The sequence below is a fragment of the Giraffa tippelskirchi genome, chromosome 2, assembly GCF_054371585.1.
Source record: "Giraffa tippelskirchi isolate mGirTip1 chromosome 2, T2T-mGirTip1v1.2.pri, whole genome shotgun sequence".
NCBI classification, from domain to species: domain Eukaryota; kingdom Metazoa; phylum Chordata; class Mammalia; order Artiodactyla; family Giraffidae; genus Giraffa; species Giraffa tippelskirchi.
Window position 1 is genome coordinate 13,131,264 of NC_137276.1, and position 72,089 is coordinate 13,203,352.

At 39.9% G+C, this 72,089-nt stretch overlaps 1 protein-coding gene and 1 long non-coding RNA gene across 4 annotated transcripts in view; one reads left to right on the forward strand and one right to left on the reverse strand.

Moving 5' to 3' along the window:
• The first annotated feature begins 25,653 nt into the window (after window positions 1-25,653).
• FAM204A (family with sequence similarity 204 member A) lies at window positions 25,654-54,489 on the forward strand. Of its 3 annotated transcripts, XM_081536474.1 has the most exons (9): window positions 25,654-25,692; window positions 26,012-26,233; window positions 31,725-31,963; window positions 32,483-32,570; window positions 32,698-32,728; window positions 32,914-33,013; window positions 41,871-41,960; window positions 53,875-53,981; window positions 54,288-54,489. In XM_081536474.1, the coding sequence occupies exons 3-9, from the start codon at window positions 31,730-31,732 to the stop codon at window positions 54,337-54,339; spliced, it is 702 nt and encodes a 233-aa protein (XP_081392600.1). In that variant the 5' UTR covers window positions 25,654-25,692; window positions 26,012-26,233; window positions 31,725-31,729; the 3' UTR covers window positions 54,340-54,489. The 3 variants fall into 3 exon arrangements, with proteins under 3 accessions (XP_081392600.1, XP_081392609.1, XP_081392590.1); XM_081536483.1 differs by having other exon boundaries at window positions 25,654-26,233; XM_081536464.1 differs by lacking the exon at window positions 26,012-26,233.
• Window positions 54,490-65,805: 11,316 nt separating this feature from the next.
• Window positions 65,806-72,089, reverse strand: part of LOC145524384 (uncharacterized) — a 7,334-nt gene continuing 1,050 nt past the window's right edge. Inside the window, exon 2 of the long non-coding RNA XR_014067454.1 lies at window positions 65,806-66,703. This is a non-coding gene — a long non-coding RNA (uncharacterized LOC145524384). The remainder of the gene's footprint in view (window positions 66,704-72,089) is intronic.

A 72,089-nucleotide genomic window follows, 5' to 3' on the forward strand; every position in this document is an offset into this window, starting at 1 on the left:
TTCCTTTAGGATGGACTGACCGATTTGATCTCCTTGAAGTCCAACTCAAGAGTCTTCTCTAGCACCACTATTCGAAGGCATCAGTTCTTCAGTGCACATCCTTCTTTATGGTCCAGCTTCCATATCCATACATGATTAGTGGAAAAACCATAGCTTTGACTAGACAAATCTTCAGTGGCAAAATGATGCCTCTGCTTTTGAATACGCTGTCTAAGTTTGCCATAGTTTTCCTTCCAAGGAGCAAGTGTCTTTTGATTTCAAGGCTGCAGTTACCATCCACAGTGATTTTGGAGTCCAAGAAAATACAATCTGTCACTGCTTCTACTTATTCCCCTTCTGTTTGTCCTGAAGTAACGGGAATAGATACCATGATCTTAGCTTTTTGCATGTTGAGTTTTAAGCTAGCTTTTTCACTCTCCTCTTTCATCAAGAGGCTCTTTAGTTCCTCTTCACTTTCTGCCATTAAGTGGTATTATCTGCATATCTGAGGTTGATATTTCTCCTGGGACTCTTGATTCCAGCTTGTGATTCATCCAGCCCAGCATTTCTCCTGATGTATTCTGCATATAAGTTAAATAAGCAGAGTGACAATATACAGCTTTGACATACTCCTTTCCCAATTTGGAATCAGTCTGTTGTTCCATGTCCTGTTCTAGCTGTTGCTTCTTGACCTACATACAGGTTTCTCGGGAGACAGATAAGGTGATCTGGTATTCCTATATCTTTAAGAATTTTCCACAGTTTGTTGTGATCCACGCAGTCAAAGGTTTTCATGTAGTCAATGAAGCAGGAGTAGAAGTTTTTCTGGAATTTCCTTGTTTTCTCTATGATCCAGTGGATGTTGGCAATTTGATCTCTGGTTCCTCTGCCTTTTCTAAATCCAGCTTGTACATCTGGAAGTTCCTGGGTTTCGGTTCTAGTATGTCCATTTGGTTCTTTCTTATAGGTTCTAGTTCTCCATTAAGATGTCAGATTTGTTGATTCTTTACATATTTTCTTTTACATTCATGAGTGTGGTTTATAATGGCTGATTTAAAATTCTTGCCTGCTAATTCCAGTCACTGAATTCTTTCAAGGTTAGTCTCCATTGACTGCTTTTTGGCTCACATTTTTTTCCTTCATGTACTTAGTATTTTGGGTAGTGTCCATTCATGAATGATATATATTGTAGAGCCCCTGGATTTTGTTGTGTTCCTCTGAAGAATACTGATTTTTTTTTTTTTAAAGTGGGTGGTTAACTAATGTCAGACTCCAAACTGTATCCCTTGTAGTGAACAGCCATTGAAATCTCTGTCTAGTCCCTTTAGCCTTAGGTGGACTACTTGCACAGAAGATTGGGGGTCAGCAATGATTTGTGCAGAGTTTATGCACACAATGCATTGCCTGTCCCCCCTTGTTTTGGCTCTCTTCTTTCCAAGATTTCCCCCTCACTTTCCAGTTCAATCACCTTGAACTCTTTCTCCTGGATCTTCATGCTAATAAGACTTCAGGTTTTCTATCCAAGTTTTGAGTCACTCCTGTTTGGCAAAGAGTGGGTCCTGCTTTTTGGCAAAAAGCAGTAATCATGGGAAACTTGCCCATTGTCATTCCCTTCTTCCAAAGGCAGACTCCTCTCCAGCATTTGCCAGCTTGGTTACTCTTTGCTGCATTTGGACAGCTGCTTTTTGTATTTTGTTCAGAATTTATAGCTGTTATGTGCACGAGGATTATCAGAAGCTCGTTCCATTTCTTTTTTGAGCTTGTTTGTATCTCATGTTTTTTTCTTTTCTTCTTCATTATTTATCACCTATTTTCCCTCTCTGGGCCCCCGGGGGCAGTTCTTCTGGTGCCCAGAGTCTCACAGCCTCTTCTGAAAGTAGCTTCCATCCTCATCTTTCTAATCAAGTCCAAGGAGACAGAGAGAGGATGAGAATAAATTATCAATGACCTTGTCTTAATGACCACAATGGAGCGTTTTCTTCAAAGCAGCAAAGTCTCTAGACCTCCAGCCACTCATTCAACTCAGAAAATATTTACTGATTGTTTACAAGGTATGAGGCTCTGGCAAAGGCCTTTCAGATACATTGATGAGCAAAACAGTCAAATATCCCTGCCCTTAGGGAAGTAACATCAATAAACAATACACATAATAAATAAGCATTACAATATGTTAGAAAATGGTAGCTGGCCACCTTCATTCTTATTTCTAGAACAGTCCTGGCTCTTTGGAATCATTTCAACATCTTCATTTCCCTTAACTTTACCAACTCTTGAGTTGTTGTCTCAGAATAAACAAAAAGGCAGTGAGCCCTGAAGGAAAAGCATTTGGCTTCAGCTGCTGCAGTGACTCAATTTCGCCACTGGGTGGGCAAAAATAAAAGGAGCCGAAGAGTAATTGCAAAGGAAAAGATGGCAAAGGAAAAGTCATGATTCAACTATTGCTAAATTCCACCTAATCTCAGCTCTCCATGTGACCTCTGTTCTACCTTTAGTGCAAAGACCACACAATCAGATAGAGTAATTTCATCACAGAGTAGTTTTTCTGTGCCTGAAAATAAGAAAGAATTTTTTTCTAGCACAGGATTTTGTATATGTGTGTGTGTGTTTGTGTCTGTGTCTGTGTCTGTGTCACACATGTATGTGCCTATTCTGGGCTTCCCAGGTGGTGCTAGTGGTAAAGAATCTTCCTGCAATGCAGGAGACCTGGGTTTGATCCCTGTGTTGGGATGATCCCCTGGAGAAGGGAATGGCAACCCACTCCAGTATTTTTGCCTGGGAAATTCTACGGACAGAGGAGCCTAGAGGGCTACAGTCCATGGGGTCACAAAGAGTCGGACACAACCAAAGCGACTTAGCACAGCATAGCTCAGTGTCTGTGTTAGTTGCTCAGTCATCTGTGTTAGTCATGTACATGTATTCTATCATTATTAAAGCTTATTTTTTCTCTTTTCAATACATATGTGGACTATAAGTATTTGCGTAAGTATATATGTATATATGTGTGTATTCTACTTGCACGAATACATATATATATATATATATCTTTGTCATATTTATTACATGACTGTATAAGTATGTAGGACTTCCCATGTGGTGCAGTGGTAAAGAATCCAGCTGCCAGTGCAAGAGGCACACGAGACACGGGTTTGATCCCTGGGTTGGGAGGATCCCCTGGAGAAGGAAATGGCAACCCACTCCAGTATTCTTGCCTGGGAAGCTCTATGGACAGAGGAGCCTGGCGGGCTACAGTCCACAGGTCACAAAAAGTCGGACATGACTGAGCATGTGTGTGCGCGTGCGCGCACACACACACACACACACACACACTCAGTGAATATTAGTAGACATTAGGCACAATGCCAGTCTCTTGATAAGGCTTGTTTCATTCACAATACCCCTCTGTGGGTAGGAGCTGCATTTGAGAGTGGAGGAGGAGAATTGACAAAATATCAATATTCAGAGTGTGGCAGGCAAAGGCCTCTTAGACGAATACCTCATTTGGGAGCGTGGCAGGTCTAGAAACAAAATATCATTAGTATGTTCACTGATGACAAACTCAACTATGAAGTAAATAGGCCATATATATATTTGTACTCTGGCCAGAGTATCAATTTATTCATTTATCAGGGAGTATTCACACTTTTTATAAAAAAAAAATAATATTTATTTGTTTAACCTCAGGTCTTAGTTGCCACATGTGGGATTTCTGTTCCGTCCTTTGGGCTCTCTAGTTGTGGTGGCCGGGATCTAGTTGCAATGTGTAGACTTAGTTGCCCCGAAGTATGTGGGATCTTAATTCCCTGCTCAGGGGTTGAGCCCGTGTCCCCTACATTGCAGATTCTTAACCACTGGACCATCAGGGAAGTCCTGGAATGTTCACACTTATGGAGCAGGATTTTTAGTTCAATAAGCATTTCTGAAATACCCAACATGTACTAAGGACTCGAGAACAAAGACAGGGAAGAAGACGTGGCATTTGCATGAAGGAACTTTCAGACTGGCCTCTGCGGGCCTAAGGGATAGGAGGTGTGTTGGGTGGAAATGGTCCAGGGGCCACCTGAAAGTGGGCTGCACCCTAATATAGGCCTGTCTATTGGGGAGCACTCTGCTAGAGCCCACATATGGGTTAGGAGGAAGGACACCAAACTGGCTTCCCAGGAGACCATCAGGCCTTGCTCTGCAGTCTTCTTCTGAGGCCTTGGACAGTTACGTTAATGCCTCACATATATTGAGCACTTACAGTGCATCCGGGTCGGTGTGTTAAGTGTCTTAACATGCTTGGCCTCTCAAACTGCATCTGAATTACCGAATGTGACAGTGTAGGTTTCCCATGATTCAGCTCCAACGTAGCCCATTCTAATTTCTTCTCCTCTACCGGCACCCTAATCTGTAGCCATGTTGCACTGCTTTCCATCACTTTTATTTCCAGCTTTAGGTGACACAGTCTCTACTCCCTGGGTCATCTTCTCCAACTCAGTCCATCATAATGCTGGCCATTCTTCCAGGCCCAACTCACATGCTAACACTCTTAAAATTTGTTCTTCTTAGGATCTCTGAACATCATAAAATTTTTCAGCTCATTCATTAGCACTAAGTGCCTTTTAAAAAGCCATCTTAATGTTCTCAGTTCTGATTACAAAAATAAATAAAATATGGCTTATTGTAAATAAGTCAAATAATAATGGCAACATTTTGGTAAACATGTCACACTCCTCTCATGGTCTTAAGTTCGTTAGGGACAAAGACTATATTGCATTCATCTTTCTATCTCCCCCAGAATCTATCCACTATAGCTCCAGTATGTCTACTCCAAGCTTGGTTTATAATGAGAACTAAATAGATCTTTATCTGAATGAAGGAATTATGCTTAGAGCTTTTATAGCTAAACCTAGAGCTGATTTTTTTATTGTTTAAATTATTTTTATTGGATATAGTTGATTTACAATCTTGTATTAGTTTCTGCTGTACAGCAAAGTGAATCAATTATACATATATGCATACATATATCTAGGGGTTCTTGATGAAGATGAAAGAGGCAAGTGAAAAATCTGGCTTAAAATTCAGCATTCAAAAAACTAAGATCATGGCATCTGGTCCCATCACTTCATGGCAAATAGATGGGGAAACAATGGAAACAGTGACAGACTTTATTTTCTTGGGCTCCAAAATCACTGCAGATGGTGACGGCAGTCATGAAATTAAAAGATGTTTGCTCCTTGGAAGAAAAGCTATGACAAACCTAGACAGCATATTAAAAAGAAGCGACATTACTTTGCCAACAAAGATCCATCTAGTCAAAGCTATGGTTTTTCCAGTAGTCATGTATGGATGTGAGATTTGGACCATAAAGAAAGCTGACCACAGATGAATTGATGCTTTTGAACTGTGGTGTTGGAGAAGACTCTTGAGAGTCTCTTGGACTGCAAGGAGATCAAACTAGTCAGTCCTAAAAGAAATCAGTTCTGAATATTCATTGGAAGGACTGATGCTGAGCTGAAGCTTCAATACTTTGGCCATCTGATGTGAAGACCTGACACTGAAAAAGACCCTGGTGCTGGGAAAGATTGAAGGCAGGAGGAGAAGGGGACGACAGAGGATGAGATGGTTGGATGGTATCACCAACTCGATGGACATGAGTTTGAACAAGCTCTGGGATTTGGTGATAGACAGGGAAGCCTAGGGGGCTGTAGTCCATGGGATCACAAAGAGTCAGACACAACTGAGTGACTGAACTGAACTGAATACATATATCTACTCTTTTTTAGATTTTTTTCCTGTATAGATCACTGCAGAGTATTGAGTAGAGTTCTCTGTGCTATGCAATAGATTCTTATTAGCTATCTATTTTATATATAGCAGTGTGTACATGTCCATCCCAAACTCCCTAACTATTCCTTCCTCCTGTTCCTCACCTCCAGCAACCAGAAATTCATTTTCTAAGTCTGTGAGTCTCTTTCTGTTTTGTAAGTTCATTTGCATCATTCTTTTTGAGATTTCACATAAAAGGGATGTCATATGATATTTCTCCTCTGACTCCTCTGGAATATTCCTCCTCAGTATTACAATCTCTTCAATCTCAATGTTGCTGCAAATAGCACTATTTCATTCTTTTTTATAGCTGAGAAATATTCCATTGTTTATATGTATCATATCTTCTTTATCCATTCCTCTGATGATGGACATTTAGGTTGCTTTCATGTCCTGTCTATTGTAAATAGTGCTTCAGTGAACATTGGAGTGTATGTATCTTTTCAAATTATGGTTTTCTCCAGATATACGCCCAGAAGTGGGATTGCTGGATCATACAGTGGCTCTATTTTTAGTTTTTTAAGACACCTCTGTACTGTTTAGAGCTGATTTTTAAAATTTTATGTGGGATTTATGTTCAATGATGTTATTAACATGTCTTTATTTCTAATATTATACACTTCTCTAAAAAACTACTAACAAAATCATGTTGTTACTAGATTAAAGGAAATGCCTGTACTTTCTTGGAGTGTGGGCCAAATCCATTCCTGATCATCTGTTATTGCTAGAAATCCTATTGCCTTTATCGCCAGACCACTTTGGAGATGAATTATTTAGTTCATGCTGAGAACATTTCAGTACTTGAGGTTGTTCACCTTTCTGAGTTCCTCAGGTATCTGCAAGAATTTGCGAGTTAAAATATTCCTGGGTTATAGGTCTTTACTTCATTGGAAATTGACTGCGCATTTTTATCATTAAATCATGAGCATCACAGATGACTTTATCCTTTCTGCTGAAGGCATGTTTCTTATTAGACTCAAGCTTTTCAACCTACAATTAATGGTTCATAGCACACTAGGGAACATTTATTAATTTTCATTTTACTTGTTTTTTGAAGGTTATGGAGGTTAAGGGTTCTGAGTTGGAGTTATTGAAATTTTAAAAGGTGTAAATAGGTAAATATTATAGCTCTGGGAAAAGTGAGACATCTTTCCCTTTAAGCAAGTGATTAATATTACTAATAAAAATGTCATCAGTCTTCCCTGCCAGGGTTATGCAGTGAGAAAGATATTTTGTATGTGTGTGGTTTACTTTCCCTATCAAATAGGGCATTTTTGAGAGAATGCTTTATATAAGAAAATTACTTTTAAAAATAGATTCTTGATGCTTTGTTGACCAAATAAAATAATTCTAAATGAAAAATAGTACCTTTCTATGTATTTACTAAAGATTTTTCTTGACTATTCTTGGTGGCTTATATCAGTGTTTGAGATGCAGGGAATTTTTTTTCCTCTTATCAGATCACCTAACATGAATACTATTCTTGCTGAAGGCTGGGTTTCTGAAAGGAAAGCCTATTTCCAATCCTTTTATGGATAGATTATTTACTTTATATTTCATTCAAGTTTCATTTGCAAGCAAGTTTCCTAAATAGTTATTTCCTTATGCTACTATTTATAGTACATGATGTTGGGTATATATATAATAAAATATGTAATTTTGGCATCTGTCAAGTAGTATGTTAACAGCTTTGTTGAGATGTAACTCACATACTACACAGTTTACACATTTAAATGGTTTATTCACAGAATTGTGTATCTATCACAACAATCTAATTTTAAAACGTATTTGTCACCCCCCAAAATATGTTACCTTATTCAAAAAAGATAATTTTAATCATCTAAAAAGTTTGGTGATTTTATGACATTATTAAAACCAATACAGTCAATATAATACTTAGGTAAGGGCATTTTTCTTTATCTTCTCACTGATTTTATCTCCAAAATAAAGCATCTTATTTGCAATAACTTCAAATCCATTGTTGAATTACAGTAGTATTATGTTTGCCTGTGCTGCCCTTCTATTTGGTTAGTACCAGAAAGTTCTATATCTATACCTACTCCAGTGCAGAAGTGTTACATTAGAAAAATGGTGAATATGTCAATGGTTAGCATGAAGCATACTCAGAACAGAACGTCTCAATCAACTCCACTGTCCTGTTTCATTCTCCAGTTCCTTCTACCTCACCAACACATACACATGCATATGTGCACACACACACTCACACACACATATTCACACCCGCACCCACACACATGTATGCACACAGAGTAGCCATGGTCACATACAGTGGAAGATGCTAGAGAGCAAACTTTATGCAATGACAACCAGAAGTATCAATACAGGTCCAATATAGAACTGACATATTCTTAGGCATCCTATAAAAATAACATGTGTTGTATATTTTGATTGCATGTACATATGGTTTATTTCTGAATCATAGTGGGGTCACAGAACATTCTCTAGAGGTCAGAAATGCTAAAGCAGAAATGTATAAAATGGTGTTCTAGGTTGATGCTTATTTCTACTGATTTTGCTCATGGCATCATCAGAAAGGCTGGAGGTCATTCATTTCTTCCTTCATTCATGCAACATGTATTGGCTAAAGATAACATGAAGGGCACAGTGAGAGGCCCCAGGGAAAAATGAACACCTAAAAGCCAGCTTCCTTGGGAACTGTTACTCAACTTCAGCACATAGAAGGAAAGAGCTCAATGAATCATGCATCTCTTCCTTTTTCTTAAAAAATTGCAGCCTATATTTTGCAGGAAAATTCAACATAATTGGTATATACCCATCTTTTTAGGTGAATTAGGTCTTAACTGACAGCTAGCCCATTTTGTTCTAAAATTCAACAAACTCTTGGAAAATCTTATTCCATACAATCTTTTGAATATGTCATTTGCTATTTATATTTGATGGCCTTAAGCAAAAAAAGTTATAAAAGGTATTAATGCAAGTAGATAATAAAGCTGCATTCTATAAATCTATAGCGGCTTACAGTAATCATTAAAGCATGCAAAAGTCTTTCATCTATTCAAAAATATACAGTGCACAGAATGTCTGCTAAGGTGCATGACAAGTCAGAGTTAAATATATATTAATAAATGAATTAGCTTCATAAATAATAGCCATAATGACATTTTAGGAGACAATAAGTCTGAGGATTGTCAGAAAACGGTTGATGTATGAGCTTCACGTCTCAGTGATTCTTCAAAATGAATAGGCTTTGCGAGATAGTTCAGACCCGCGACCAGCCTATTTCCTTGAATAATTTACTTGTTGTCAATTTGTACAGCCACATTACACATGCAAATTGTGCTGCCTGTGCAAACACCACTTGGAGATGATAAAAACAAATTTACGAAGGCTATAGAAGAAGGATTTATTTCACTTTCTCACCCAGGTCAAGCAATACATGTATCTGACGATTGTGTGTACCCAATTTTGTTGTAATTATATCAGCAAATTATTCCTTATAATCTTATTATTTTTAGCAGTCTCCTTGTGCTTGGGATAATTAGCTTTCTTCACTCAGTGTAAAAACAATTCAACTTGCCAGCCAGGCAGGGCATAGCTCCATTATCTGTTTTGGGTTTAAATTTATTCCCTATATTCTTGGACACTTTGTGTAAATTAAAAATTTCATAGTCCCTAATACTGTACACGCTGTTCATTCAGTGATGAATTAAGGCCCCTAAACCTCTCCGTTTGCTATTAGATATCTCACCCACTTTATATGTTAATCTGTGCTAATGAATTCCACAACCCCTAGCCACAGCGAGATGACTAAAATTATTACCACTTACAGAGATAGGCCTTTTTCATTTAAAGTTCAATTCAAATTGCTCCCATAAACAGTCTGCCACACAAAGATACCTCCTATAAAGGAGAGTTACTTACCTATAAGTAGAGTTCTCTGAAGGTAGTATTATCTTGGGATGCACATTCCTAGGTCACGTGCCCTCAGGTCTCTGGTGTTGGGGGAGAGAACTCATAGCTGATGGGTAAGACTTTCTTTACTTGGGGCACTTCATTAGCTCAGTGGCCTGTATTCCTAAGAGTTATTGGTGCCACACCCCTTCATGCAACCAATCCCTTTTTGGCAGACCAGTCCCCAAGTGCAGTAGGAGGCCAATGTAGCCTCCCAAATGAGAAGTGAAGGACTGGTAACCATAAACAATGGCTGATGATCAAGAAACACATTTTCCATTTTAAAAGAAGTTACCTATAAAGTAATATGCCTAATAATTTGTGAAAAATGAGCTTTTGCCTATAGTATGAAATGTTAAATGTATATTTACTTTTTATAGAAATAGCATTTTTACAGTAGAAGAAATGAAAGTCACAGTGTTAGTCACTCAGTCATGTCCAACTCTTTGTGACCCCGTGGAATGCAGCCCATCAGGCTCCTCTGTCCATGGGATTCTCCAGGCAAGAATACTGGAGAGGGTTGCCATTTCCTTCTCCAGGGGATCTTCCCGACCCTGGGATTGAACCCCGGGTCTCCTGCATTGCAGGCAGATTTTTTACCGTCTGAGCCACCAGGGAAGCAGAAGGAATACATCGTCATTATGGAAGAGCTAGAAATATAGATCAACAAAAAGAGTAAAAAATCACAGGTATTCTCATAAAGAATCTTATCACCCAGCGATAGTCACTGATAATGTCTGATATCTGTTTTTACAGACTAGCTTTCCACACTTTTACATAAGTTCTTAAGATGACAGCAAAATCACTAGTCTTATTAGGTCCCTCTTCACCCAATTTCTAGGACAAGGCAGCACCTGCCCTGTTTGCTCCTAAGTCTCCAACTGAACCCACTTTAAGATGTTTTTTGCTGTCTTCCTCTAAAGTTGAGAGATTCCCAGAGTTTCAAGGGCTGAGCCCTTGGCTCCTTCCATCCCTGTTTCCTCAACAGAATATTCAAGCCAGTTCTCCTCCTGCTTCAGCTCTAAAATACTCTCAGCGATTACCATCTTCCTGAATAATCTTTCACAAACAGTACAGCGAGTCACAGGCATGTCAGGCACAGTCTGAAGCCTGGGTCCCTGCACCAGACTTCACCAGATCTTACATACACGGTGTTCTATTGATATGGGTGCTGCTTCATGTTCATTGCTGTCTCTGCTCTTGATTTCCACAACCGCCCATGAGAACAGGCGAGGCAGGTGCAATTGTTCCTGCTTCACATAGGAAAGCATCTTAGGTACCAGAGTTTAAGCCGCCTTCCCGGGAGAAAAGAATTAGTTCCCGAGTCTTTGTGACATCTAGACCCAAGTGCTCTTCATTTCAATCCTTGTCCTGCATGGCTTTGGAACTTAGGGCCTTTGGGGTCTTTCCAGTATTTCTCCTTAAGGGCAGATCCCTCCAAAGGTAAAGCTTGGGAAACTTTTTTGGTTAGAAACTCAGAGCTTCGTACATTATTTTATATTGAGTTTTCCTTAATTATTTATAACTGTAAGAAGGCTATTTACCTAAAGCAAATATTTTGCTTCAGGAGAGTTTATAATAGTCTATCTTTTATAGTATCCTCTGCTGAAAAGTCAAAACAACTTCTTGGAAAAGTAGATTTTTTTCAGTCCACAGGTCAGAAAATGCTCCCAAGTGAACTTAACTCAATATCACGCCTGGACGTAGTATGAGTGAGACGCTGCTGAGCCCTTCCCCACGGTTTGTGCTTCTCTTTTGGCCTCAGGGCCACTCACAGTGGTAAACACCTGGGTAGTGAGGATGGCACGTCACATGTGACATACGCGATGGGAGGAACATCAACCTAGAGAAACCATTTAATCTATCATTTGAAAGTTTGAAAATGTCATGCCCATGATGGATTGGACAGCCTGCAATTAGCCCGGGTTAGTGTTTGGCAGGGCCAGAGCTACAGCTCTTAACATCTAATCTCACAGAAGGTGCTATATGTTCTCTCGTTAATAAAAACCAAATGTACTTTCAGCATCTTCTCTGGATCACAGTACGTTCACCTCCATTGTCTCATCTCCATTCATGAATCTCAAGTGCAGGAGTGGTTCTACAGTGACCAAGCTCTGAGAAGCATGAAGTGGGCAGGGTTGGGATTCTACGTCTCAACCATCCCCAGAAGTGTCTCCTCCCTTCCTCCTTCCCATTGACCCTGCCCTTCTCCCTGTGTGCACTGTGACCTCCTCATCTCCTCTCCCCTTGTTAAATCCTCCTGTCTGGAGATCAGCCGGAAAAGGCAATGGCACCCCACTCCAGTACTCTTGCCTGGAAAATCCCATGGACGGAGGAGCCTGGTAGGCTGCAGTCCATGGGGTCGCAAAGAGTCGGACACGACTGAGCGACTTCACTTTCACTTTTCACTTTCATGCACTGGAGAAGGAAATGGCAACCCACTCCAGTGTTCTTGCCTGGAGAATCCCAGGGACGGGGGAGCCTGGTGGGCTGCGTCTATGGGGTCGCACAGAGTCGGACACGACTGAAGCGACTTAGCAGCAGCAGCAGCTGGAGATCAGCTGGTCATTTAGTCACAATGCAGGGCAGTGGCTGATAGCGCTTCCTAGGTTTTCTCTCCTGGGATCATCTTCATTTTGATTGGAATGAATCCTGGTAAGAAAATACTTAGGCGCCAGGTAAACATTGCCAGTCACCATAGAACGATGTGACTTGGATCCAGGTTCTTGGGGATTAGGGATATTTTAGTTGTAGAATTGTTGAATGCCACAAGGATGTTGAATGCCAGTTCAATTATTGAATGCCAGTTCCTTTTCTGGTCTGTGTGACAACTTAGAATTCTCCTTTTTTGAGGGGGGATAATTTACTCTTATACAGAATGAGGATAAAAATGCAATCTCTCTCATGATTGTGGTGATGATTTGATTGGTTAATATGTATAAAAGCAATTGGAATGGTACTGGCCTTTAGGAAGTACTCAGTGCATTTTGTAGATAGTCTTCTTCTTCTTCCTGGGGTAGGCAAGGTGGCATGGAAAAAAGCACATGGGTTTGGGAAGCAGGCGATCTTGGCAGATGGCAGATCTAGATTCTGCCACTTACTAGCTATGAGATCGAGGACACATAGCCTTTCTGAACTTTAATTACCTTTACTCTAAAATAAGGGTAATAAAAGTATCTTATCTTACCGTCATGAAAATTGAGATCGTGCATGTGCTATGGTTAGCAAAGCATTTTGTACCTGGCAAGTGCACATTAATGAACTGTTATTTTTGGTGCCAATAAAGGCAAAAGGGCTTCCCGGGTTGTGGTAGTGGTAAAGAATGCAGGCAACAATGTCCTGCTAACGCAGAAGACACAAGAGACTCGGGTTTGATTTTTAGGTCCTTTGTGTACTTCGTGTCCCTTCGGACACAACTGAGCGACTGCACATACTCACTCAAAGGCAAAAGACCTACATGTATTTGAGGTCGCAGCACAGTTTTCTAAGTATTAAATTGCCATTTATAGTCACTTAGCTAAATATGAATGTCAGCTTGCTTGTATTTAAATACTGAGAGTTTCCGGGTTTATGAATCATAAATCCCATTTTCTTTACATAAATGTTTTTCCACTATCCAAAATGAATAGACAATAACAGAAAACCACCCAAGTATTCTTTGGTAAACATTCTGATGAAATGCTATGGAGGTGCTAGTAAGAGGGTTTTACTAAAAAGAAAAATGTAGTATATCTGAAAGTATGAAGTATATGTTAATGAGACTTCAATGAACCAGAAAGTAGAGAAAAGAAAATGTAGAAATTCTATTATTAAGTGAAATTATGAAGAAAGTTCCTTGAGTTTCTTTTTAATTAAAAAATTAGAAAACTTTGAAAATTATTCTTTCTCTCAATCTCTTTAAAGTTCCATTGCCATTTAAAAATAGTTTACATATTATATTAATATATGCATCAGATAATTGCCTCTATATTGCAAAAAGGAACCCTACATATATATCATACTAACAAAATTACTGTAAACTACAATCTGGTTTCCATTAAATGCCCTGAGTTTGCACTAAATTCCCTGAGTTTTCACTCTTTCTTTCCTCCATAGAATCTATTGCCAAGTTGTTTATATTTGTATCCTCATTTTCAATTTCTTCCAAAGTCTATGGCTGAAATAGAAAATACAGTCTTTTGTTTTCAGGTTTAGTCTTGCAAGCATTTTTTACCTAGATTATTGCTATAGCTTCCTAAAAGTCTTCCCCAACTTTAGTCTACATGCTTCTATCAACCTGTCTTTTAAGCCTCTCCATAATTTGATCTCTACTTGACTTTCCTTTTTTTTTTTTTTTCTGGTGGTGAAACTGAGGCTCAGAGGAATTTAAGGAGTTGAGCAGAGTCATGCATATATTTAGGCTTTCCAGGTGGCACTAGTGGTAAAGAACCTCCCTGCAGTGCAGATGTAAGAGACACAGGTTCAATCCCTGGGTCAAGAAGATCTGCTGGAGGAGGAAATGGCAATCCACTCCAGTATACTTGCCTGGAGAATCCCATGGACAGTGGAGCCTGGTCAGCTACAGTTTATAGGGTCTCAAAGAGTAGGACACTAATGAGCAACTTAGCATATGTGACTTTGTGACTTCAAAGCCCAAGATCTTATCACTAAACTATGCTACTCTTCCCCAAACAAGACCTATAATTTCCCAGACTTTCCTAGAATGAATTTCCCTACCAGATATACCTATTAAGTTCTTTTTATCCTCCTACTTCTCTTTTTTTTTCAAGGCCAGTGTATATCCTACCAAGAAACTGTCCGGAATTCCAATCTGATTTCATTGCTTCCTACTTACTGCAATCATAACACTTCATTCTGTTTTTGAAATAGCACTTATTGTTATCCGCTTTATATGTTAAGGTAATTTATATCTGTCTGTCTCCCCAACAAGATTTCGGATTTTTGGGTGGCAGAGACCATGTTCTTATCTTTCTCATTTAATCATCCTTCCCTTTCATCCTAAAATAGTCAATGTTTCCCATGGTGCCTTGTATCTAGTAGAAACTAAATCAATATTGAATAAATTGCATTAAAGCTTCATTTCAAAAACGTAAGAAAGTAGGTTCCTGTATTTTTGAAAAAAATGTAAGTTTTTTTTTTCTAATAGCATTTTTAATGAAAAATACCTGTTATTAACTAAGTGTTCTTGTATAGAAAAATTTTTCTCAACAAGAAGGTATTCTATATAAGTAAGGAAAAGTTTATGCTACATTAACTCATTTTTCATCATGTAATTACTGACTGAATGTCCAATATATAGGACAAGAGAGCAGGCAGACATTAGGTAGTGCTTAATATAAAAAGTAGTTAAGTGAAAGTGCTAGTCATTCAGTTGTGTCCAACTCTTTGTGACCCAGTGGACTGTAGCCCACCAGGCTCCTCTACCCATGGAATTCTCCAGGCAAGAATACTGGAGTGGGCAGCCATTCCCTTCTCCAATTCAGGGATCAAACAAGAGTCTCCTGCATTGCAGGTGGATTTTTTACCAACTAAGTCACCAGGGAAGCCCCCAAATCTTTATCTTAAAAACTCTAACCAAAAATGAATAAACTCTAACAACAGCAAACAGCAATAAGATTCCAAGAAAAACATGAGAATGTTTAAGAAGATACACACCTATCTGAATTAGAAATGCTTGCATTTCCAGTCATGGCCAAGTAAGCTCCTCTGTGCTCCACCATTCTACTGATGACAACTCTAGACTCTGGAAGAAGCAAAATTATTTCTTGAAGACATTGGAGAGTGAAAGAAAGCAGTCAGACACTGGAAAGTTCAGATACCCAGGAGAAGCGGACTCAAAAGGATGAGTTCATCATTGTTTTCCAGCTCTTAACCTGAGGGAAGGTCACAGCCAGTTTTATCCTTAAGGGCTAGAAATAGATCAGAAATACAGTCTTACTGGGGAAAGAGTTTGGGTCAATCACAGCTACTAAAAAGTAAAAAGGTGTCTCGAAAAGAAGAAACAGACGGTGAATCCTCTCTATTCTATTTATAAACTATGCCTTAATCTTTGGACAGGGCTTCCCTGGTGGCTCAGTGGCAAAGAACTTGCCTGACAATACAGGAGACATGAGTTTGATCCCTGGATTGGGAAGATCCCTCAGAGAAGAAAATGGCAACCCACTCTAGTATTCTTGCCTGGGAAATCCCATGGACAGAGGAGCCTGGTGGCTGCAGTCCATGGGTTGCAAAAAAGAGTCAGACATGACTTAGCAACTAAGTAGCAAAAACAACAACGTTCTTTGGATGATCCTTGAACTATGAAAGTTAAGGACAGATTCCTAGCAGTCCAGCTAACACTAAAATAACTGAATTTAGGTTTTAACTGCCACCTTTCACAGGGAGACAGAGCTTGTACTTTGAGCTTAGCCAGTTAACTGTCTGCGTTGAAACAAAGCAAAAGCTGCACAACAACAAAACAATGCTCTTTAGAGGAGCATAAGAGAATCTAGTGTTTCTACAACGTGTCATTCACCGTTTCCAGGGTGAAATCCAAAATTTTTCATTGTCCGTAGATATGGGAAAATATGAAACATTAAAAAAAAAAAAGGAAAGTCAGTGGAGACTAACCTGGAATGCCCCCAATGTTGGAATCGAAAAATAAAAATTTTAAAATAGTTATGCTAAGGCTTGAAAGGAGAATACTATACTAAAACAAATGAGGAGCCTAAGAAATCTCAGTCAAATTATATAAATTACATAAAAAGAACTGAAGAGAAATGATGGAACTGAGAAATAAAATACATATAATGAAAAATTTACTACATAGCTTAATAGCAGCATAAGCATGACCAAAAAAAAAGAGATTCAGAGAACTTGAAGATACATCATTGTAAGTCATACAATCTGAAGAACAGAGGAAAACATTTGTAATAAATGATCAGAGCCTCAGGGTGTTGTAGATCAATATCAGAACATCAAATATTTGAGAAATTGAATGACAGAGGGGAATATAAAAAGTGTTTGAAGAAATAATGGCTGAAAACTATCCAAATTTGTTTAAAGACATAAATTTTCTAGTTCAAGAAGTTCAGTGAGCACTTAGCAAAACATATAAAATCTCAAATGTGCATCTAGAAACATTATAATCCAACTGCTGAAAACCAAAAGTAAAGAGACAATCTTATAAGCACGTGAGGAAATTTCTGTGCTTTGGAAGACACTTAAGAAAATAAAGACACAACCACAGACCTCATTAGTCAATAGGGAAATTAAAATTAATACCACAAAGAGATACCACTAGACATTTATTTGAGTGGCTAAAATTCTTTTTCGTGTCTCTGGCAAGAATTTGGAGCAACTGAAGCTTTCACCCATGCTGATGGCCATCCTAAAAGAGATCAATCCTGAGTGTTCATTGGAAGGTCTGATGTTGAAGCTGAAACTCCAATACTTTGGCCACCTCATGTGAAGGGTTGACTCATTGGAAAAGACCCTGATGCTGGAAGGATTGGGGGCAAGAGGAGAAGGGGACGACAGAGGATGAGATGGTTGGATGGCATCACTGACTGGATGGACATGGGTTTGGGTGGACTCCAGGAGTTGGTGATGGACAGGGAGGCCTGGCGTGCTGCAATTCATGGGGTCGCAAAGAGTCGGACACGACTGAGCGACTGAACTGAACTGAACTGAACTGATGGGAATAAACAGTGGTACAATCACTTTGGAAAACCGTTCATGGCTACTTATATAGTTCAACACAAATTATCATATAACCCAGCAATCCCGCTCCTAGGTATTGACTAAAGGGGAATGGAAACCTTTATTCACACAAAAACCTACATCAGTGTTTTTAGTATTCTTTGTTCATAATTCAGAATTGATGAAGATGAAAACCATTCCAAATATCCTTCATCTGGTGAATGGATAAATAAACTGTGTTTTAGCTACATAAATGAATACTACCCAGCAATAAAAAGGAAACAAATTGCTGATGGATTCAGCATGAATGATCCTCAAATGCATTACATTACATGAGAAAGGCCAGACTCAAAAGACTACACACAACTAGATTTTACTTGTATAACTTCATTCTAGAAAGGGCAAAACCAAGAGGACAGAAAACATCTCCGTGGTTCCAGGAGCTGTGGGTGGAAGAAATAATTTACTTCAAAGGGGCATGAGGAAACTTGAGCTGATGGCAAAATTTCCCGTATCGATTGCAGTAGTGGTTACATGAGTATATACATTTGTCAGATTTCATAGAATGTACACTATCAGGGGTAATAGAAATAGAAATCTTTTTTTCTTTTTTAAATTATGACAGTATGATAACACAGTTACAGGAGACTTGGAAAATACAGAGCAAAATTACATATATTAGTAGCTCCACAGTATATTACAATTATTTTTAAGTAGACAAAGTATGGTTTTAAGTTGCAATTTCAATATCAGATTCTCAAAAATTAACAGAATGAATAGACAAAAAAGTGGAAGGATATAGTAGGCCTGAAAATTACTATGAACCAATTCTACATAATTAAGATTTATACAATTTTCACACAACAGTAGGCTACAAATTCAAGTTCCCATAGACTATAAACCAGGAGACAGTGGAACATATCCAGGGACATAAAACAAGGTACAAAAATTTCACGGTCTAAAGAAATTGAAATCATACAGAGTCTGTTCTCTTATCACTATGGAATTATGTTAAAAATCAATATCAAAAGATATTTGAAAATAACCCACATATTTTCAAGTGCAATGGGACATTTACCAAGAGAGATCTTTGACAAAGCCATTGAAAGCCTCAATAAAGTTAAAAGACTGAAAAAACACAGAGGGTGATTGCAGAGAAGAAAGCATTCAAATGAGAAATTAATATCAAAGATACTTTAAAAACCAGTAAGGGGTAAATTTTATTGTACTTAAATTCTACCTCAATAAACTTGACTGAGAAAAAGAATGATATTTTTCAGGGAAAAGAAAATTAAGAAAATCCATTGCTAGCAAATGTACTCTAACAAAACATGTTAAAGGAAATTCTTCAGAATGAAAGTAAATGAAAGCAGATATAAATTCACATCCATAAGATGGAGTGAAGAGCATCAGAAATACGAAATATGTAGGTAGATGTAAAAAACAAATTCCACCTCTTTACTCCTTTAAAAGACATTTATGGTTTAAAACAAACACTGGATTGTGGGACTCACAATGTGTGTAGCTCTAGTGTATGTGACAATATCGAGGTTGTGTCCAGAACAGCAGATGTACCTGTACAGCTCCAAGGTTTCTACATTTTTCATAAACTGTTAAAATACTAACTTTAAGTCACCTGTGAATAGTTAAGGATGAATACTGTAACCCCTAGAGTGACCACCAAAATATCAGATGAAGAGGTAAAAATAAAAAGCCAATGTATAAATTTAAATGAAATTCTAGAAAGGACCTAGGAAATGCACTTGGAAAGAGGGAAGGCACTGCTCTGGGGATGGTCAGGCTCAGAGCTGGGAGGCAGGAGGCAGAGTCTGTGTGACTCAGTTACTGATTTGGTTGGATGGGCTGAGAACATAACCATGGAGCAAAATGTGCTTTCCTTTCTTTTTGATTCAAGTATAGTTGATTTATAGTGTCCTGTCAGTTTCAGGCACACAACACAGTGATTCAGAGATTATATCTATCTCTATCTCTTTTGATATATTCTTTTTTTCTGATTCTTTTCCCTTACAAGTTATTACAAAATATTTTTTTAAATGTATTTATTTTTGGCCGTGCTGGGTCTTCATTGCTTTGCACGTGCTTTCTCTAGCTGCAGTGAGCAGGGGTTACTCTTCATTGCAGTGCTCGGGCTTCTCATTGTGGTGGCTTCTCTTGTTGCAGGACACAGGCTCTAGGCACACGAGCTTCAGTAATTGCAGCACTTGGGCTCAGTAGTTGTGGTGTGCAGGCTGTAGAGTGCTGGCTCAGTGGTTGTGGCACATAGGCTTAGTTGCTCTGTGGCATGTGGAATCTTCTCGGACCAGGGATTGAACCCATGTCCCCTGCATTGGCAGGCAGATTCCTATCCACCATGCCACCAGGAAGTCCACCAAATATTTTGAGTATAGTTCCCTGTGCTATACAGTAGGTCCTTGTTGAAAACGTGCGTTTCTTCAGTTCAGTTCAGTTCAGTTGCTCAGTTGTATCTGACTCTTTGCAACCCCATGAATCGCAGCACGCCAGGCCTCCCTGTCCATCACCAACTCCCAGAGTCTACCCAAACCCATGTCCATCGAGTCAGTGATGCCATCCAACCATCTCATCCTCTGTCGTCCTCTTCTCCTCCTGCCCCCAATCCTTCCCAGCATCAGGGTCTTTTCCAATGAGTCAACTCTTCGCATGAGGTGGCCAAAGTATTGGTGTTTCAGCTTCAGCATCAGTCCTTCCAGTGAACACCCAGGACTGACCTCCTTTAGGATGGACTGGCTGGATCTCCTTGCAGTCCAAGGGACTCTCAAGAGTCTTCTCCAACACCACAGTTCAAAAGCATTAATTCTTCGGTGCTCAGCTTTCTTCACCGTCCAACTCTCACATCCATACATGATCACTGGAAAAACCATGGATTGACTAGACGTACTTTTGTTGGCAAAGTAATGTCTCTGCTTTTAAATATGCTATCTAGGTTGACCAAAACCTTCCTTCCAAGGAGTAAGCATCTTTTAATTTCATGGCTGCAATCACCATCAGCAGTGATTTTGGAGCCCAAAAAAATAAAGTCTGACACTGTTTCCACTGTTTCCCCATCTATTTCCCATGAAGTTATGGGACCAGATGCCATGATCTTAGTTTTCTGAACGTTGAGCTTTAAGCCAACTTTTTCACTCTCCTCTTTCACTTTCATCAAGAGGCTCTTTAGTTCTTCTTCACTTTCTGCCATAAGGGTGGTGTCATCCGCATATCTGAGGTTATTGATATTTCTCCTGGCAATCTTGATTCCAGCTTGTGTTTCTTCCAGCCCAGCGTTTCTCATGATGTACTCTGCATATAAGTTAAATAAGCAGGGTGACAATTTACAGCCTTGACGGACTCCTTTTCCTATTTGGAACCAGTCTGTTGTTCCATGTCCAGTTCTAACTGTTGCTTCCTGACCTGCATACAGGTTTCTCAAGAGACAGGTCAGATGGTCTGGTATTCCCATCTCTTTCAGAATTTTCCACAGTTTATTGTGATCCACACAGTCAAAGGCTTTGGCATAGTCAATAAAGCAGAAATAGATGTTTTTCTGGAACTCTCTTGCTTTTTTGATGATCCAGCGGATATTGGCAATTTGATCTCTGGTTCCTCTGCCTTTTCTAAAACCAGCTTGAACATCTGGAAGTTCACGGTTCACGTATTGCTGAAGCCTGGCTTGGAGAATTTTGAGCATTACTTTACTAGCATGTGAGATGAGTGCAAGTGTGCGGTAGTTTGAGCATTCTTTGGCATTGCCTTTCTTTGGGATTGGAACGAAGATTGACCTCTTCCAGTCCTGTGGCCACTGCTGAGTTTTCCAAATTTGCTGGCATATCGAGTCCAGCACTTTCACAGCATCACCTTGGTGATTTGAAATAGTTCAACTGGAATTCCATCACCTCCACTAGCTTTGTTCGTAGTGATGCTTTCTAAGGCTCACTTGACTTCACATTCCAGGATGTCTTGCTCTAGGTGAGTGATCACACCATCGTGATTATCTGGGTCGTGAAGATCTTTTTTGTACAGTTCTTCTGTGTATTCTTGCCACCTCTTTTTAATATCTTCTGCTTCTGTTAGGTCCATACCATTTCTGTCCTTTATCGAGCCTATCTTTGCATGAAATGTTCCTTTGGTATCTCTAATTTTCTTGAAGAGATCTCTAGTCTTTCCCAATCCTCTATTTCTTTGCACTGATCGCTGAGGAAGGCTTTCTTATCTCTCCTTGCTATTCTTTGGAACTCTGCATTCAGATGGGAATATCTTCCCTTTTCTCCTTTGCTTTTCGCTTCTCTTCTCTTCCAAGCTATCTGTAAGGCCTCCTCAGACAGCCATTTTGCTTTTTTGCATTTCTTTTCCATGGGGATTTTCTTGATCCCTGTCTCCTGTACAATGTCACGAACCTCTGTCCATAGTTCATCAGGCACTCTGTCTATCAGGTCTAGTCCCTTAAATCTATTTGTCACTTCCACTGTATACTCATAAGGGATGTTTATTGACTATTAACTACATTCCAAGGTGAATGTTAAAAGCTTTATATGTGTTTCTTCATTTAGAGAGATTAATCAGACTGTTTTGGAAGATGAAGATATTAGGAAAAAGGAGAGTAACAGATTTCAATGCAGCAATCAATGAATTATTGAATAGGATGGGATTTGATAATAGGATGGGATTTATCACTCACTATGTAGCAAGAAAGATGGAGAGAGAAGAAACATTTTGCTCCTGAAGCCTCTCTTTCCATGAGTTCCCACCCAGTACATATCCCACTGGGTAGTGACAATGTCTTCGCTTTATTGACAGCACTGTGTTGGGATTTGCCAGGAACTTCACTGTAAAAGGGACAGTGTGTGACAGTGGAAAGAGCAGGAACTTCAGAGTCCGGTGAAACTTTCCCATCTTAGTTTTACATGTTATTATTGTGACCTTTGACTATATTTGTGACATTAGATCAGTTTCTTAAACTCTTGAAGCCTTAATTTCTTTTGTCTGTTAAATGGATACAGTAATAACCACCTCTTGGGTTTATATGACATTAGTTACATAATAGTGAGCACCCAGAAATGTTTCCTCTCTTATCCTCCTATGTACAACCGGTTGGACCAGAAGAATCTAAAAGTACAGCATGATGAATAAAGAAACAGTACTTTTCTTTGGCAACATCCTATATTACAGAAATTTCCTTTCATCAAAATGTCAACTGTTGCTAATGTCATAGTGTTAGTTGTTCATCATATTCTATTCTTGGAAGATTAACATTACCTAGAGATGCTTTAATTTGCAAATTTAAAAAATCCAGACAGAGAAATTGTCATACAATTTCTAAAGTTCAGAACTCCCTTGATTCTATTCTTTTGCATAAGTCATTAAACTAATTTTTCTTCAATGCAGAAAGTAAGGCATTTTATACAGATGGAAAGAACTGTTCTCTTTCTCAGTTTCAGCAAGAAGTACATTTATCATATGTTCAACAAAGTAGCATTCACTTTTTCCAACTGAGACATATTTAAGGGACTTCAATATATTTGGGGAAATTTTCATCAGTGATTTAGCAGCTATCAAAAAAAGACGTCCACAATTAATCTTTTATAACATGAGTGTGACTTGTAATCTCTACGCTTAGGATAAATATTACTAAATATAGTGAAAAACAATTCATAAACTATAATATTTCTTGGCAAAGAAAAACTGCTTTATGATTTTTAAGATGTTTGAAAATTTAAATGAAACTTACATGTTTGAAATTAGTGCCAGATGCAACACAATTCAAGCACAATTCTCTAGCTGAATCACATTCACTATGATTTAGTAAAAGAGATTCAATAATTCTGTATTTCATAGAAATCCCACATAAACAAGTATTTCATTCACAAAATGCATGGTTTGGCAGGTTTCCAAAGCAGGAATTTGCTGGAGGGAAGGTAAATTTATTGATTAAAATAAATCAAATGACTGACATTTCCTTCAGAAAACTGGCAAAATAATAATATTCAGAGACTTAAAGTCTTACAACCAAAACCAGAAGAAAAGTCTGAGCTATTTACATGTATTATAGGAATTCAATAATGTCACAAGAGTAAGTTAATCAGATATTTGAGCATTCTCAAATTAACATTGAGAACATTTTAAACCATGTATTTTGGGAGTAGGACTTTCCAAAAATCTTTGATATGAAATTTGGTGGTTATAAGTCTTTGAAGTACTTATAATTATATTCCCCATTTATCCTTTGCAGATTTATCTGCACTAAATAATGAGTATCCTGTGATAGAATTTATGTAGAAACAATCCAGATAGTTCTTAAACAGGCTGACAATACTTCCTTCCTAAACTTTGTCTCAGTTCTTCCCTCTCAGCATTTGTTATGGACTTATTGTTCCTGTACTCCTAAAATTCAAACATTAAAATGCTAAACCCAAGGTGGCTGTATTTGGAGATGGGGTGGTTAAAGAACTGATTAAGGTTAAATGAGGTCATAAGGGTAGGGCCCTGATCCAATAGGATTAGTGTCCTCTTAAGAAGAAACACCAGAGAGCTTTTTCTCTCCCTTTTCCTCTCCTTACACAGTGCACAGAGATTTTTATGAGCACACAGCAAGATGACTGCTGCCTACAAGCCAAGAGAAGAGGTCTCAGAATAATATCTACTTTGCTAGCACCTTGATCTTAGTTGGCCCAACCTTCAGAACTATGAAATATAAATTTTTGTTGTGTAAGCTATATAGGCTTCCCTGGTGGCTCAGTTGTAAAGAATCCACCTGCCAGTGCAGGAGATGAGGGTTCCATCTCTGGGTCAGGAAGATCACCTGGAGAAAAATTGGCAATCCACTCCAGTATTCTTGCCTGGAACACCCCATGGACAGAGGAGTCTGGCAGGCTACAATCCATGGTGTCACAAAAGAGTCAGACAGGGCTTAGTGAGTAAATAACAACAACAAAGCTACTTAATCTGTGATATTTTATTATGGCAACCCCACCAGACTAAGATAGCAATTAGGAGGCTTAATGTAACAGCCACAACAGAATTTTCTGACACACTCTCTCTTCAACTGCTTAACTTGTTTACGTATCTGGATACAGGGAAAACACTATTGAGAGGCTGGACACACTTGGCCTGGAGAGTTTCATACAGATCCTTAAATCATTCAGCCCTGCTTCTATTCCAGAATCAGAGAATGTGAATGTAAGAAAGGGTCTTTGTGACCCAAGCTTGTCAATTCAGATTTTGCTATCATTCTGGGGTCATAGGAAACTACTCCATACACCTAGCACATCTTCTGGAAAACAATGGGGGTTAGGCAGTGGATAGCTAAGTATTAAACATCTATTTATATTAAATCATGATACGTTATTGAGTGCCATATGCAATTTTTACACATATTTGGGATGCTTCAAAGGCATTATTGATAAGGTTAGTGACATTAACAACAAATAGCTAAAAGACTGGAAATGAATGGGGGCCAGGTAATGCCTTAAGGGGTTTACATGTATTTTTTTACATGATCATTACAACACTAGAAAACAGAAATGTATTTTTATTATGACAGAACATTATTTCAGAATATGAAAGCATTTCTAAAATAGTCCCACTTCCATCATGGTCATATGCTGTTTTATTTTCCTCATAGCTTTTTTGGTTATTTCTTTTCCCCTTGCCTATTTTCAATGCTCCTCCCAACCCCCTTCTCAGAGCCTGAGTCAGTGGCTGCCAGGGAAAAGGAACTCAATGAGTTTTTGGCCAAGGCCACACAGCCAGTCTGTAGCAGCTGCCACCATTACCAGATGCTAGGCGCCACGAGAGCAGGGGTAGAGACCATTTTGCTCTAAACAGAGGCTGGCACGGTGCCTGCTCAAAAAAATATGTACGGGGAGGGGGTGGGAAAGTAAGGAAGGGAGCAGGGGTGAAGTTTGAATGAATGGAAACGTTCCCAGAAGGGTCTAGAGAGCTTCCGCAGCGAGTCTCAGTCTTTGGGGAATGAACTCAGTTTAAGGCCTATGCCAGCACTTTCCTCACCACAGAGCACCAGAGTACGGCAGGGGATGGAAAAAGAACGAAGTCTTTAAGACGTCTAGAAGAAAGGAGAAAATGGCGCGAGAAAAAAAGAAGTAGAAAGAAACGAATCGCCCTTTTTCATTTATTTAAAAGGCGAGCCCAGCGCGACCGGTTACCATGGCAACCCCAGGCCAGAACGGCCCCAGCCCATTGGCCGAGATGTCGGAGCCAATGAGAAGGCGCGATGTTGGCAGGTCTTAAGATGGCTGCCGGGCGGCACGGTCCGGACCGGTGAGTACGGCTGATTGTGAGGCTGGCTCTTGGGCTCCAGGGAGACGAACCCAGGGAAGACAGGGTGCCAGGAGCGAGGGGGCAAGCGCTGGCGACCTCGCAGCCTCTCGGCCGAGCCCGTAAAGCCTTTGGTCAGGCCTGCAAAGCCTTTGACCGGGCCCGTGGGAGCGTCGGCCGAACCGGCCTCCGCTTCGCTCTGACGCGGCGGCGCGGCGGAATCCCCGTTCTGTTGGTGGGAGAGGGGTTCTCCGTCCCACCCCGGCAGGATTGAGAAGGGATGAGAAGGCTTTCGACTCGGGAAACGGGCTCTTGTTTACAGTTGCCGTACCCGGAAACGAGCTGCAGTTGATGGGAGAGTCAGCAAGGTAAACATCCTACATCAGCAGCTGTGGCGCTTAGTTCTGTGCCGAGAGAGGATTCTTCCCATTTGGGCTTCGGAGTGTGGCCCCGCCGCAGGAGAGCCTGCAGAGTGCCGGGTTGTTCGGCCGTGAGGCGAAAGGTGTACATTTCTAGAGCCACCCCTCTTGCGGTCTTGCACCCTGTAAGTATTCTCACTGAGACATCCAATTTTTAAATGGGCCTCGAAATACTATTGGCTACGTGTAAATCTTTCTTGCAGGGTCTTGACTCTCGGGGAGTGTTTTCTAGCCCTAGGCTGAACAAGACACTCGCTTTGACATACGCATACGTGCAAAATCCTGCTAAATAGTTTATCTGGATAATCGGATTGGTAACTTAAATCCGAAGTCAGGCCTGAGATTCAGTTGTACTTTCTGTACCTTTTTGAGAAATCGGAGCACATATATTTCATAAACGTGAACAGGGCATTTGCATTAATGTTGATGATAACATGCTTAGAAGTATTTCAGTTAAGTAATTAATGCCCAGTCACAGAAACTGATTATTGTGTAAATTGTTTAACAGGATCTCCAGATTGGTAGTTGGTGGTTTACGATTTCTGTAAGATTTAAGTTCAGATCAGACAAGATTTTCAGTTTTCTGTGATTATTTCTAATTGAATACAAAATTTGGGAAATAAGGCAACTTCATTCAGTAAAAATGGAATTGAAAGTCTGAAATATAAGAGTCGGGACATTTACCCATAAACTGCTTAGGCTGAGTCTTGATTACAAGCAGTTACCTGGACTTCAGAAAATGTGGTATTATTACCCAGGCCTGTATTCAATTGGGTATAACATTTTTATATAGCTTTCTGCCCTTAAAACGTGAGGAAAAAATTCCTTCTTGATCAGATTTTAACAGAATTACAGGCTGGGGACATTCTTCAGACCCACTCTCAAATCTTTGTCACCAAGAATATAATACTACTTAAACTGTGCACTCTGTACAGTTTTGAGTTACAGAGTTCTATTTTTCTAAGATTAGTGGATCACCAGCCATTGGATGAGTCTGTTACCGCATCTGTAAAAGGGGTTTAGATAATAATTCCTAGCGGAAGGGTCATTGTGAGGGTAAAGGGTAAAACAATGCCTGTCACATTGTTTGTATGCCATTTATAGCGATGACCTGGTTTGTTTTTCTTTTTGATTCTGTTTCTTCTGTCACGGTGGGGTTTCTTTCCCTTTCTTCAGAGCATCTTTTAGGTGTATACTGTGAAGTACAGTCTTACTGAAAACTAGCAAGCTTCGCTGTGGTGGCTGGGTTAGGAGAGAAACCTTATCTTCTGGGGTGTTGGAGTTTAATTATTATTGTTCTGACTGAGAAAAAAATGGAGTGTTACATCAAAGAATGAGGTGATTCTGGGCATTTGGGCACACATAATGTTGAGATCCATAAAAAGACATATTAGAGCCTCAAGACGTCTCAGAGATTTGATCACACCCTTCATGTTTTGGGTTAAGGGTGAAGACCCAGACAGATGCAGTGGCTTTTCCACAGTTATGTTGTTCAGGACTAGAAACCCATCTTCTGACTTCTAAAACTGTTTTTTTTCCTCTGCTCTACCATTGGCTCCCAATCCTTTCACAACCTAGAATCCCATTTATTGTAATTTGATATCTCCATGGATGCTGTATTTTGAAATATTGCGTCTACTAAACTGTACCCGTTAATTTGTGTTTTTTCCGTTTTAGTAAAACTCAGGCCTTTAGCTACCAATCAGATGAATGAAAATGTGGTGAAGAATAATGTTTCGTTGAATTTAAGTTTCCTCACCTAAAGGTGCATGATATTGTTTGAGGGAAAATGAAATATGTTGGGCTTTTTGAGTATTGAAATTAGCTTAGAAATCTCCATTACTGTCTTCATAAAACTTAGAAAAACCCTTAGCTGAGGAACCGCTGAGCTGTGTCATGTTCTTCTAGATACACTGATACCTGCCCAGGTGTGCTAAGTGGCAGCTGTGCTTGGTTTCCAAGGGCAAAAGAAAGCCCAGCCATTCAGACTGGGATGTGACATAAATATTTTTGTTCATCATAAATCATGTCAACCCTGGACTGCATGGCATACACAGAATTTTTCTTTGTAGAATAACTGTGGATTGGGAAGAATCTTCATTCCAGCAGTACAGAGTATGTGAAATGGAGAAGCTGATATTCAGAATCACAGAGAATAGGGAGATTCTGAATGATTCACATCTTTGGGGCTAAATGATTCAAGTATTTGACTTACAGGCTAAAAACATAAAAGTTAATATATCAACACATGGACTGTTATGTAGACTTGACTATAATCTACACTAAAAAACTTGTTTCTTGGTCTCTTGTATGTGATGTTTCTTGAGAATGGTTGAGTAATGCCCACATTTGAAGGGTTATCTGCTTTAAAATGAAAGAATGCATTCTGAAAGATATGAGATGAGAGATGCTTCAAAGAACTAGAGAATCTGAATCCAGAGCAACCCAAACAGAAGTAACAGGAGGCCCAATGGGACCAACTGGTACTGTAGTACAATTGGAAATGTATAAATAACACGCATATGCTTTGAATAGAAAGACAGTGTTTTTGAACCTAAGCCCAAAACAAGTCACAAAGCAGCCACTCTATATTGGCTGATTTGCTGTCAGAGCTGCTGCTCGGGTGGGCAGCTTCACTTTGCAGGCTTCTCAGTTAACTATCTGTATTTGTCAGTGGCCACCAAGTTGTCCTGCTATTTGTGTATGTGTGTATGTTATGGTCACAGGAGAATGGCACATCACTTTAAGGATATTTAGGGATTAAGTTCAGAAACAACGTCTTATTTGAGCTTTGCCTCCTTTTACGGATTTGAACATAGAGTCCACTTTTTAAAAATTATTTTAATTTTTCCCCCACTGTGGGCACACACAGGAAGTTATCATACTAGCCAATAGCATGCTGAGGGCAGTTCTTAATGCCACATCAGCAAGAACTTACTAAACATAGATGATTTTGAGGAAGTCCAAAAGTGATCAAAAATGATTAAGGGCTGGTGAAGAAAGGCATGCCCTCTCCACAGCAACTAGCCCTGCTTCCCAAGGTGAAGCCCCTTGGGGTGCCCAAAGCATAGACTCACACTGTGAGGATATTGCAGCAGTGGCCCAATGGAAGAACTGTGCCCATCTGAGCTGCCACAACTGAAGTCTGGGCTGAGTGGTACTTGGCTGCTAATGGACAGAAGCTTGCCATTTGTATAAGAATGTTGGTTCCATGAGGTTAGGCATTTTTGCACATTCTGTATACTGCTGTTTCTGTGTCTTGAAGAGTGCCTGGCACACAGTGGATATGCAGAAGATGCTGTGGACAGGGAGAAGAAACAGTGGCTCCAAAACATAGAACCCCCAATTAGTGCTAAGAAAGCTAACTCTGAAACTTGTTACCATCCTTAAGTCCTGAAATGGATAGGTGCATTATATGCCAGTGGCAAAGTCATGGTAGAACGGAGTATCACAGCCTTCCTCCTACTTCGCAGAACAGTAGAAATGTTTTTATTAATAGCTCCACAACTGTTTTTCTATATTGGCATATTATACGTCATGTCTTTTGTGCTAACAGTATCTCAACACTACCTCCGCTCCAACTTTTAAAATCTTCGGTCCAGATTTAGGGATGGATTCAGGTTTCCCCAGTGGCTCAGTGGTAAAGAATCTGCCTACAGTGAAGGAGAGGTGGGTTTGATCCCTGGGTGGGGAAAATCCCCTGGAGGAGGAAATGGCAACCCACTCCAGTATTCTTGCCTGAAAAGTCCCATGGACAGAGGAGCCTGGTAGGCTACAGTCCATGGGGTTGCAGAGTTGGACATGACTGAGCAACTAAGCATACACACAGACGGTTTTATAGGGCTTGGAATTTATGTAATTTGAGTCCTCTTCTTTAAAAAAAGAAATACAGATTCAAAATACAAAATCAGGTATAGTGCTTTGGAAGAACTTATGCAAAAGACGAGCCTTGAAGCTTAGGTTCTGTTGTCTTCCTGGTAATTTGCTTCTGATTTTATTGCTCCATTCAGAAAACCAGACATCAGCATTTTTAATTGAAAGTTCATGTCAGACTGTGGAAATCAGGGAGTTAAATGACTTGCATCAATTACTGAATGAATGCACCTCAAACATTAGAAATTTCAAAACTACCTTATATAGATGCTGCCACCCATAATAGAAATGATAAAAATGCAGTACATGGCCACAGAAATAAATGATAATGGCAAAAAGAACCTGTCATTGATCAAGTCCCCAGAACCTCCTGAACACTGTGTAGAGTGTTTCAGTAGCTTACCTCATTTCATTCTGAGAATAACCCTGTGTGCAGGGTAATTAGCCCTGTATTACAGATGAAAAAAGAGGGTCAGAGGTGTTAAAAATGACTTCCTCAGAATTACAGTTAGAGTAGTTAGATGTTAGAAATCTTCCTCTGAAAAAGCCAAGAGAATGTTTTGGTGAGGATGTTTTTCAGAGAGCCAGCAGCTGATGAGACTGGACCCAAACTGTGAAAAGTGAGAGCTGATTCTTTGTACTTGGGAGGAGGTCCTTAAAAGTTATCAGGAATCCATTGTTCAGAGTATGCAAAATGCCATGATACTTTGTCTCAGAGGCAGTGCCCGGTTAACACAATAGAGGGCAGAAAGATAGTGAAAAAGATTTTCACCCTTCCCTTTTATTCCTGTAGCTGACGGTAAATCATGAGCTATACAACCAGCTTCTCTATTCTAGGCATCTTTTAAATGAACTAGTTTTGACTTATTACATATGCTAAACTAGACTGTGCCATGGAGATTAAGAGTGATATGTACTCAATTATCATAATTTTAGAAAATGATTACAACTTCAGTTTTTAAAAATTATTTTTATTAGACTTAACAATAGTTAATGATTCTCTCTATCAATGGGCTAACTAATGTATAATTAATGATAAAAATCACCCTGTACTTGTTTTCCAAATACAGTATTGTTATTTTAAAAAGCTGTACGTTTTTGTTAATTTGTAAACGTTATACTCCATTTAGTATTACTTTAACAAGCAGTGTAAAATGTAAAACTGGGACATCCTTTTTTCCACCATACTTTTGTCAAACTCCTTGCACAGCTTAAACATTTTCCTTTGTGTAATTGTTTTCCTCCTTCATAGATAGTAAGTCCCCTGAAGTTTTATACCTTCAAATAAAGGCGAAACATCCAATTTATTTTCTTCTCTAATTGTTACAGCTTGAAACATAGTGTTATAATTCTTAAATTACCTGCAGTGTATATTGTTAGGCTTTTAACATTCTTGAACTATGAATGCTTTTACTGAATTTCCTCTGTTTTTTGGACAAAATTATCCATGTATTAGAGGATCAAGGTTTTGTTGTCATTAAGTCATTCAGCTGTAGGTGTGTCTTGTAACAGACTTACTTAAAGTACTTTACACTTCTAAAAAATTTATATAAGCAAAATATTTAAATTATTTTGGTATGGAGGGTGCATCCTGCTTTATACCAATTTTTAAAAAGTATAAATGGACTTTTCCCAAACCATTGGTATAATTATTACATGCCTGGTATATCTTTTAATGGTTTGAAAATTCTTTCCATGTCTACTTTATACATCTTAATTCATTTTTTTTTTTCCCTCGAGCAGAAAAGATGTGGAGTGGGCTGCTACCTCCTGGCCTAAATGAAAGTGATGTTGAATTGAATTCTGACGATGATAGCGCATTAGAGAGCTCTGAACTTAACTTACAGGAGGGTAAAGAAGATGGGACCTTTAAAAAGACAGACGTCGTAGATATTCCTACAGATGGACCAAGCACTGAAGCAGAGGCAAATGCAAATGCATATGAAGAGTGTCCCTCTGGAATTCCCTTAAATATGTGGAATGTAGGTTTTCTCTCATATGTTCTTATTGAAGTCTGTGCCTGTGTGTCTCTGCCAGGGTCAGAATGTATGTGTTCGTAGTGGGTAACGGGTAGGGAAGATTGATTCTGAATGGTTTTATTACTCTCTGGGTCTGTGGCCAACTCATTGATCACTCAGGTACTTGTGTTCATTTTTGTTTTGTTTTTCATAAAAAGAAGAAGAACAAAAAACATTTAGTAGGATTAACTACTTTGCTTAACACGATACACGAGGAGTTTCAGTCTTAATCTCTTTGTTACAAAGTCTATGAGTCATTGACTTTTACCCCTAAATTATCAGATTGACTTGTTTGCAAATAAATGAAGATAATTCAGGTTGTAAAAGTCTCAGACAATAGAGTATCTTAAGAAGAACTAAACTACTTTCATTATATTTGTATTTTTGTAAATGTTAAGAATATAGTTTTTATTGATATGTTATTTTTCAGATGTATACTTTGCTTCAAAATGTATTTGCTCTTTTTTTTTTGCTTTTATGTAGAAATTTCAAGAATTGCATAAAAAGCATTCTGAACAGAAAACTTCAGCTTCTAGATCTGAAAAGAAAAAAAGAAAACGCTCCAGAAAAGGTGTTTTAATTCAGGTTAATTGTCAAATAGTGTTAAATTGTGACTAGTTGGACCTAACAATTTTTAATAACCATAATTTTGAAATAACCAAATGCTTAGGTATTGACACTTTGTGAATTCTTTTCAGGTAAATTGAAGAATGAAGAAGAATCTCATAGGTAGGTGGAATTTAAAATATCTGTTGATCCTAGACAGTATTGTAGAACTTGTGCAAATAGTTGAATTACCTCTGAAACCTAAGAAGTAGTTGATGTAATATAATTGTAGTAATGAATTAAAAACAGTAAATGTAAAAATGAGTACATTTTGGGTGAAACATAAGTTATTGTCTATCTTCTTACAGTGAACCGTCTTCAAGTGAAACCCAGTGGAAGGAGCTTACCCAGTATTTTGGAGTCGATGAGAGATTTGACCCCCCTGTTAAAAGGAAAAAAGTTGAAAAGGTAAGATCTTTTTTATTGCATCTTCTATTCACCAGTGGAAACTGTTTGTAATTAGTCTTGCCTAAGGTATTTCTCCTCATTAATTCATTCAGTGAAGAAGTTAATGTGTGCAGGATGCTAGATAAACAAGTAAATATATAGTTACAAATCATTTTTTAAAACTGTTAAAAAAGAAACAGGGTATTGTGAAGAAATTAATATGAAGGCCCCACATTAGCTGAGTGGTCTGGAAAGGCCTGTCTCACTAAGACTGAAGGATGGCAAGGAACCATCTATGTAAGGCTCACTAGTGTAGAGGTGATAACCTGGGTAAAGATCCTGCTGGGGAGGAAGAGCCACCATGGGACATGTGAGTAGCAGTGAGAAGGTCAGCCTGGCTGGATGGAGTCAGCGAGGAGGAGGGTGAATGGCCCAAGATAAGACTGGAGAAGCAGGCAGGCAGGGACCAAACCATGCAGGACCTTAAAGGAAGCAGTAAGGAACGGGGTTTTGGTCACAATGCAATTGAGAACCATTCAAGGGATTTATGTGGAGGGAGTGACTTGATCACAGTTATGTATGAAAAGATTGCATCTTACGTGGAAGATGGACCTTGGGGCAGCAAAAGCAGATGAGAACAGTTAAAGAGACTCAGCTAGACATGAGATGATGGGAGCTTGAGTGAGAATGGTGCTGCTGAAGGTAGACGAGAGGATGGATTTGAGGTGCACTGTAGAAGCAGAATGGACAGTATTTGCCTCTGGATTGCTTATGAGGTGGTGGGGAGATTGGGATCAGGAGGATGGGAGAGAACCATTCAGGGTTTTACTTAAGCAGTGGTGTGAATAGTCACATTGATTACAAGGATGTGAAAGCTTTGGAGGGGAGAAGATTTAGAGCGAGGCCTATCCAAAGTTCATTTTGGGGCATGGGTGGTATCAGTAAGCAGAATAGAGTAGGCCATTGGTAAAATGAGGCAGGAGCTTGGAGGAGAGTCTGAGTCTCGAGACACACGCTTGGCAGTTGCCAGTCTATAGATGGCGTTAATATTTGGTAGAGGCTAGAATGAATGAGTAACTTACACATTCATCTGGGGGATGTTGACAGACTTCAGGAGCATGGAAATTGAGCTCTGGGCCGGAATGGAGGTAAGAGGCCTCTTGGCTAAAGCCCAAGAATATTGTGTCTTGCATATACGGACAGGATCATTGCTGTATACTACTGTATGTACGTAGAGATTGTAACTGTTTTCTGGTTCATCAGCATTTCTTGTGAAAAACTGCTTGATTTTTAAACCCATCGTTGGGGTTTAAAATTGGGTGCCTCATTGAGGGTACATGCATTAAAGAACTGACACAACAGAATTTTTACATGTGAACCGTTGATTCCAACTTTGCCAAGAATTCTTGTCACCTAGTCCGTGGAACACTGGGTAATTGGTACCGGGATCACCTTGTACTGCAAATAGTTACAGATATTGAGCAATCTCCTTTTCCCAAATGTTCAAGCAGGTACAGAAATGCTATATTTCTTACAGAAATCACTGGTTAGAGCTGAAGCTCAAACCCAGACTTTATTCCACCATTCTCAGTTCTCCAGCTTCACCATCCAAGAGGCTGATAAGCATTTTAATGTGATTGCTGTGCTCTTGACCACTGTGATTCTGGTGGGCTGGGAGGAGGGATCATGTGGGGAGGATGCTTTTGACTGTGGCAAAGCTGTTCCAAAGCATGAGGGGGGAGGCTCATGCTGACAGCAGTGGTCCTCAGGCCATCTCTGGCCCACCTGCTTTAGAGTCCTAACTGCTGACTAGATTGTTATTTTGAGGGGAAAAAAATGGTTAATTAAAAAAATTTTTTTTTTATTTTATGGGCACACTGCATGCATGCAGGCTCTTAGTTCCCTAACCAGAGATCAGACCTGGGCCCCTGCAGTGAAAGCGCCGAGTCCTAACCTCTGGACCACCAGAGAATTCCTAGAAATGGTGAAATACTGGTTCTCATCGGGAATATTTTTTAAAGTTGTGCTTGTGAATTAGGTAGTCTTTGATCTTCAGTTGTTTACAATATTTGTTATGTTTTCTTGTAACTATATTGTAAGTCACTAAGTCATGTCTGATTCTTTGCAACTCCACAGACTGTAGCCTGCCAGGCTCCTGTGTCCATAGGATTTTCCATGCAAGAAAGGGTTACCATTCCCTTCTCCAGGGTATCTTCCTGACCTAGGGATCGAACCTGGGTCTCCTGCATTGCAGGCAGATTCTTTACTGTGTGCACCACCAGGGAATCCTGTATTTACTTTAGAATATCTAAATTGTTTCTTAGTGAAGATAAAACTATAAAATTCAGTCTTTTAGCCTTTTCAAAAAGTAGAAATTTTGAGAGTATTTTTTATAGTCTATCTGTATTAGAATATTATTTCCCTACATGTATGAAATTGTACCTTCTTGATAATCGGCGAGATATGGCTAAGTTATTCTTTGTCTAAAGTTTGAGATTCGTGAAGAGTAACTTTAATAAAGGATACTAGGATTCCTTGTGCAAAGTCTTTTGTACAGCTCAGTTTTAAGAGGTAGTGTTCTGTTTCACATTGTATATTAGATGTATTCTAGAAAAAAATGATAAGTCAAGCTCCATTTTAAAAAGAAATTTCTGTTTAAGGGAAGACTACTGTAAATCCTTTTATATATATTCTGCTGCTGCTAAGTCGCTTCAGTCGTGCCCGACTGTGCGACCCCATAGACAGCAGCCCGCCAGGCTGATCTGATTTAGAAGTTTGGATTTTCTTAACAGCAGCGATCCTCTGTATGAGTAACATCTGACTAAGAAAGTCGTGGCATCTCTTGAACAAGGAAACTGATGCTGGCCAGGCTAGTATCGCCCAGGATGTTGCCGGCACTTAATTTTCTATTAGTAAGTGTAAGAGGAAAGGAAGGATTCGGTGAAGCCAGATGATTTCATATTCTCTTGGTAGTTCAGCTTAATTGCATGCCAGCAGGTTCACACTTATTCTTTGGTTTGGGATCACTGTTTTCCATGCCCCCTTGGGCTATCATGCCAGAGTCTCTACTGTGAATCCAGCAGAGTAAATAGACAGTAAAAGATGTCCACATTGGAGCCACCAAGATAAAAGCTAAGAATAAATGTCAGTCCACCAGATAATAGCTACTGCCCGAGAAATATAGAGAGGATCATGAAAATCCCTAATGCAGTTTGGACAAAACTAGCATGGATTTCTGGTCCATTATTTTGTTACTCAGGAGCAAAGGCTGATCTGTAGCAACCCTTTTTAGTCCCCTTTTCACTCAGTCACTGAACTCTCAAGAATGGTAAAACAAAAAGAGCTGCTTAAGTCTGTTGTGTGATCCATCTTTTTTATTCTTTTCTCCTCCCCGCCCCCCTTTTTTGGAACACTGCCAGCCTGTTGAAACTATTGCCCAACCAAGGATGTGTATTTATAACACTGCTGTCACCTGCTTCCCTGACAATTCAGAGGGGCTTATATTTTAAAATATAATCTTCCTAATATATAGAGCTGTTTTAAAGTGTTCTTGTATTAAATACAGCTATAATTGTGTTTCTGGCAGCAGTTCTGGGTCTTATAAAACTTCTATAATCGTAACATAATTAATGTTGAATCTATGTGGGAATTTCTTTAGAATAAATTTTACTCATTAATTTCATTATAAATGCCTCAAGTATTCTTTAGTTGCATCAATTTGGTTAGTCAGCAGTCATCTTTGGGAGTAGTTTTATGTCTACTTAATGGGTACTTTTTTGGCAAGAAAAACCAAAGGTACGTTTAATAATTTGCAGAGTAACTGCACAAGGTCTTTGATAATTTTTGTTTATGAGAGGAAGCTGCTGTTGTACTGTGTGGCTATTTTCAAACTTGTTTTTTTAGAAGAATACTTTTTCTTACTAGGCTTTCACATGGAGATCTGGTACACAGATCACAGGCTGGCTGCCTGGAGTGGGAGGGAGTCAGGTGGCTGGTGGTGGGAATGTAGAGGTACCCGATGTTCTCCTGGTATCAGGTACAGAGTTTTCTCTCTTGATCTTTATGTGATCCCTGTTGGGTAGGTTAATACCCACCAGCTATTATTCTCATAATACAGATGAAGCAACTGAAGCCCAGCATGCTTTGTCTAAGAAAACAGAGCAGGTTGAAAAGGAAAATAGTCCCAAATCTAAATTCTTCTGAAGTAATAGTCTAACTTAGTTTTACTTTGTTGTTTATTTGCTAAGTCGTGTCCATCTTTTTTGCGACCCCATGGACTGTAACTCGCCAGGCTTCTCTGTCCATGGGATTTTCCAGGCAAGAATACTGGAGTGGGTTGCCATTTCCTTTTCCAGGGGATCTTTCTCACTTGATTCAAATAGTTTAAGTGGGTGTGATTTATATGTAAAAGTAACAACACTTAATTCTTTTTTTTTTTCCTCCTTTATGGAGAGGTTACCTAATTTTTTCCCTAGATATTTAGATCTGATCATAGAACAGCAAACTTGAGTGGACAGTTCATTTGTATTAAGGTTTAAAAGTTGAATGTATTATCTGATTGAATATTCAGTAGCAAAATGTCTGTAGAAATGCATTATGTTACAGTTTGACCTAAACAATTTTAATCGGTATATTAAAAGAAATTTTAATACACACATATGGATGATTAATCCTTAATGTTAAGCCTAGTACCCATTAATTTCTTAGATACTTAGAGTACTGTTGCCTTGACATCTGCAGCAAAACTTAGTTAGCGGTCATGTGTTGCCTCATGGGAACCTGTCAGATACTGGCCTTAGATGATTTTCCACCTGTGACCAAATTGCCATCTCTAAGTTTGTCTGTACTGAGATATATCTTAAGCTAAATTCTGAGTCCTGCCAGAGGCATCTTTGGAGCACACTGAGGCCTATCCCCATCAGTCCTGAATATTCATTGGAAGGTCTGATGTTGAAGTTGAAACTCCAATACTTTGACCACCTGATGCGAAGAGCTGACTCATTGGAAAAGACCCTGATGCTGGGAAAGATTGAAGGTGGGAGGAGAAGGGGACGACAGAGGATGAGATGGTTGGATGGCATCACCGACTCAATGGACGTGAGTTTGAGTAAATTCCGGGAGTTGGTGATGGACAGGGAGGCCTGGCGTGCTGCAGTCCCTGGGGTCGCAAAGAGTCAGACATGACTGAGCTACTGAACTAACTGTCTGAGTGACTGAGGCCTTGCAGAGGATCAGCAGTGCTTCTGTGCCTCTTGCCACTCGTGTGGTGTGAAAGATGCCCTAGATATTTCCAGTAAAGGTTACTCTGGGGTCCAATTTACAACTTGTAGAAAGCCTTACTACTCAAATCTTAGTTTGTGAGATGACTGACTGACTCAAAGTTGAAATCTTGGGTCTTATACTTGTGTCTGAGCCCTTGACTAACTGTGATGAGGTGTGTAGTTACATAGAAGTGAACCTTCTCTTTGTTTTAATGGTATCCTGATAGATATAATGTGAATACCTTATTTATTGAGTGACTACTATGTTCTAAAAACTTTGCTAGGTATTCTATTTTTTGCCTTTACTGTAACTGCAAAGAATATGGTAGTATTCTCATTTTACAGGTGAGAGAACTGCAGCCTGTAGAGGTTTGGGAACAAAACTCAGGGTTTCTTGGCCAGTAGGTAGAGGAGCTGGAATTTGAATCCAGGTTTGACCTCAGCAACTGTGTTCTTTGTAAACTGTTGTTAGCTTTTGGTCTTAAGGTGATAGAAATGTTTAACCTCATTATTATTATTTAAGCATTTTGAAAATATTTGGAATGTTACTGTCTTTTTATAGAAGCAAAGAGTCTGGGTGTGCGTATGGAAGCAGAAATTTTTCAAAGCCAAAAGGAGCTATTACATTTTACTTAAATAAATTACTTGAAAAGAAAGGAGAAATGGGGGAGAAAAAAGCAAAGTCATATCTAGCGAAACTTTATTGATATTAAAAACAACTTCTAAAAGAGCTAAAAACAAAGTTGAACATGTAAGGGGAATTCTAGAATTTTATTTCTAGGGGAGAATTTTGGTCATCCATGCCGATTCTCTTGATTTTCTCTAAGGAAACTGAAGCTTATGAGCCAAGTACCTCCTTTGCCCGGTGCTGTGATCATCTTCTCTGACTTCTGGCCCAGTGCTCTTTCCGCTATGTTAGAGGCTGGTTGGAATGGCTCGGGGAATGGGAGTTCGTTGATAGTAGAGAGATCTGTAATTTTAGCTCATTTATTTTTCAGTGAAAATTATACCAATCAGCAGTTCATACAAGTTTCCAGAAAAGGGGAATGTTCTTCTTTTCCGTTTTGGGGACTTTCACTGTAAGCTGTGTCTCCATGGTAACCAAAGGGAATTAAGTTGATGGATTTCTAGCCCTCACCCCCAGAGTTTTCTGATTCAAATTTGCATTTTTAACAAGTTCTCAAGTAGTGCTGATGCTGCTGGTTCAGACTCAAACTTTGAGAACTTGAGGCTTAGAGTCTAGTTTGAAAAGGTTATTCATGAGTTGCAGGCCCGAAGGGAGGAGAGGAGACTGAGGAAGGGGCTGAAGGACTGTGAGAATAAATATGATGGTGCTAGAGTATGGGGTCCAAATGAAGCCCCGACAAGTTCACTTTCTCCCAGGACCCGAGGTAAGTGGAAGGGCAGAATCTTGTGTTTGGAAAGGATTCTAGATTGTAAAGCTCTTATGTGGCCTAGAGCAAGTGTATTCAAAGGTTCCAGGAGATAGTGTATTCAAAGGTTCCAGGAGATAAAGAGCTTGTGCCTGAGTGTAACTCAGTATCCACCTTCCTTCTTTGAGGAAGTCTGATTGTCCTCATCATCCCTTACCCATCCTCTTCTAAGAAAAAATCAACTAGGCAAACCTATGCATAGTCATGTAGTTGATTTGCATGCTGGCACAAGCTCAGTTCACAGGCTGGCATCATTTGCAGACTTGAACTGAAACATAGACCACACTTGTAGAGTCCCTGGCCTTGAGTGTAGATTTGGGGTGGGGGTGGGGGGCTGTTATTTAGTGGCCCCTGAAGATGAAGGATGTTGGAAGAGTGAGTCCAGGATGTTGTTTGGATCATCAAGAGAGGAATTCTGCAGCAATACAAAAAAGAAATTTCTGGAGACTGGTGGATGATCACAAGACCAGGATGAAAAAAGGACAGTAGAGCAGCATGGCCTGGGCTCAGAGACTCTGAGAGGCTACTGAATGGCACTCTGAAGCTCCAGTCCAGAGCAAGGAAAAAACCACATCGTCCTCCAGGCCTGGGTAGGGTGAAGGACTGTGAGAAGGAACAGTCTTCCTTAACACAGAAGCCGTCAGTGATAGCCTCCTTCGTCTTTGCTTCCGTAATCTTTTTAGGCACATTATGCATGGGCATTTTTAAAGTCTTGTTTCAACAAAGGCTCCATGGGAGTGAAGTTTCTCTTATAATCAAGCAGTACTCTGATGGAAGAGACATTGCTTGGACTTCTTTTATTAGGTTAAGTAGGGAGAAGTCTATTAACCAAAAGTGAGGAAGATACACTAGATAAGCCATTGGGATAAACTTTTCTTCTAAGAAACATATATTAGACTATCTCTTTAAAAAATTTGTATTTTCTTTGGTAACTGTTTCTACAAACTAAAACTCAAGTTATTGAAGTCTAACAAGTATCTTTTCATAGGGTATGATATATCCTATTTAGTCTGTTTGGTAATCCCATGAAAATTTTAATTATGACTTCTTGAAGTATCTTCAGCTAGTAAATAGCATTTCCATAGGAAAGTAAAATATAACTTTCCTCCTGTGTTTAATATCCAACTTAATACCCATAGTCAGAGACTAGGAGGGGCTGGTGAATGAAGGTATGGGCAGTAGAGAAAGAGGCAAAGGAAAAGGGTGGTTTAGAATATGGGCTCTGGGCAAATCTATTAATAGATTCATGTGATGGCTTAACACTTAACAGACTCTGTGACTTGGACAAATTGATGAGTCCAAGCTTCTGTTTCCTTGTGTTCAAAACAGGATAACGGTTTTATTTCATCAAATTGTTATATGGATTAAATGAGCTTTCCTATAATGAGAAAGGGTATGCTATATAATAAGCATGCTAAAATTTCTAACTTATTATTATTAACATATTGTTATCAAGGGAAGTGTAGTCCTTAGGATCACAGAAATGTGGATTTGCATCTCCTTACCTGGTAGCTCAGATGGTAAAGAATCTGCCTGCCAACACAGGAGACCCAGGTTCAATCCCATGGTCGGGAAGATTCCCTGGAGAAAGGAATGGTAACCACTCCAGGATTCTCACCTAGGGAAATCCCATGGTCAGAGGCGTCTGACAGGGTCCAGTCCATGGGGTCACAAAGAGTTGGACACAACTGAGCAACTAATACACACATTACCCTGTGAAGGCTGATCAGGGAAGCCTCACTAATAATTTATTGCCCTGGTGGCTCAGACAGTAAAAGTGTCTGCCTACAGTGCAGGAAACCCGGGTTCGATCCCTGGGTTGGGAGGATTCCCTGGAGAAGGAAATGGCACCCCACTCCAGTACTCTTGCCTGGAAAATCCCATGGACAGAGAGTCCCGGTAGGCTACAGTCCATGGGGTCGCAAAGAGTCGGACACGACTAAGCTACTTCACTTTCACTTTCTTCTTAATTCAATTAATCTGACCCTGGATAAGTCATTTAATATTGCTGATTCACGTTCTCATCAGTAAATGGGAGTGGTAGCAACTACCATGTGCGGTCATTGTAAGAATGAAGTAGTCTAAGTACCTCATGTGTTTGGTGTGGTCCCGTGACATAGTCTTTGCTAGCAACGGTTTGCCTTTCTTTCCTGCCTCTAAGTTTGAGATTTCTTTTCTTTCTAGTCGGGACTTGAAAAGAGGATAGACCAAGCTGTGGAAGAGTGGAACATTGAGAAGGCTGAGGAACTCAGCAACCAGCTAGCTACTCGAGAGGTGAGTCAGCCCCACCATGATGCTCTGCTGTGCTTTCAAATCTTCTGAAATGAATGTACGTTCTCTGCATGATCGCAAGTAAGTGCAGTGTTCAAATATTTGATCTAAGATTTTCCTTTCTCTCCATTTTCTTCTCTCTTAATCTCCCATTTATTTTGAAATGCTGGGTTTTATTTTTGTCTTTAATGTTAATAAATTATTCTGATCTAAATCTTAATGCTGGAAATAATCCATGGTTGATCGTCAGCCTCTGGATTTCATCTAGTTCAGAGCTCTTTCTGCCAGTTGTGCTGAAAAGGCTAGATTTCTTTTTCCATTTTCATCTTTAACTCAGTTTAACTCTCCCTGAGGGCAGCCGCATGTTCTGGGGTCACATCTCTGAGCGTGTTCCTAACCCTTGCTCCCCAGAATGCTTTCTTACTGCATATTCTAAATAGTTCCCTCAGCCCTAAAGAATTCTCAGCCTTTTTTTAACCTAAAGTGTATAGTATAAAGCTAATAGGTATATTGAATATTCTTTTCCTAAGTACCAAGGCATCCAGAAGATTCTCACTTGCATCCTTTGGGAGAAAGTTGCAAAATATGTAAAACAATTTCTGTTTGCCCTTCATGTAGGTACCTGAAATGTTAACAGTCAACATTTGCTTGATCATTCTTTTCTGATTTATGTACCTTATTTAGGTTGCCAAATATGTCGGTGATTGCCTTTATAACAAAAGAAAATTTTCTTTTTTCTGGTCTTGGATGCTGAGTTTTGTTGTTGTGTCTTTTTCATCTTCTTTAATCTGAGACGTTTCCTCAGTCTGTCTGTGTTTCTCAGGACCTTAGTAATTTTGAAGAGTAGCTGATGATTTTGTAGGATGTCTCTCAAGTTTGCTTTGTCTGGTGCTTCCTCATGTTTAGATTCATGTTATGCATGTATTGGTGGGAAAATCACAGAAGTGTCCTCAGTGCAGGATATCAGAATGCATGTGGCATCTATTTGTCTATTTTATTGACGATGTTCCTTTGATTATTTGCTTAAGGTGGTGTCTCCAGGTTTATTCTGTCTAACATTATTCTTCCCTGTGTAAATTAATAAGTATCTCACAGAGAGGTGAGAGATGATTTGAGACTCTGTGAATATTCTTTTCTCACTATTCTTTACCTACTAATTTTAGCAGTCATTGTTGATTGTTTTCCTGCTTGAGACAATTACTGTTATAATTAAGATCATGAAAACATTATTTGAGTGTACTTTTCATCTTTACCTGGCAAATCAGATCTAAGATTTGCCTTCAGTGAGATACTGGGTTCTAGAATCTCTTATGTATCTATGTTAAATCTCCCAGTAACCTGGACAGTTGGGATATAGTTTCCCTACGTGATGGATATATTTTCCCTAAGTGCTGTGCTGGGAGGGCTGGGGTCCTGGGGTCTTGTGTCCACCAGGGTTGCATGTTCAGTCCCCCCTTGTCTGTCCTATCAGTGGTCACCCGTGAGCGGGGGGCCTTGTGTCAGAGGGAGCAGCAGCAGAGCCTCTGAGGCCTCGGAGCTGTGTGTTTCCTTTGAGGGTATTGAGTTTCTGTTTCTGTGTTTTGCTGTGTCATACTGCTGTTTTTGAAATGGGAATTGCATACTACTGACGAGGTATTTTCCATTTTAATAATAATAATAATAATATTGATATAAATAAATAATGATAAATAACCATTTAGGTTATTATTTCCTGTCACGCTTTATGACAAATGAGATTACTTTAGAAATGTACACCATTTTCAGCACTTGTAAGGATAGTAAGCATTTTTCTCAAGAGTTCTTTTAATTCCATACCAGCCTAACGCTTTGTTCTAGTGAAAAAAAATTTAGTGTGGAGTTAAAGACTTCTGGTTAAAAGGAAAAAGTAATTTGGGCTCTCCTCTTTTCCTTGTATAAGTGGAAAGACCTCTGAAAGGTGTTTACTGGCCAGACACAGACACGGGAGAGATACTGATGCCATGTTAATTAAACACCCGTGGAAGGATAACTAAAGTAATCGAGATGGAATTCTTGAATAAATAGTTTAGTTTGAGGTTTAAGTTTTTCATATTTATCTCCTTGGTGCCAATCACTGTGGATATGAAAGATGAGATTTTGAGAAGTAAGTAATCGTGAGTTTGGGGCAGAAACCCTTTATGAATTAAAGGTATACATGCATGGTAGGTGTCCTTTTGGAAATCAGGTATACTGGTTTTTAATCAGTACCGTTTTCTTTTCTCAAGAAGCAGTGAGTGGGATGTGCTGATAAAGCCTTTGCTCAGAGGCACAGATCTCAGAGTTCTTAAAGCCTTTTCCAACTGTATTAAGTGAAACTAATTTTTGATGTTTAACATTTATAAGCCTGTGAAACCAATGGGGCAGTATCAGTATTGAGAAGAGTGAAGCCAAAAGTAGAACCCATGTCTGAGAATGGGCCTTGAAAGCAGCTCCTCAACACAGAACAGAACAAAGCAAACCAAACTGGTATGTCAAAGTAAAGCTGTCGGTGCACTAGCATTATGACACAGCAAGCACATAGTTTTCCAGAATCATATACCTTTAAATTAATGATGACATTAAAGATGGGTGTAATCTGGTGTGGGGGATGGCTTAAGTTCACATGTTGGAAACTGAGATTGTGCTGTCAAATTTGGCTTTGCCATGTAGTAATGTGGTTGCTTTGGGAAAGTCCATCCTCTCGATTAAATCCTTCTTTGTTGTTAACAATCTTGGAGGAAAGATAAAAGTGGAAAAATATACTTGGATTTGTGTCATACTGATGAAAATGTTCTAATTTGAAAAAAAAATAGCTTTTAAAATCTACTGTTTATGTATGTATACATACACATGCACATTCACACACATGTTTGAGCACATTTGTAGCTTCTTAACCTCAGGCCTGAACTGGAAGAACATTCCATTTATTGATAGTGATCCTCAAAAATGCCATCCTTTGGTTCTTATCTTTTCTGACACACTTTGTTACAGTCTAGATCATACCAGTTTGTAGAAACCAGTAGAAACAAGTATTTAAAATTAACTGCTAAGCCTAGATTTAATAAAGGAAGCAGCATTTCAGTTGAATCTCACATTTTGAAAACAGACGTTGTCTCTAGGCATCTTCATGTTAGCCTGCTGTACATAAAAACCAACTTGGTTTGGCAGCAGACAATGAGTTTCTACCACTGAATGAGTCACACCTACATTAACTAGAAAATATATTGCTTTCAATTATAGCTGTACCATGTTAGGGCAGAAATGAGTGGGGAAGAGAGGTTGCCAGTGAATTTTGTTTGAGCTTTGTATATAGCTCATGCCCCTGTAGGTTACCTTTTCTGTAAGTGATTCAAACAGGATGATCTTTGACAGCACCAACTAAACTTAATTCCTTGAAAACATCAGTACATACTTCACGTTGTAATGTTACAACTATTTTATGTAACTTATAGTAATTTTAAAAAATAATTTGCAAGGTATTAATATTCATATCTGAAATATTTTGTTATAATCTGCTACTATCTTTGCTAAGGTCAATAGCCTTCAGTTGGAGTAATGATATAAAATGTTTCATATCTTAAAGCTTTTTGTACCAACTTATGACTTCAGCCTTCAGTAGTGTTAAGCACCGTATTTATTTAGAATCTAACCAAGGTGTCACAAGTACAAATGATAAAAAAAAAAGTCTCACTTTGATAGTATTCTTATACGTAATGATAAATATTTCATTGGCAGTTAGCTTTATTAAATTTCTTAAATAGGCTACTTAGATTTTTGGATTCCAAAACATAGGTGAAGTTAATAATGTTGAAATAGTAATAGTTTGTTAATATTTAAATAGGGCAAGGTAGGAATGGTCTTTTTAAAAAAATAATGTTTGAATTGATTGAGTTGTATTCTTTCCTAGCTAAATACGTTAAATACTCTAAATTTGGGCAGATTATTAATTTGTTGCTGAAGTTCTATTTTTAGAGCCATTCACTAGAAAAATCTTAAGGTGTTCTTGTTGGAGAGGGATATATATACACATTTGAGGAGTTAGTTTTTGTATTTTATGTTAACGTGTAAAAAGAAATATTTCTTATGAAATATTTCCTATTTCTCAGAAATATTTCCAATGCTACAGCACTTGTTCTGGCACTCAGAATTTTTCCATTACAATTCATTGTTGGGCTGTAGTTTCCTCAAGAGGATTCTGGCTATAACTCACCCTTTCATTTTGATTATTAATTTCATGTCAATGTACACACTGCGTTGTCTTGATGGAATAAGAGCTTCAGTTCACCCCCCTCCCCTCAAAATAACCTCCCTTAATAAAACAGTTTTGATAGATATAGCTATCAAAGTACCTGGAGTATTTGCATATCCAGAGTTCAGAACTGAAACATTTGTTTTAATTTTTGAGATAGAGATGCTGCCAAACCTGGTAAGTTTGAAGTTGCTTCTCATCAATGCTGTTTCCAGAGCTCTGATATTTTAGGAAAGTTCTTTGCTTGCGTCACATACAAAAATAAAAAAGAGCTGAGTTGATGGATATTTCAGTAAAGAAAGTCTTGTGGTTCTAAACTCTTGATTCTCTAATCCAGAGGGCAAAGTTATTTTCTTCCTGTTTTTGTGACTACTTTTAGAGCTCTCTTAACAGTCATGATTCCAGAGGTAAGGCGATTTGTTCAGATATGAAGCTGAACATATATTCCAATTAGCTGTTATCAGAATTTATCACCAGAACCTGTGACGCTTAAGAAGGCCAGCAGGTGCTTTCTATTTTCTTAATTATTATGATTCCTAGCCACTGAAGATAGGGTAAACAAAGTACAAATGCATTAAGTAGTACCCACTGGTAGATATTAAGAATTTAAAATTAAATATCTCCATTTCAACATCTTATTTTTACAGAAAGGAGATTTCCTTTGTTGTGAATTCCAGGAGTGTATATGAAGAATAGGTTGTTTCAAAGTCATCTAATGCCTGCAAACTGTCTGGCAAAATTTATTTTATGTCCCTCTTTGAAATTTTACTACCCTACCTCCCCCCCTTACTTGTACTTTCTTTTGGTCTTTCCCTTAGACAGCAGAGTGTGGGACCATTTTCTTTGCAGTATATTTCACTGATGAGCGCTGGGAGGGAATCGAGACACTGGGGAAAAGAAGTCCTCACTGAACAGGTTCTTGCTGGTGGCGGTGACCAGCCACCTGGGGAAGCTGCCTGCCGTGGAGGGAGGGGTGTGTGCCTCCATTAGGGGTCACGTAGAAGTGACTCACTTTCATTAACTTTGGACATTTCTCAGCGGTTTTTTAATTTAAACGTTCCTCTTTGTGTCATTTTGTAGTCTCTGCATAGTCCGGGGGGCTTTTCAATGGTGATTTTAATTCTTTGAAGCCTTGTTCTCCTTAGTTCTTAAAAGTAATTCAGTTATTTCATATAGATGAACAGTTAGCACAATGTATGGAAAATAAGCTCTGCCTGTCCAGGTGAGGGAAGGCCTAGTTGAATTCCTTTACGTGGAGCTGAAAGATATGTTCTTTCCTATAAAAAGTGGTGTCCATCCTTGAAATTGGAGCATTTTAATATGAGAAAAATAAAAATGGTACTGAGTGATGGGTTTTCCTCTCAAACTTTTAGGTGTGCTTTTTAGATCTCATTGCACTGAGGACATTTTCTTTTAACCTCTGGGGTATGATTGGGTGATCACCTAGAATGGTGTTCCTTATGCTCTCTTTTAATTATGTTTATGGTGCTTTTCACAAACCTTAAAAAAAGATTTCAGATGTTACAAGTCTAATTAAAGAGAGACAAAGCACAGTTTATACTGTAGATTTTTTCTGCAGTTCAATTAATCAGCATGTTTTCTCTTTTAATTAAAACCATTTTAGTAAATTAAAGCCCACAGCAAAACACATATATAATTTGTTTGTAATTAGCTCTTAATTGGTGGTAGTTGAAGCTTAGCACCCTTGGTTTCTTTCTTCATGATTGCCATTTTATTAGCAGCCAGTCATTAATTAATCTTTTTCTAATTAGCTTATAAAACTGTTGATGGCACATTATTGTAAATGTGATTTTAAGTTCAAAGCTTGTTAATAAGCTTTCTTACTTAGAAGAACAGAGATAAAGAAATTGCTGAAAACAGTACTACAGTTCTTTAAAAAAAAGAAAAACTGTCTTTCTGATGGGGACTGTGTAAAGCATCTAACAGCTTATGGTTAATTTTTTTCCCTTATGAATGGAATAAGTTGCTTGAATATAAATGTCTCTATCCAGGAGTAATTTCAACAGCATAACATCTTTTCTCTCCCCTTTGGAATACTGTAATCTACATATAATTTGAAGCCTTAATAGTCATCATTAAACCAGGTATTATATAAACTATTTCACTGTGAAATCAGAGTTGAGGATATGAATCAAAATATATCTTCTCACACATCATGGGCTAAATACATATTTTCTTTTATAAATTTCAAGGTGAATCATATATATTTATACACATAAATATACAGTATATGTAATATGTGTATACAAATATATCTTATATTTTAAAAACAGGGTTTGTTGGGTTATGCCTTGAAGTAAAAACCATTTGGCTTTAACTGATTTGAATTTATAGGTGTTAAAATAAATAACAGGTGTTTGTGCAGTTGTGCACACAACATAGATATATGTAGTACACAAACTTGGAAACATGTGCATGCACGTTTTAAGTTGACAGTGAAATTAGGCTGTTCTTTCTAACAGAGGGAAGAAGACTTGATTTAAAGTCAGTATTTAAATGACTGGATATGGCATAGCTTATTTGCTGTCCTCAGAGCTTCGGCATCTCGGGTATGTCCGTGGAAATGTACCAGTCCCACTGGAGACATCCTGAATTCACTGTAGCACCTGCTGTGTTAACCTGTGGTTTAAATAAAACACATTAGCCTCGTCATATTGTTTATTGAAATATACTATCGATTTCATAAAACTTAGCTTCATGGTATTCTGAGCTGTTTATCAGTATTTTTGCAAAGTTTTGAAAGTTATTAAAAAAAAATAATAACAAAGCATCATTGGTCCTTGTAAGTGCTTTTTCTTCTTTGCTGTTTGAACTTTGCATGTTATTTCAACTGGCTATTTCTCTGCTTGTTTTTAAGAAGGCATTTTATGATGCCATGCAAGAGACACTAGAAAGGGATAGCTGACAAGGAAAAAATTAAAAATTGGATAAAAAGTAAATGAATAATGTCATATTACCAAAAAGATGAGAGGCTAATTTGTGCCGACTTTTTGCTAATTTTGTTCAAGCCTCAAAATGAGGAGCTGTCACCCGTTCTGTGTAGCACTGATGACAGTGCCAATGATCCATGAAATAAGCTGCCGCTGGCTTTGTTCTGATAAGAATGAACAAATCTGCACAATGTTCGGCTCCCAGAATCTCATTTTCATACTTGCATGCAGGCGAAAAGAAATAAGCTGTTTGCAGGCTTGATTAATCAGACATTGGAGGGGTTTTTGTCTCTTTGATCTCTTTCGTCTCCTAGGTAACTTGCTTGACATTAATGTTGAGCTTGAGTAAAGACAATCAGGAATTGTCGACCAAACTGATATAAAAATTAAAGACCTTAACACTTTAAGTACTCTAGTAATGGTTCCGCTTTACTTCAGAAAACATCTGTTTTCATTTAATTAAAGAACAAAAGAGAATGGCATAAATATTTTTCGTAGAGACCTATTATTCCATAAAAAGTTAAAGTATGATAATTGGTATTTTTAAATAAGTGCCTTGAAAGTGTGCAAAAGGGAGGGAAACTTCATAAATCTGTTACAAGCTAGTAATTTGAAGATGAGTAAAATATTTTATGAAATGGATAAGAAGTTTACAGTGATGCTAGATGAAGCTGTTTGAATCAGATTCTTCAAATGATTATGGGCAAACTTCAGCAGGGCAAGGTTTAGAGAGAAAAACTAACTTTATTTTAAAAGTTTGTCTTTTAAAAATCTTGACTATGTTACACGATGTGCCATTATATCTGTTTTACAACCCAAAATGATTTACACATGCTCAACCTGTAAAATTGAAAGGAATTAAAAAAATGTCGCCATGCATTTGCTTGAGGTTATGCAGACGCTTTTACAAATCTTCCAAGTGGCTGTAAAGATGAATGCCTCAAGGGTCCAGCCAGGGCCCTGCTTTTCCAACCAGCTAAAGCCCTTATCTTAAATCCAAGCAAAGTACCATTAATCTTTTTGAAAGACCTTTTATGGCTTTTAATATATCCCAAATTAGAACATTTTACACCCTTGGTTCCTGAAATATGGTGATAAAAAGCCTTTAGAGCTTAATTTTCCTTACAGCTTGCTCTGACCAATTTGCAGTTCTTTGTGATAATGTTTAGACACCTTAATTAAAATGCAGCAAAATATTGGATGTTCTATATGGAAAATGCTGATACTTTGGCGACACATAGAAGAAATTCTGTATATATTTTTATTCTTGAAAAAAATTTCTTCCCACATGGTGTTGCTCTAGTTATCTGATGACCCGAAACCGGTTTTTAATATTAAAACCATTGACCAAGCTTTTGTGATGTTTACATTGGGCCCGAAGATGCTATTTTTCTTTTTAGAGAAGCAAAAGGGGGATTCTTGGGGACCTATATTGTTTGTTTGTAATATTGAAACATAGCATGGTATTCTTTTATCTTCTGGAGCTTGGCTTAGTCCTCTTGCCTGGGAAAACACGTTTCTTCTCAACTGTCTGTTCTATAGAAGATCTTATGATCCTTTCAGATTTCCAAATATTTCCATTCTTTTTCTTTTCTTCTTGGGAATAAGTAAAACACATTCGACTTAAGCATGCAAAGGCCCCAGCATTGATGCAACTTTTCATCATCCTTAAAAGCTAAAAGATCCTTTCAGTTAAATACATAGACCAGGCTTGTTTAATGTTTATCAGTTAAAGAACATTTCATTGAACCTAACCCCAGGCAAAATACAGTTAGAAAATACACCTTTCCTACAAACAAGTCTGTTTGAAAGTATTGCCTATGTATCTAATCGCTTACGCTATTCACTTAGTCTGCAAAAGGATGGAGCCCTCCAGTGTAAATACGTGTTTCTTAGATTGTCATGAATTCTTTTTAAGAAGTTTATGCTGTGTCTTATGTGGTGCGTGTGCTCTCAGTCTTTACTGTGATGCTGATTGTGCTGGGTTTGGCTTTCATGTTGCTAGAAATTCTCCCTTCTAAGAGTATGTGACTCTGCTGAAAGGAGTTCCACATGAATCAGATGACCACAGTCAGCGTCCAGACATACTGAGATGGTCTTTGGTTTGTCTACTCCAGATCCAGAAAACCCATATTGGGAAATTTCAATAAGCTAAAAACATAAGCTACACCCTAATTTATGACAGTTTCAGGAAATAATTTTGTCTCACGGTTAATGGTACATAGCAGCTGTATAGTTCAGGTCATTTTTATTTCATACTCTAAAGTATAGGCTCAATTTAAATAGAAGATAAACTAGCTGAGGTGGTGTGATCTCAGCAAAGCTATCATATATCAGATTTGTATTTGCTGTCTAATACATAGGAGTATAATTAGGCCGACAAATACTGAATTCAGTGTTATCCCTTTTGGAGGTGGGAGACAGAGAAGAGACTATCCTACACGAATGTGGGGAGACCCGCCGTACCTCTTAAACAGAGGTGGCAAGCTGCATGTTCTGACAGTAGGCAGTTCCTTGGGTGTACTTGCTGCTCCCCTCGCGTCCCCCAGCACCCCATAGCTGGGTGGAATTGTACTCTGACCAGAGGCCTGTGAGCAGAAACGCCGTGTGTCACTTCTGGACTGAAGCACTGAGGAGCCAGTGTGAGCCCCTCCAGCCAGCTCTTCTCCGCCACTGAGACTTGAAAGCCACGTGTTGAGATGCTGGCAGCACCAGATGGAGAGCCTGGCCAGTCCACAGCTGACGTGAAGTGAAACAGAAATAAAAGCTCAGCCAATGAGATTTGGAGATTTATCTGATACTGCGGTTTTGACTAGCCTAACCCAACAGGCTCAAACTTGATTTTTTTACATTTATGACAAACGGATGGTGTTTCAGTCGATAGGGAATCCATCTTGATGATGAATGATGCCATGGCATTCTTCTGTGCTTCATTTTCTCCTTCGATGAGGAAGCTATAACTCTGACTCTTAGCCTTTTCTTAGTTGACTTAGATAAACTGTTCTGTGGTGAGGAACTGAAAGAGAAAAGAGAGCCAAGAGAACAGGGCGGGGATTGAAGCCATCAGATGTGACTGACAGCCCCTTCTCCCTAGCTCCCTCCACCCCAGCCCTCTTGTTCAAAGCCGTGTCTGCAGCACCTACAACAGTGCCTGGCAAAATAATACATTTGTGTCCTCATTATATTGGTTGCATGAATGTCCTCCTTGTGAGAAAAGATGGTGATGACGGTAGTGGTGCTGGTGTTGGCTTGGGTGTCAGGAGGACTCTGAGTTGGTCTGTGGTCCCAGGTGGGCTCGCAGCCACAATGCACCCTCCTCCTTCAGTGGCTTTCCTTTGGGTTTCGACCGCCTCAGCATGCTGGCTTGACTGTCACATTGCTTGCATCTGCTTACCTTCTTGATATGTATTCTTTCCTGGACTGAAAAATCGGATCTGTTTTTGTTCTCGTTTGTAAACCACTAACAGTGCTTGATGACTGCTTGTTTCTTTCATCCTAAAAGAAACTGTTCTCCAAGGTGAGCTGAAAGGAATGACAGGCAAGCCAAACCTCACTTTCCTAGGTCAGCTTCTCTCCTTACACACGAGCCCCTAACCGCCTGCTGTGCCTTGCTGTCGGCAAGCAGGTCCCCCGACCTTGGACTTTAATACTTTGACCAGAGAGTGACTTCTGGGTCCTTTTCTCTCGTCCACAAGTCTGCTGGCTGCTGAAACGCAGTAGGCTGTGGTCAGAGAGAGAAAAGGAAACACCAGGAGGAGATTTTGTAGCCTTTGTTGTTTTAACAGATACTTTTGAGCCTTCCATGTAGGCGGGCATTTTTCAAATCGGAGCCCACTAAAAACAGAAAAGCCCCATGCCTGTCCTGGAGACGCTCACTGAGGAACAGCTCTGTGTCCAGAGGGCCGTGGAGAGTCCAGTGTCAGAACCATAGGCTGTGGCTTAGAAGCTGAGGGGCTAGAGAAATACAAAAACGAAGATGTTGGGTTGAGTTAGAGGAGTCTTGGGGTGCGGGGCCGAGAGGGCGCTTTGTTCTGCTCGGACCTTTAGAACTGGGGCAGATGGGTGGAAGGAGTGTGAACGGGAAGAGGGGTGCTGGCAGGGAACGCTGTGGTCCTGGGGCCCCGCCTTTTTGCCTCTTGGCACCCCTTATTTTCTTTTTTTCTGTTAGTGAGTGAAAAGTGATTGCCCATCACACAAAGTGTGTTTATCAAGTAGTAATTAGCTTTCCCGTGTTTTATTAATCACATCTATGACTGCCAATCCGAGCTTCTGATCAGCGTGAGATAACGGGTGCGCCCATACGAGTTGCTATAATTCTAGCCCAAAGCAAAGACACTGGATGTCTCTGTCAGCCTGCGCCGCCTTATCAGGGTAAATTCCTGTCTGTCCTGCTGAAATGCTGAAAGCGCTTCAAGATCTTCATCCACAGGCCTGGTGAACCCTCAAGGGGCCTTGGTGTGGAAAGGAGCTCCATCCGGGAGACTGGTTCGGCTGGGGTGAACGTCTGAGGGAGGAGAGGAGAAAAGGGACAGCATCTTTGCATTTGTGGTGATACTTGGGCGGTTTCAGAGGCCCAAGCATTAAGAATTTTCATTCTTAGCATGTGTAAAGTAAGATTGGCCTGGCTTTCTTACCCACAAATTCTTGAGTATCTGTATCATTGTAATTCTTGTATCAGCTAGAATATTTATTTTCACTTTTTCTCCTTTGTAATTCTTAGCTTGGTGTAAAAATTGCCAAAGCTATTGCCTGCCACAACTTTGTGAAAGCCAAAAAGGAGGCTGAAAATTCACAGGTTGCACGAAAAAAGAAGAAACTTGCCTGGGGGTGAGTTTAAGATTTTTTTTTTAATTAGTGATTCTGCTAACTTCATAGCAATTACAGAAATCCTGTGATACATCTTGTGAACCCAGATTGTGCATAATTGTTATTCATTTTATTCTTTGGATCTTTGCTGAATGTTTATCAGACTATAAATATAGAAGCGTGTCTTCATTCTATTTGATATTTATTTTGTAATTGATGGAGTCTGTGAATACTTTTTTAAGTTTATTTTACTTTGTCACTTAGTAAACATGTTACTTCAGTAAAGTATTTAGAAATGAATCAAGATTTTCATGTTCTTCATTTTAGATTTGAAGCAAAGAAGAGGTGGGAAACCAAAAGCAACATGGGATATATGTGACTTGCCAGAGTTCTTCAAGACCTTTGAGGCTTCACTCGAGTCCTCAGTTGCTCAATTTAATAAAAAAGATTTTCCTGCCTATGTTAACTCTGTCAGAAAATTGATGGAAATAGAAAAAATAAGCATAAAATTTGGGAGTTGATTATCAAATCGTTTTTCAGTCTTTTTCTAAAGAGTCCATCCTATTGAAGTGAATGAAATGGACCATCCCGTTATTTGTGCAAGTAATCTAAGCATACATATGGGAGAGGGGAAAGATAGGATTTTATTTATTTATTTATATAGACCTCCAATTTTACTTTTCATCCATTTGCTGGAGCATAGCCAATGAGCTCCTTGTACTTTCTTATCTGTACTCAGTGTAACTGCACTTAACTCTGGAGTTGTGTTTTTAAGATGGGTATTTGTTTATAATGGATTAGTCATAAGGGCAAGAAAGATCCTATGTTTACAAATGACTTTATCTTAATGTTAGAAAAGTAATTATCGGTTCTTTATTGGAGGCAGTAGAGTTGATATTTCACAGTCACATAATAAAGGCAATTGATTAATCTTTGTGTACCTTCAGATTAAATAACACCATTTTAAAAAAGGACAGAATATAATAGTATTTGGAGAATGATTTAAATTCAGGTTCTCTGCCTGGAAATGTCTTCGTAAATATCTCTCTCAGCCATGTCCTTTTTTAAATTATGAGATTGTTCTTAGAGAAATTGATACAACGGAACTAGACAGTTTTAACTCAAGAAGTTGTAACTTTGAACCTTCTAAGAACAAACATGATCTGATTGTTTGCCCCTCTTCCCCATTACTCGGGGAAGGATTGGGTGAGTGCGTCAGGATAAAGAAGGTTGGTGCCCTGCTAAGTGGTTTTCACTACAGGTGTGTCTCAGAGCCCTAACTAGAAAGGGCTCTGGGAAATTGTCTCAAGCTGGTGGACAAGCCCACAGCTGGATGACGTGGGGTTTTTTTGGCAGGCCTGGGTTATTTTGGCACTTCCCTCTTGGTGCTCAGTGGAGGTAAAGAACTGCTGATTGTGGTTTCCATCGGTTCTTTTCCCTTCCTGCACCTTCATCAGAGGTTTTCTAGCCATCTGATACAAACTTTCTCTAGGTTGGTAATATAAATTCAGGAACATAGGAAATGAATCGTGGTGATAGTAGTAGTATTTTGTTAATTTTAGACTTATAAATAGTAATCAAATTTTACTAATTTATGGTGACATATTTATTGTTTTTTTCTGTTCTGGAATAAGTGAGCAACTTGTTGCTATTTAAGAGAACAAAAATCATATCTTGCTTCCACTTAGGTGATGAAAGCCAGTATAGTAGAGAAAGTGTGGTTTTAGGAAACTGTGTCCCTACTTACGGACTTCATCATGAAAAGATACTCAAATCAAACATTGGAAAATCTTATATTTTAAGATTTAATATTCCCTGTTGAATTTTATAGATATAATCATACAGCCTTTACCCATAACATCTTACTTCAAACTCCTAGTAGGTGAATGCAAACTTAGAATATACGAGATTTTCCTCTTAAAAAAAAAAATTCATCACGGGGGAAATATCCACTGCACAATCCATTGGTTTTGTCTGAAACATGAAAAACGTTCTCTTTGAGCAGGCAGGTAGTATAACATTCTCACATTCTCACGTACGGAGCTCCAACACTGTCATCTCCCTGCATTGTCTGCTCACCTTTTCCTGCTTATCTACTTCCTTAGCACATTTCATGACCCCTGTGGGCACAGTTCCCCTCTTTTTTCATGCTGAGGCCTGGCCAGAGTGGTCACCTTTAGGGTCTGGTTTGGGAGCCCCTGACCCAAAGTCCAGCTGTCGAAACCCTTCTTCCACCTGCCCTGGGGCCAGCAGTCACTCATTCCTTCCACTCAGGAGTCCCACATGGATGAGGACATTTTCCCTGAGTGGACAGCATTATGGTGGAATCAGGTCTCAGGGAATTCATTGGATAAGAGGACCTGTGTTGCAGAAGTCCCTTTCTCTTTGAGGCCTGGCTTGTGAAAGAATCCAAGATCGTCCAGCAGAAGAAGGAGTGGGAGGGGAAGAGGATTTGAGGAAGAGGAAGGCACTGGTTTTCTTGGGTTAGCCCTGCTGGCATATCATTTGGGACCAGTTTATTTTTAATCTGCTTTAATTTGAATTTTCCTCATTAAAGCATTAAAATGGGAACATTATTCTTAGAAAACCCAGGTTGCCCCAAAAGTATAGTCATTTGTCCTCTCCATCTGGTGACAGCAAAATAAGGATTCTCTTTGGATCGGTAATAATTTCAGTTCCTGAAGCTTTAACATGTGCATTTACTGCCGTCAGAATGCCTGAATTAGATTAGTAATGTAAATGTCAGTTATTGTTAACTGAGATTAATATGTTTCAGGCCATGGGTATGCCATTAATGTAACTATGATTTACTGTTTTGAGTACTTCAGGCTAAAACACCTTACTAAAGAACAGTAATTTTGAGCTTTGCAGCCCTGGTTCTGAGAAGTAAAGTTGATAGTGCATTCCTCTTTGGAAGCCCTCAGGATGTTTCTGATTTTCTGCAGAACATTCTCATTTCTTTCACCAAAAGGAGAGTTTGAATATATAATCTCAGGTTTGCTATAATTAGTTCTGATGACAGACCTAAATACCTTGGCCCAAACTGTAAATCAGTAGTTAAACAGGTTTCTGCAACTGATCATAAATCTCAAACTCCATTATTTTAAATGTGCTTATTTTTTTTAGAGAGACAGCTAAGGAAGGAACAGGCCAAGAACAGGAATAAAATGTTACCTGAACTTTGGCTAACAGCTTAAAACTCCATCTTTAAAACGTACTGAGTTCCCTGATACCTTTTGTCTAAAATGTTATCTTGTAAATATTGTAATAACTTAGCTTATTCCTCACTCTGATAAGACAAGTTTGAACTTAATTCTTTTTTATATAATTTTATTTATTTATTTGGTAACAGGAGCTACTCTGGTTGCTGTATGCGGGCTTCTCATTGCGGTGACTTCTCCTGTTGCGGAGCAGGGGCTCTAAAGCACAGGCTCAGTAGTTGTGCCACATGGGCTTATAGGTTCTCCGAGGCACGTGGGATCTTCCTAGCCCAGGGTCGAACCTGCGTCTGTTGCATTGGCAGACAGATTCTTTACCACTGAGCCACCAGGGAAGCCTCTGAACTTAATTCTTCAAAGACAAATATTAGTTTTCAGATGTTCAAATTTGCATTTGTTGGGTAAATATATCACATTTTTAGAAGGTTATGTCCTGCTGAACTAAAAAACTGTCAGGTTGATCCTTAAAAAAGTTGCTCACAGTTGGCAACTTACTTCAGAGGTAAGGTTTGAGGAAACAAGGTAATAATCTTAACATCAGGCCCCATTTTGGAAAATTAGTGAAACCTGGTTAACTTTAGAACCAACTGAAATGATTCAAGTTTTTTCATGTTGGCAGAAGTTGCTCTATTTTTAGTATCTGGCAGAGCAGCAAATGCTCTGCATGTCAATTTAATATTTTTTGAAGCCAGCTGTTTATTCGTTGGCTTAAGATTTACACTCTACTAAAGTCTTTGCCTTGACTTCCATGAAACAAATAGTAATATTTGGACAAAATATGTGCATGAAAATCTTTTTCCAAGACCAAATGTAGATTGATATTTGTGGCATCAATGCGTTCTATCATGGTAATAGATTAAAAAAAAAAACACTTTGAAAAGGCTAAGTCAAAGCCAGGACAATGCAGTTCAAGGAATTGATTTTTATTGTGAAATAATCAGCATCTTTCTAGATTTTTAGGTTTTTAAACTGCTAAGAAATGGAATCTTCATGAGTAAATTTCAGTGAACTGTCAAAAGATTATTTTTTTTGATCTATGTATTTATTCTTGACCTTGATAACATTCTGAGACAGTGAGACCTGTGTTTCCATTTTTGAGGTTGGGGTGCTCTGTAGATTTTGATAAATGAATAGAGCTGCATTCTTTAGTCTTTATTATTTTATCCTTCCTCCATGTTACTCACTGTAAAAGACGCACGCACGCCCTCATTCAGTGTTGTAGCTGTAATCAGCACAAAGACTGGGGAAAGGATTCTCAACTCCAGTTAAGAACATGGAAGTGTGTAGCAGATCAAGATGCCGTGGAGAAACTCAGAAGTCAAACCGTCTGTGCCCTCGTGTCTCAATGAAGTATATTGTTGCTTCATCTCCTCCAACCCATGAGCGTTCTGAAGATGTGTGTTCATTTTGCTAGAATTTCTTCAAACACAGCAGTACTATCAGAGAGCTTCCGGCCACACTAGCTTTTGTGACCTTGATCCCTGGAACACAACCACAGGCCTTTGACGGGACTACCCATTAAATGCCATGCAGTATACTGGGTGTTTAGATGTGCTTTTCAAATCGAGAATTAGCTGAGAGATAATTATCTTTTTATTAGCATTAGTAATTCCTTTTTACATTCAAGTAAGAAAGCATAAGACTTTTCTGAGTAGGATGGAATTTAGAAAAAAATTAAGTACATACCTTTTATGTCCAGACCAGGTTTCTTAAGGAAACAGAATAAAAGGGACTGAAGGGAAGGGAAGGTAGTGTCCAAGAAAAGCCTTGGCTCCTGGCTGCTCCTGTCGCAGGGTCCTTCCTGTGTTCACTCTGGCATCATTCTAGAAGGCCCAGCCCACACCTTCCCTAGGGCCCATGGGCTGCCTCTTGCTGAATTGCTGCAGGGGGCCTGCTCTGTGACAGGTATGGAATGAGGTAATCTTTTCCCACCTCTAATTTCTGAAAGGTGTGTCTGTCCAGTTATTACTTGTTCATTGAACTGAAAGGTTTAGAAACCAACAGCTATGGTACAAGCTGTAATTATTGATGTCTGTTTCATATTCATCTGTAAGTTCTGGCATTTGATCAAGAAGTTAATATATCACTTCATCTTCAGACTGAATATGCCTCAGCTATAAACGTTATAGTTTTTGATGGATAGTATACAATTACGACTGCCCAGAATAAAAAGTGTTTTCATTTGTAATGTGAGTGGTACTAGAAGAAGTAATTATGGATGTCACAAGGAGTAGTGAAACAAACCTTGCGTTGCTTCAGATTCCTCCCTACTTAATATCTGAGAGACATTCACTGAACACCTACCCTGTTAGACACTAAGCTAACTCATGCCGATGCAAAAGTGAATGTGCACAGTCTGCTGGGAAAAGTTTAGGAAGCATGTTTTGGACAACTTGATTTTCAGGTAGGCTCTTAATACAAAGGGGCTTTCCAGGTGGTTCAAGTGGTAGCGTCCACCTGCCAGTGCAGGACACGTAGGCAGGAAACGCGAGTTCAATCCCTGGGTCAGGAAGATCCCCTGGAGTAGGAAAGGGCTACCCACTCCAGTATTCTGGCCTGGAAAATCCAAGAAATAACCTGGAAGAAAAGTGAAAGTGAAAGTCACTCAGTCGTGTCTGACTCTTAGCGACCCCATGAACTACACAGTCCATGGAATTCTCCAGGCCAGAATACTGGAGTGGGTAGCCCTTCCCTTCTCCAGGGGATCTTCCCAACCCAGGGACTGAACCCAGGTCTCCTGCACTGCAGGCAGATTCTTTACCAGCTGAGCCACAAGGGAAGCCCAAGAAATAATCTACATGTAATAAATAACCTAGATGTAAAATTTTTAATTACATGGGCACACGTTCTTTTCTCTGCAGGATGTGAAGTCTCCTTGCTAGTCAGCTTGGCTACAGTCATTCACTAGCTTAGCACTCACCTCATGGGGGCTAACACCCTGACTTTCACCTTAATTTCGCAGCCTCACACAGAGGTGAGGCCCACTGAAGTGAAACTTAGAAATGAATGCAGCTGTTTTGCACAATGCTCCATGATTTTAAGCTTAGTTTTTCTTAGGCTGTATCAACACGTCCTTTATTCTACAATGGCTGTGTCACAGTGCCTGCCCAGGATAGGGAAATGTTAACTACTGCAAGAAATATGCCCCCGAGTTACAATGACTCGAACACAGTAGAAGTCTATTTCCTGCTCATGGGATAAAGGGGGACATCCCTATCAGTGGGGGGCTCTACTCCTTAGAGTCATTCAGAGATCCAGGTTGACAGCAGCTCTCTGACTTTCTCTTCCTAGTAAACCTGGGGGTCACCATCCCAGCCAACTGGAAGGGAAGAAGCCACAGAGGAACACTCGGAGGAGGTTATGGGCCTGGCCTGGAAGGGGAATGGGCTACTTCTGCTCACTCTGTACTGGCTAGAACCTCATTACTTCACCTAACTGCATCAGAGGCTGGAAAATGTGGCCTGTTTGCCTGGAAGGAGAGGAAATACATTTAGTAAACAGCTAGCCATGTCTGCCACATCCATGACCATCACGTGTGACCTTGACGTGTGGTATCCAGATGATGCTAAGACATGATGTTAAATACCACACACTACTACTTGTGACTTGATGTAAGCATTGTTCTTGGATATTTTGACAGAGCTGATCAAAAAGCCTCTCATATTGCCAAGTAATGTGCATGGTAGAGGTCTCAAGCATCTCCCACAATGTATGGTAAATGCTGAAGTAGAGTCACATTTCAGTGAGGCTCAAATCAGAATATAGTTGCCACCTGGAAAGTCAGTCCAGGTCATGGGAAAGGCGATGCTTCAGTCAGCTCAGTTCAATCGCTCAGTCATGTCTGACTCTGTGACCCCGTGGACTGCAGCACACCAGGCTTTCCTTCCATCACCAACTCTCAGAGCTTGCTCAAACTCATGTCCGTCAAGTCAGTGATGCCATCCAACCATCTCATCCTCTGTCGTTCCCTTCTCCTTTTGCCTTCAAAAGTCTTTCCCAGCATCAGGGTCTTTTCCAGTGAGTCGGTTCTTCGCATCAGGTGGCCAAAGTTTTGGAGTTTCAGCTTCAGCATCAGTCCTTCCAATGAATACTCAGGACTGATTTCCATTAGGATGGACTGGTTGGATCTCCTTGCAGTCCAAGGGACTCTCAAGAGTCTTCTCCAACACCACAGTTTAAGAGCATCAATTCTTCAGCGCTCAGCTTTCTTTATGGTCCAGCGCTCATATCCATACATGCGTGACTACTGGAAAAACCATAGCTTTGACTAGACGGACCTTTGTTGGCAAAGTAGTGTCTCTGCTTTTTAATATGCTGTCTAGGTTGGTCATAGCATATTAAAGGCGAATCACAAAGGTTAAGATTGGGGCTTCATCCAGGGGACTCACTGAGATAAGATCATCGCAGGAAGAAGAAGCACAGAAGGAGTTTAGCGGTGGGGTTGTGTGGGAGGGTGGTGGTGGAGCTGGAGAATGATGGTGTTGGAGAAGGTGGCTGGAACCCACCTCCACACAGTCGGTGAGACATGGGAGGGTGTTTGGACTTAGGTCTCTAGGGAGTGAGGACATATCAGCACATATTAAAAAAGAAACGTACATGTTGGCATACGAGAGATGGTGGATTAGGAGTCAGACCTGTAGCTAGGACAGCTAGGGTATTTCAGTATCCTGAGGAGGAACTGATGAGACCCTAAACCAAGGCTGTGGGAATTGTGGGGAGAGTATGAATGCTGAGAGTTTTGAGGGGGGAGACTTGACAACACTTGCTGACTGCACAGGGGCATGGGAGGGTTGGGTGCCCGTGGATGATGATGTGGGTTGAGTGAAGCCGGTAGCTGAGAGCAGGTAATATAGGTAGAGTTTAGTAATTTGGTTGTGTGAAATCAGACATTTAATAATAACTCTGATGCTGGGTAAGATTGAAGGCAGGAGGAGAAGGGGGTAACAGGATGAGATGGTTGGATGGTATCACTGACTCAATGGACATGAGTTTGAGCAAGCTCCAGGAGATGGTGAAGGGCAGGGAAGCCTCGCATGCTGCAGTCCATGGCGTCGCAAAGAGTCGGGCGTGACTTAGAAACTGAACAACAACAACATATTTAGTAATGTAGATGATACTTAGACATACTGTGTCAAGCAAAACACCCATGGAATTTCCTTCTGGAAGGTCAGAAGAGAAGGCTGTTGAAGAAAACAGGTAGAGGCTTATTTAAAAGATGGAATGTCAATAGCAACACAACACCGCTGAGCCATTGAGCAAGGTAACAGTGGCATCAGAAAGCCTGGTGATCTGGGTCAAATCCGAGATTTAATCTGGATCACAATAGGTGGTGCCTCAGATCAGGTTTCCTAGAAGTAATCTCCCAGACGTCTTCTGAAAGCAATTTATAAAAGTGTGCATTTCTGGAAACACCGGTAAGAGAGAGAGTGAAGCCCATGAGGAAGTGATAGAGCTGGTCAGGCCATGGCTCTGTGAACCACTCACTGCAAAGAAGCTGGCTCCTCACACCCTCAGCCCAGTCAGCCGGGGGCTGTGGGTCTTTCCTGGTGCACTACTTCCCTGGGCAAGGGGGCCTCCCTCGGTGGAGGGCACTTCTGTCAAAGGGGGGCAGCCTGACACTGTTATTGGCTGTAGCAGCAGCTGGGGGAAGGATAACCACCACTCCCCCTCCATACACACACACACAGTAAAGTGAGGTGGATGTGTGTGCAGACACAGGTCAGACAGTCCTGATCGTGGCGGTGGGCTCAGCTTTACCCAGGGGAGGTTATTTGAACCAACAACGTGGGCTGGTGGCTTGAAGTCAGAAGGGTTTAAAGAATCCGCCCCTTATCTGATAGGGCTTCCCTGATAGCTCAGTTGGTAAAGAATCTGCCTGCAATGCAGGAGACCCCGGTTCGATTCCTGGGTCAGGAAGGTCTGCTGGAGAAGGGAGAGGCTACCCACTCCAGTATTCTGGCCTAGAGAATTCCATGGACTGTATAGTCCATGGGGTCACAAAGAGTTGGACATGACTGAGCGACTTTCCCTTTCACTTGTCTGATATCTTGATAACATGAGAAACAGAGATGCCTGGTAGTGGTGGGTAGAAGTCTGCTGGGTTCGAAATCAGAAGTGATTATTGATTCCAATAATAAATGAAACCCCTTAATAACTGTCCCTGAGATGTATGAAAATTGAGCTGCTTAAAGATTTTAAAAACTCATGAGCAGGGACTTCCCAGGTGGTCTAGTGGTTAATACTCTGTGCTGCCAGTGCAGGGGGTACTGGTCAGGGAACTAAGATCCCACATGCCTTGTGGCACAGCAAAAAGACTGAAAAAAAAAACTCATTAGCACTTGCAAGCGCACCCATGAGCAACTGTGAGTACAGCAGGTGCTGTACAAGGGTTTGGACACTGGATAAAGGATAGAAATCGAAACCATCTACTACTAGAAGACATTTGCTTAAATAGGTATATATCTTATAGTTGCAGATCATTTCAATTTCTATCCTTTTTCCAGCTTCCCAGGTGGCGCTTGTTGTAAAGAGCCTGCCTGCCAATGCAGAAGACATAAGAGACACATGTTTGATCCCTGGGTCAGGAAGATTTCCTGGAGGAGGGCATGGTAACCCATGCTAGTATTCTTGTCTGGAGAATCCCCATGGACAGAGGAGTCTAGCAGGCTACAGTCCATAGGGTTGCAGAGTCGGACACAACTGAGGTAACTTAAAATATGCACTTAAATAGGTAGATAAATGTATGTACATATTTTGATATGTACATATAGTTACAGACAGGAGGAGCTCCCAAAGTAAGTTCAGTGGAACCTTGGCCCATTAAGAAAAACAGGTTTCTGTGGTCAAACGCATTTGGAAACCATTGCATGTTATTGCCGCTGTGACCTTGACAGCTGTGACTTTATCAGCACCTCAAGGCCTCTGAGAAGTCAGGGACCCTCTGCTGGTGTTTATCACAATGCTTCTCAAATTTGTTGAACAGTGTGATCTTTTTTTTTCACCCACTACTTATTAACAATCCACACGTTTATGCACAACACTCTAGGAAACACAAACCTAACTGTACAACATCTAGAATAGTAACATTTTAGAGTGTATAACACTTCTCTTGCTCTGGGGCAAACCTGTCTGGGAAGGGCCTCTGTGCTTTCTCCCTTTAGATTTTTGCTAAACCACACCCCCGCCCCAATCCTATCCATCCCCATCCTTTACTCTCAAGTTTTCCTTGGTATTTCTTTCCAGGGCATGGAGATCATATCCTGAGGATATGATAGTATGTAGATTTCTTATAGTATGTAGATTTCTGAGTCCAACCCAGACCTACTGAATCTCTGAGCATGTGGCTTGGAATTGTTTTGTTTGATTTTAAAGGTCTCTGTGCTTTCTACTGCAGCTAGAATGGCACAGAATTACAGGCCAATATTTTATGTGGACGGAAGGATGGTGGATGGATGTATGGTTGGATGAGTGAATGTATACATACCTGGTCCTTCCAGTCAAACCATCTGAAGTCTTGATGTCCTTATTAAATAATCATGACTTATTGAGAATATAAGCTTTGGGACTATTGTTACTGTTCTACTGAAAAAAAACTTGTAAACATGTTGAGAATCAGTATGGTTTGTCCCCTACATACAAACGAATTTCATTTCTAGAGCTGAAGGATTGTCAGCAGTAGGAGACGGAGGGCAAGCTGCAATTTCACTCATGCCTGATGCTGAGGGAATACACGTTTGCATCTTTTAAAGTTCTCAACTTGAAGGTTCATATGTAGGGAACTTACTCTATTGTATATGCTCCTACCTTAAAGAGACACCTTAATTTTACATGCATCATATAAAAGTCTAACAGGTTGAAAAGTTGAAATGTTTTTCATTATACTTTCATTATATTCTTGGAAGCATCTCTCTAAAGAAGTGGATATATGTTATACTTTTTTTTTTATAGAGGAGGAAACTGAAATGCTGGGAGATGATGAGATGCTGGGAGATGCTGAGATGCTTAGGAGAGAACTCTAAAGCAAGCTGCTGCTAAGTCACTTCAGTCGTGTCCAACTCTGTGTGACCCCAGAGATGGCAGCCCACCAGGCTCCCCCGTCCCTGGGATTCTCCAGACAAGAACACTGGAGTGGGTTGCCATTTCCTTCTCCAATGCATGAAAGTGAAAAGTGAAAGTGAAGTCACTCAGTCGTGTCCAACTCTTTGCGACCCCATGGACTGCAGCCTATCAGGCTCCATGGGATTTTCCAGGCAAGACCTTCTCTATAGCATACAAGAGCCAGGGTTAGGGCCCTGGCCAGGCCTTTGCTCTTTCTCCCTCTTCCAGTGATTCTTACAGTATAATCCATGAACTACCAGCAAGCAGAAGAATCACTTGTTAGAAATGTAAACTTCCCCCTGTAGGAAGCTGAGACAGAAGAGACGAAAACAAGCCAATGAAACTTGCAGATCTTATCACAAAATAGAGCTTCCCCTGTGACTCAGCTGGTAAAGAATTTTCCTGCAATGCGAGAGACCTGAGTTCGATCCCTGGGTTGTGAAGATCCCCTGGAGAAGGGAAAGGCTACTACTCCAGTATTCTGGCCTGGAGAATTCCATGGGGTCGCAAAGAGTCAGATACAACTGAGCGACTTTCACTTTCACTTTTCTTTCACTTATCACAAACCATAGGGAGAGAGGGATACCTCAGTATAAATACTGAGTCTAATTCCATTAATATAAATGCCCATATCCCCAAACAGGCTGGCTCTACTCATAAGCCACTTTCATTAAAGGGGGAAAAAAAAAAAAAAGCCAGAAAAAGAAAGGTTCCGTGTCAAAGAACTCAATTGGAATCCTCGCTTGGTCCTCACTTCCTTGCCAGCAGTGCTCAAAAAGAAAAGAGAAGAAAATCCGAAGTCCGTGTGCATAAAAGTTCCATTCCCCATGGCGGAGGGTTTAATTAAAATCTTCAGATGTTTCTCTGTAGCTTGGAAGGCATTTTTTATGAAATTCATATATTACTGGAAGTGGCTCTGACAATTCTCGAGGTCAAAAGCTTTGTAAATGACATCAGTGGATCAGCAGCTTACCACCCTCTTCAGGATCTCTGTCCTGGTTTCTTTGCCTCCACTCTCATGGTGGGAAGGACTGACTATTCCAGGAGGCAGTAGGGTGTTTTCCAAATATGCGGTCAAATGACAGAATCCAGAAGAAATGGACTTCCCCGTATGTTCTTTCCTGATCCTTTCAGTAAATAATGTGTTGAGGGCTTGTCACGTGCCAGGTCCAAGTGGAAGCACTGAGGATACGGCAGTGAGCAAAGCAGACAAATCCTGAAAGTCATGGAGCCCATATTCTAGTGGGGAAGACAGATCATAAACAAACTAGACAGCATCCCGGTGGTTCCCTGGGTGAGCTCCTGGGCCGGCAGCCCCTGGGGGATGGAGAAATGCACGTTCTCAAGCTCTAGGACAGACACTGATGTGACAAACCCTCCAGGTGACTCGGATGTACACTCAAGTTTGAGTCCTCATGTGGTGAGAAGCTATGGAGAAAAGGAGAGCATCCAGAGTGGGTGTGGCTGATACCAGCAAATGTTAAGATAGTGAAGCCCTTACCCCCTGCACTCTGGAGGAGCCCAGATTCCAGTGTCAGCACTGCCGCTATGAACTGTGTCACCTCAAACGGGTCAACCTCTCTGTGTCTCGGGTCTCCTCCTGAAAAATGGAGATACGAATAGTACCTATCTTATAGGACTGTGAGGATTAAAGAAAATGCTGAATATGAAAGTGCTCAGGGGATTTCTCTGGTGGGACTGTGGCTAAGACTCTGTCCTCCCAATGTAGGAGTTCCGAGTTCAATCCCTGGTCAGGGAACTAGATCCCACATGCCGCAACTGAGTCTGCATGTCGCAAACTGAATAAGATCCTGCCTGCTGCAACTAAGACCCGGTGCAACCAAATAAATAAATAAATATTTTAAAGTACTCAGATCCTGACACATAGCAAATCATATCCTTGTAGGGAGACAGTTCTCTGGGGTTTCTTGCATTACTCCCATCTTGCAAGCATGGTGCTAACTACCTTTGTTGCAAACTATTTTTGTGAGAGTGTTTATATATAAACAGGATTCACTGATGGCTCAGCAGGTAAAGAATCTGCCTGCAATGCAGAAGACATGGGTTCGATCCCTGGGTCAGGAAGATTCCTTGGAAAAGGACATGGCAACCCACTCCAGTATCCTTGCTTGGAAAATCTCATGGACAGAGGAGCCTAGCAGGCTACAGTCCACAGAGTTGCAAAGTGTCCTGCATGACTGAGCACGCACACACATGTATGCATGTTGTGTGTAAGCAGCCTTAGAAGATTGAGATAGTGTTGCTCTCTGGGGAAAAGAGCAGCCATGCTTACTCTCCAGTATAACAAAGAATGTCTTCCTTTGGAGCTAAGGCAGCCAAGCTTACTCTCATTATAAAGATCCAATTCCCTAAGGAACTTCTTTAATGAAAGCCACGCAGGGACACATGTCATCGCACCCTCTTCAGTTCAGTTCGCTTACTCGTGTCCGACTCTTTGCGACCCCATGAACCGCAGCACGCCAGGCCTTCCTGTCCATCACCAACTCCCTGAGTCCACCCAAACCCATGTCCATCGAGTCGGTGATGCCATCCAGCCATCTCATCCTCTGTCGTTCCCTCTCCTCCTTCCCTCAATCTTTCCCAGCATCAGGGTCTTTTCCAATGAGTCAGCTCTTCGCATCAGGTGGCCAAAGTATTGGAGTTTCAGCTTCAACATCAGTCCTTCCAATGAACACCCAGGACTGATCTCCCTTTAGGATGGACTGGTTGGATCTCCTTGCAGTCCAAGGGACTCTCAAGAGTCTTCTCCAACACCACAGTTCAAAAGCATCAATTCTTCGGTGCTCAGCTTTCTTTATGGTCCAACTCTCACATCCATACATGACCACTGGAAAAACCATAGGCTTGACTAGACGGACCTTTGTTGGCAAAGTAATATCTCTGCTTTTTAATATGCTGTCTAGGTTGGTCATAACTTTCCTTCCAAGGAGTAAGTGTCTTTTAATTTCATGGCTGCAGTCACCACCTGCAGTGATTTTGGAGCCCAGAAAAATAAAGTCAGCCACTGTTTCCACTGTTTCCACTGTTTCCCCATCTATCTGCCGTGAAGTGATGGGACCAGATGCCATGATCTTAGTTTTCTGAATGTTGAGCTTTAAGCCAACTTTTTCACTCTCCTCTTTCACTTTCATCAAGAAGCTCTTTAGTTCTTCTTCACTTTCTGCCATAAGGGTGGTGTCATCTGCATATCTGAGGTTATTGATATTTCTCCCAGCAATCTTGATTCCAGCTTGTGCTTCATCCAGCCCAGCGTTTCTCATGATGTACTCTGCATAGAAGTTAAATAAACAGAATGACAATATACAGCCTTGATGTACTCCTTTTCCTATTTGGAACCAGTCTGTTGTTCCATGTCCAATTCTAACTGTTGCTTCCTGACCTGCATACAGGTTTCTCAAGAGGCAGGTCAGGTGGTCTGATATTCTCATCTCTTTCAGAATTTTCCACAGTTTATCGTGAGCCACACAGTCAAAGGCTTTGGCATAGTCAATAAAGAAATAGATGTTTTTCTGGTACTCTCTTGCTTTTTCGATGATCCACCCTCCTAGTATCACATTATTGGAATCAGTGCAAAAAGTGCTGAGACAGTGGCCACTGCTTGTGAGTACAATAAGTCCCCTACATAAGAACCTTCAAGTTGTGGACTTTCAAAGATACAAATGTGTAATTTACTAATGAAGATCTGATAAAATTAAAGGCCTAGAGGAAGGACGAAGAGAGACAAGAAGAAGAAGAAGTAACTGAAGGACCAAAGAGATTCACGATGCAAGAGATGGCAAAGGGATTTTTTTGACTTGAGGAGGCACTGTTAGATTTTTGAGACACAGGGCCCAAACGTAGAACTGTATATGACGGTTGCAACAGCTGTTCAGAATGCAATCCAGTGCTACCGTGTCATCTATGAGAAGAAGAAAAGAGCTACGACTCAGACATACTGGATTTTCTTTTTTTTTTAGAAACAGGATAGATAGAATTGAATCTAGCAAGAAACCAAGTTTGGCATAACCAAAGTTATGCCATCAGCATCGGTTGTGAGTGAGATTGCAACTTGCCCTCTGCTATTGCTGTTGATCCTTCAGCTCTACCATCTCCCACCTCTTACCCCTCCTCCAGTCAGTAACTCTTCTTGCCTGTTCACTCACTGCCAGCTCCTGGATGCCAGTGGTTGTACTGTACTACTGTACTTTTCAAGGTACTGTGCTATAAGATTAAAAATGTTTTCTTTTTTTGTTTTTATATATTATTTGTGTGAAACTATAAACCTACTATAGTACAGTACTATATAGCTGATTGTGTTAGTTGGGTACCTAAGCTAACTTTGTTGGACTTATGGACAACAGAACAGAACTCATTCATATGTAGGGGATTTACTGTGATAAATTGTCCTTGGTCTCTGACTCAGGAGTCTAGTATCCTCTACCAACATCCATGAAACAGTGGCAAGCTGACTTGCTGGCTTTAAATAGGGCGAAATCTCAGCCCTTTCAGAGCTCTTGATGATCCTGTATGAATGTCTGTCTGAAGGTGTGTTAGTATTGCTGCTGTTATTCCCCTATGTACCAAATTTCGTAATAAACAAAAATACACCTGGTGACTCCAGCCTTCAGAGAGTTTCCTAATGACCCAAAGAGGTTAAATATCTATGTAAAGATGACATGAAAGACAGTAAAGCAGGTTTGAATCTAGGTTCTGGACTCTCACTCACTATGGGAACTCTGTAAGCCTCAGTATCTTATTTGTTAAGTGGTGTTAGTAATAATGCTTATTGTGTGAACTTGTTGTGGACATTAAGATAATGCATGTAGAAAGTGTAGCCCAAGGCCTGGTATGCAGTAAGCACTCAGTTATCATTAGCTGGCATTACTGTATTTTGTATATACAATATGATCAGAGCATTTTCTACCCTCTTCCTGGATCTTTAGGGAAGTGAGACACCAATACTGTACCACATTCCAGGCAGAAGCTGCCTTTCAACTACCCAAACCTCTAGTCAGTGTATTCCTGGATTCTGTCCAAAAAAATTCTCCAAATTCAGCTCCTATAGGTGGGGTAGAGGACTGATTTTAGAGTCAGAAAGCTATCATTTCATATATAATTTGAGGTTTAATAGGATAATATAATAATTTGAAGTTTATATTGTTCAGTTCAATTCAGTCACTCAGTCGTGTCCGACTCTTTGCAACCCCATGGACTGCATGCAGCATGCCAGGCTTCCTTGTCCATCACCAACTCCTGGAGTTTGCTCAAACTGATGTCCATCGAGTTGGTGATGCCATCCAACCATCTCTGTCATCCCCTTCTCCTCCTGCCTTCAGTCTTTCCCAGCATCGGGGTCTTTTTCAATGAATCAGGTCTTCGCATCAGGTGGCTAAGTATTGCAGCTTCAGCTTCAGCATCAGTCCTTCCAATGAACAACCAGGACTGATCTCCTTTAGGATGAACTGGTTGGATCTCCTTGCAGTCCAAGGGACTCTCAAGAGTCTTCTCCAACACCACAGTTCAAAAGCATCAATTCTTCGTTGCTCAGCTTTCTTTATGGTCCAACTCTCATATCCATACATGACTACTGGAAAAAGCATAGCTTTGACTAGATGGACCTTTGTTGGCAAAGTAATGTCTCTGCTTTTTAACATGCTGTCTAGGTTGGTCATAGCTTTTCTTCCAAGGAGCAAACATCTTTTAATATGGCTGCTGTCACCATCTGCAGTGGTTTTGGAGCCCAAGAAAATAAAGTCTCTTACTGTTTCCATTGTTTCCCATCTCTTTGCCATGAAGTGATGGGACCGGATGCCGTGATCTTTGTTTTTTGAATGTTGAGTTTTAAGCCATCTTTTTTACTCTCCTCTTTCACTTTCATCAAGAGGCTCTTTAGATCCTCTTCACTTTCTGCCATAAGGGTTGTGTCATCTGGATATCTGAGGTTGTTGATATTTCTCCTGGCAATCTTGATTCTAGCTTGTGCTTCATCCAGCTTGGCATTTCGTGTGATGTATTCTGCATGTAAGTTAAATATTCAGGGTGACAATATACAGCCTCGACATACCCCTTTGCCAATTTCCCAACTATACGGTTGGTTGTTTGTAAAGATTTTATTACTATACATAAAACTCCAGCACATAATTTATATTCAGCCAGTGTTATTCATTGCAGTCCCCTTGGCTGCAAGAGCATGGTTTAGTGGACCATTCCTTTTTATGACTGCATTCCAAGGACTTTTTGTAATGGCTGGCACATAACAGATGTTCAATAAAAAGTTTTGACTGAATGAACCCAAGTACCTACTATATAATTAATAAATTCTGAAAAAAAATTTTGGCCATGCTATGTGGCATGTGGGATCTTAGTTCCCTGACCAGGGATGGAACCCACACCCCTTTCACTGGAAATACAAAGTCTTAACCACTGGACAGCCAGGGAAGTACCTAATTAACCAATTCCTATTTCCCCTTCCTTTGGAGATGTTTCTGCTCTAAAATGTCCTCAGTACATTTTTCTGAAATCAAAAATTCTTGACAAAACTCTTCATTTCCTCAACTTCCTCTCTGCCACTGACTTTTAAACCTCTGTAGGCCACAGAAAGACCCTCTCTGTGAAAAAACACACATGTGAACAGATACACAGCATTCTGGTACAGAACGCAGTGGTTCTTGGCTCTCCTAAACCCATCCCATTTAGAGGACCCCATTTACACGTTCCTGTTCTACAGTACACAGTCCACTAAGATAAGAAGGCCAAGAAAACCCATCCTCTCTGTCTGTCCCAAATCAACAAGCTATTGTGGACAATCTATATA

Excerpts from the sequence above, each read along its gene's own strand:
- FAM204A (XM_081536483.1), top strand. The coding sequence starts at position 31,730 with ATGTGGAGTGGGCTGCTACCTCCTGGCCTAAATGAAAGTGATGTTGAA. Across the intron at positions 31,964-32,482 it reads TTCCCTTAAATATGTGGAAT|AAATTTCAAGAATTGCATAA; the intron begins GTAGGTTTTCTC and ends GCTTTTATGTAG. Across the intron at positions 33,014-41,870 it reads AAAGGAAAAAAGTTGAAAAG|TCGGGACTTGAAAAGAGGAT; the intron begins GTAAGATCTTTT and ends TTTTCTTTCTAG.